Source organism: Malaclemys terrapin, chromosome 2, assembly GCF_027887155.1.
Source record: "Malaclemys terrapin pileata isolate rMalTer1 chromosome 2, rMalTer1.hap1, whole genome shotgun sequence".
NCBI lineage: Eukaryota > Metazoa > Chordata > Testudines > Emydidae > Malaclemys > Malaclemys terrapin.
Genome location: NC_071506.1, coordinates 154849127 through 154921215, shown reverse-complemented (window position 1 = coordinate 154921215; position 72089 = coordinate 154849127). Strand labels below are relative to the sequence as shown.

The 72089-nt window shown below is 43.1% G+C and overlaps 1 long non-coding RNA gene across 1 annotated transcript; it reads right to left on the bottom strand.

Annotated features, from left to right (window-relative positions):
- Positions 1-33854: 33854 nt before the first annotated feature.
- LOC128831097 (uncharacterized) lies at positions 33855-61310 on the bottom strand. Its single transcript, XR_008443745.1, has 2 exons — positions 60985-61310; positions 33855-34457 (listed from the first exon to the last, which is right to left on the bottom strand). It is a non-coding gene; the product is annotated as an uncharacterized LOC128831097 (long non-coding RNA).
- Positions 61311-72089: the final 10779 nt, after the last annotated feature.

The following is a 72089-nucleotide window of genomic DNA, read 5'->3' as shown; positions in this document are numbered from 1 at the left end:
TTAGAAGTTTTTAAGGTCAGGCTTGACAAAGCCCTGGCTGGTATGATTTAGTTGGGAATTGGTCCTGCTTTGAGCAGGGGGTTGGACTAGATGACCTCCTGAGGTCCCTTCCAACCCTCATATTCTATGATTCTATGATTCTGTGACCTCCTTCACCTGGAGCCTCCATGTACGTACACACATGGCTTCTCAGCTACCGCCACTAATAGAAATCATTTTACTTTTGATCCCATCTCCTTGCTGGAGTCCTTGAAATTCCTTGTTGCTGCCTTCTTCTCCAGTTACCTTTTGGGAACAAGTAGGAAGAGGGTTCATCAGGGCCTCCAGACCCACCCTAGGCAAAGAGGGAATCACCAGAGCCTGAGGATGGGACACAGGAGGGTGCTGAAGGCAGACAAGAAGCTGTTGGGATTTTTCTAGGTGGAGGAACCTGATTGAAGCTGTGGAGAAAGGCTGGGTAAGCTCCAAAACGTACATCACATAGAGACTCCAAACATAGGCAGGGCTGTGCTTGTGCTCATTGATCTCATCTGTAAATAATGCGAGTTTGTCACTGTGATCTTTTGAAGGAACTACTACTGAAGCAAGGGTCAATCAGTGGACTCCCCTGAAAGCATTCAGTTGAATTGTGCCCCTTTTGTCTATGGGAAATGACAAGTAAGCATCTCTGCTTCAATGACAGCTCTTTGGCACACACCTATTTAAAATTAGTACAGAACCCAAAAATATCCTTTCACCCAACATTTCACTTTGACCACCGATAATTAGTTCTACCTAATGGCAATTGAAAATTACTAATTTCCTGCCGCAAACATCACTTAATTGTCAATTACTGTATTCAATGTCATGTTGTGCAAGCCCATTTGTCAATTAACCATGATATATAATGTTATAATGTTATGTTTTCAGTCTAGTTGCATGATTTGTATATGCCACAGTTATGTAGGGAAAAAAATGTAACAATGGTAGATTAGAATGATGTTCACATTTAGCATTGAAGTGGGGGGAAAGTGATTCCAACTTGAGGAAATGCAGGTCATTTATTAGAATATCATAGATAATGTCAAATAGTGTGGCAAGCTGATGCTGACATTAAGCAGGCTTGACTGTATCATCATCATCCTATTACCATTATTATTCAAAAGCATTTATTATGGCTTTAGGTCAGATTGCTGTAATTGTCAGGGAGCTGAATCATAACCTCATTTCTCCGAGTAGTATCATTATTAGAGGGTATATCTTTAGGAAATGTTGTTCTTTAAGGAAAAGAAGATTGGCAGGTCTTTGAGTTTGACTTATTATTCAGCATAAAAAGTACTACAGATAACACTATAGTATTCCTCTTGTAGAAACTGGATGATCCTAACAGCCCTTTTTAATAGCCACCCCCCACAAATACATCCTTTTCCTGCTGTTCGAAAATCAACATGCATACATGCAGTCAAAATGCTAGACCAGTTTAGTTACAGATGCAGGGAAAACAAGAGATTTTGGCTTCAAACAGACAATTTCAGCTGATGTGTCAGAAGGTGCTTTTACAATTGTTTGGTGATGCCTCTCAGTAGACTAGATGTACAGTAGGAAGTGTGTGTATGAGCAAGTAAGTGCCCTGGAACCCCTGTCACTTCTTCAATCCTTCAGTGATGACTTTGAGCCCTTAACGCAATGAATGAATCAAAATATATTAGTTTCAAGTGGTCTTATTCTATTCAGTTTTCTAGTTAAATCTAACATGGTACCATAAACTTGGAAATTGTCACATTAGCATTAAAGGGGAAAGCAAAAGCTTTATGGGTTAAAGTACAGTATGTTTGCAGTTTGAAATAAAGCTCTAGGCTTTATTTAATATCATTAAACATATATCAAATGCAAGTTCTTGTCTACTTGTGACCTGGTGAGTGGAGCCTCAAAAGCAATATCAATAAAGAGGAAGGGGAAAGGTCAAAGAGCTTTATTATTATTTTGTTTTATTTTTTATTAAAGAGCCTTGCTTTTGGTGCATTGATACTTTATATCTCCAGACAACCACTTTGCAGTAACATCTGTTACTAGAACAGATGCCACCAATAAAACAGTTAATCTTGTTTCACTGTGAAACTGGAAAGAAAAAAGCCAGAGGAAATTTAAGGAATGGATGAGTGATGTACAAATCTACAAATCTCAAAAGATCACAGGTTTGGTTCAGATTGAATAACTACTCAAAAGACCTCTAAAGTACAACAGTCTACAAAATTGGGCTAGAAATTCAATAGGAAGAAACTTATCTGAAACATTGCCTTCCATTTGGGCCAGATATACCTTCCTTGCTGTATTTCAGTTCTTCTGCTTCTGGTTCCTGAAAGCACAAAGAAAGTGATAGTGAAGCAGAGACAATAAGGAAATGGAACTTGAACCTTTTTGAAACTCAGTAGAGATTTGTGTAACATGCTGACTAAGTATCTCACACTCCTTCTCGGTTATGTCTACACCAGAGGGGTGCATTTTTTAAAAACCTTGAGTTAATTTATTGCTTGTTTACTCCAGATACATAACATCTTTGTAAAGGCTTGTCCAGACACTCCATGATTATTTGCTTTAAGCTACAGACATTTGTAGTTTACCCTTGGGATCAGTCTAGAATAAATTACAAACATTTGTCACTTGGGTCAAATGACCAGGTAGCATCCAGACTAGCATTTATTAAAGTGTTAGCTACCTAGAGTAAACTGGCAATCAATTAACTCCAGGTGAACAAAAAACCTCTGGGGTAGCCAGGTTCTTAGTGACTTGTTTAGGAAATGGGAACAAAACATTACTCCACTATTGGCCATACTTTGTTAGCTCTGTCCGGTCCTCTGGTGTTGATGGTCCCTGGTTCTATCCCTCCCTAGTGGGAGCTGTTTCATGTGAATTATGTTAGTCTAGAAGTGGGTCTGTGGAAGAACAGGTTGAATGTCTACAAGGTTAACAATAATAAATTATCACCTTTTATACAAACAGAGTTTCAAAATTGTGTGCAAGTATATTTCAATGCAACTGTTACATGCAAAATGTATATAGACATAAAAAAATAGGTGCATGCAATTTGCATGTAAGGGCTGATTGAAATGCATTTGCACCAGAATTTTGAATTTTCAAGATGACCATTTTTCCCACCACACATCACTTTAATAAAGGCTACAATATAGTTAGATATCATTTTACAAACCCTACAGCTAACCTGGAACATTAATGAAGAGCTGCCTATGAGCTACTACAAAATAAATTGGTTGTATATACTCCTAAATATTGAATACTTTGCTTACCTGGATTGCCCTTAAAGTCTGTAACCAGTGCCTAGAGGTGGGACCACTGTTATTTGACAAATCTAATATAATTTATTTATTTAGAATCAGTAAGGCCTTTTGGGGGAGGTTTATTTTGAAGAAAATGGAGGCAGGTCAGATGAAGGCTAGGAGGGGTTTCCCAACATGGTGAACTGCCTGGATATATGCTCAGAAACTAGACTGAATGTACACAAAAAGGGGTGATATTTGATAGCTGTGATTTCAACTTCAAAGTTTGGAAGAAGAAAAAAAGATAACTTGTGAATTGTGTTTCTAATGTGTCAGTCATTAGTCTGTTCATAGTCTCTAGAAAGGGATTAGAAATGACCAAACACCAAAAGAAAGTGTGTTTCTTTGAATGCACACTGACAAAAACAGCTAGGCCCAGTTCATTGCCTGTTTCACCTATGGAGCAGAGAGAAATCTGGTGTGAAAATACATGACAGTCTGGAATGCTTGTAAATGTGGAAATTTTTTCCAGACTTCCTTCCTACACCCTAGTCTATATTGAATGGGTTTTCCCAATTTACTCTTACTCATATCAGCTTGCTTAAGGCCCTTTTCCAGCTGTAATGCTCAACCTGGGAAAACAAGAGAAACCAAAGCATTTTATCACTTTCTTGGATGGAATATATAATTTCTTCAGCTTTGTCCTTTTATTAACCAGCAGCAGTAAGTAAGCCGTAAGTAAGTATCCCATCCGTGCCTGACCCACTTAAAGCGGGTGGTTTTCTCGAGAAGGATTGGTGGGATCATTTTTGGGAGGGATAGCTCAGTGGTTTGAGCATTGGCCTGCTAAACCCAGGGTTGTGAGTTCAGTCCTTGAGGGGGCCATCTAGGGATCTGGGGCAAAATCAGTACTTGGTCCTGCTAGTGAAGGCAGGGGCCTGGACTCGATGACCTTTCAGGGTCCCTTCCAGCTCTATGAGATAGGTATTTCTCCATATACATGGCTATGACAATTTCCTTTGCACCTCAACTAAAATGTTATGTCTTAAGTTTCTTTAATGTATCAACTAGCTATCCTAAGCTCAAGATCAGCCACTTGTTTTGGATTTGCTCATTAATAACCCCTGAGAAACCATACCTGTAGTTTTTAATTTTAAGCTGAAGAGGAGACACTGATTCCTGGATTCACTCTAGGTTAATAAATGAACTCGGGCCTGAAATGAAGGTTTTTAAAAATCAGGTTTTATATGTTTATACATTTTCTGCCATCATTTGAAGTACACAACATTTTCATTTACAGAATAAAGCCTTCTTAGACAATACATCTCAAAAACAAGAACAAGTCATTGCCTCGCTTTTAATACTATAAAACTATGGAAAGATAGAAGCATAATCTACTCAGTTACAGCCTATGTTTAACTATGATTATCGAGCAAATGCCCCAGTATTTCCAGCCACTCTAACTAAAGCTGGTTAATGTAGAGTTATTGGAACAGAACAACATAGCAGGGTGTATTGTATGATTGCATCACAACCGTTTTATTATCCAAGAACCTTTAGTTGTCTCAGGCATTTTGTTATTAAATAACTACTGTAGCTTTGTGAGAGCTGGCAAAGAAGCTCTTAAAGGTTGCCAGACATATGATTCAGCAATGACAGTAGTTTAAGCTAAAGTAACTGAAATATTGTAAAGACGAATATAATAAATCAGAAGCCAAAAAACCTCTGACTTTGTTTTAATTATCTAATGGATCCACTTAAATTTCTTGGTGAAAATGATAGGCATGTAATGAGTTCTGCAGGCAGATCAGCTGTGTCACACATCCAGCTGTGTAGATACTAGAATTGGTTGGGAATTTCCCACTTTTTTTTTTTTCTGGTGAAAAATGCATTTTCCACTAAATAAGAGTTTTCTGTGGGGAAAAAGTCTATTTTGCCAAAAAAAAAATTCAATTTTCCATCATTTTTTTTTTCAAATTTCCATCAAAATTTTAATTTCAAACCAAATTGAAATATTTCATTTTGGGTCAGTTAAACCTGCATGTGCCTGAGCTGCTGCAATGAATTGTAGTATTGCAATTCAATACCCCCATTCTTCCCTGACCAAACTGTCTCCCATGATAAACTACGATACTCCTCCCTCTGAGCTGCCTCTGTTCATCCTGGAAATCCCATGACTGCAGCACATCATTTTCCCCAATTTAGTATTTCACAAAGAGTTTTAATAAATTGACATTTCCCAATAGAACCATATTCAACCATGTTGAAATATCATAAATTCCTGCAGGATGGAAATTTCAATTTTTGATCAACTGTAGTATACCTCGCATGTAAGCATTTGATATGGATCTTGTTAGCCAGCTGAATTCTGCAGAAGGAATGTAGATACATTTCTGGTACTAAGTGAAAATTCTCCTTTAGTATTAATATTCTACCACCACCTACAAATGCGCACACACAAATGCACACAACATATTGTCAGTGAACAAAGGTCACTATAGTCATGTCCCACCCTGACTCTTCCACACACACTTCATTTTATAATAGTCCATTTTTATTTGGCAGTAAAATAGACAGTAGATCACCAGCATTATTCATTAGTAATATTTCTTTTCTCAGGTTAGGGGTCTCCCTCATAAGAAGTGGCCACTACACAAATAAGAAAGGCCAGGTTTTGAATTCTAAAGATTTTGGGACAATATACAGAAGGTGGAGAAGGAGAATTGGAAGTGTAGAATATTTGTATGTAAAAGGTCAAAATCTATTTTTAATATGATTCAAATTTTAAGAGTTAACTTTCAGTGGCCTATCCTGTCTGCCCTTAAAAAAATACTAAGAGATATTTTGAACCCGCAAATCTTGATTACACAGGTAACAGTCCAAATGAGAGCAAATCAGGACACTAATATGTGCAACCACATTTCAATTGTGGAAACAGAAGGATTAGTCATTGTGCTCCCCAGGAGCATGGAACTGATTAGTCCATGCTCTTGTATGGAGTGTTCAAGTGGAGTTTATGAGTGGGCGTAGGAAGAGAGAATGCTTTCAAGCTCTCCTCCACTGCAAACCTGTGCAAAGCTCAAGGACCCTCTGGCTTTTTCTGAGTTACAAGAATAGATTATTTTAAAAATAGAAGCCAGGAATTTCTGTTGAAAACAACAACAGACATTTTTAAAAAAAAGTCAGAAAAATATTTTCATCGGTGGATTGCTCTAAACACAGAACTTGTATGTAGAAATATCAAAATGTTTTCTATTGAAAGGGAATAGCTCAAGTGCTTTACAATGCAATTCAGAGTTACATGTAAAATATGTACAGATTTTCTTGTATTTTGGTATTTAAACAATTGAAACAATCTGATATCCCATTTAAATCTAATACAACCAAAGAGCAGTAATAGCAAGCCATCAAAACAATAATCCCTTCCTGTGTTGGGAAATCACAGTAATTAGGCTGAGACAAGGTGGTTTAGGTAATATATTTTATTGGACCAACTTCTGCTGGGAGAAAACCAAACTGTAATAAGCCTGTCATTTGAAGTGTCAGTTTATGCTTTAGAGCAGTGGCTCTCAAACTTTTGTACTGGTAACCCCTTTCACACAGCAAGCCTCTGAGTGCGACCCCCCCTTATAAATTAAAAACACTTTTAAATATATTTAACACCATTATAAATGCTGGAGGCAAAGCGGGGTTTGGGGTGGAGGTTGACCGCTCGGACCCCCCATGTAATAACCTTATGACCCCCTGAGGGGTCCCGACCCCCAGTTTGAGAACCCCTGCTTTAGGGGACTTCTTGTGGCACACAAGCAAGTTTAACTGAGATAAAGTGGTGAAGTGTTCACGTTCACCTTAGTGAATTTGACACATCCCTACTGTGTGACCTCACTGTAAATTGGGAAGGAGCTGTGACTCTGCAATGAAACTTGAGGAACAGCTGCCCCTAAAGACATTGGGATCTTCTCATCAACTATACTCTCCATAGACAACATAAACACCGTAAGTGAATTCATCTTGCTTAACAGTTTTAAAAAAACCCACTGAAATGTGTTTTCTGAAATTGGATAAATATCAATGTATCAAAATTAGCAGGATTAGTTTTTAATTATGTCATCCCCAAAAAGTACCTTTAAGATATTCACAGAACCACTTCCACCTGGGAGAAGCATAGTCCAGCTGGGATTGGCTGAGATGTTGTTTACACACAAGTTTTCAGGTTTCATTTCAGCTATGGTAAGGTACAGGAGAGAGACATAGAAAAGGCAAGTTACAAGTCAGAGGACTCCTACGAAAATCCAGACTAGTATTCCATACTCAGATACAAATGAACTGTCACAGCAAATCCTGACTCACATTTCGTTACTATACTGATTTTTCCTCACTCAACCCATTCTGTTATGGATCTGTGGAACCAGCCCAAGAACTAGAAGTTACCTCACAACAGGAGGGATTCATATAGGGTGACCCGACAGCAAGTGTGAAAAATCAGGACGGGGGTGGGGGGTAATAGGAGCCTATATAAGAAAAAGACCCCAAAATTGGGACTGTCCCTATAAAATTGGGACATCTGGTCATTCATACCAGCTATTGAATTAAGACATCCTGGCATTAAACCCGCAACCTAACATCCGGACCAAGTCAGCTGACTGACTTTGCAGATGTTACGGTGAAGACAAACATTTCTGTCTCCCATACAAGCTCAGCAGAATTTTTAAAAGTCTGCAAATTGCAGATGACCAGCTTCAATACAAGACTGGCACCTGAACTCTAACAGTCTTCTCTTTTGTTTCACCTTTAACAGACCATTCGTAAACTGCAATGACCTTGATGTTAGAACAAGTCACCTCAAAAGTTAATGAGAAACAATCTTGCACCTTAGTCACTAGAGTGGTCTGCTGGCAATTACATATTCTCCCTCAGTCTTTGAAGTAGCTAGGTTTTTGTTATCTTTCAGGTCCATTGCCCTGCCAGGATAAATAGCCCTACTCATCCACCTGCAGGAAGCAGTGAATTGTTCTTGATGAGTATATTAAACAGCCCATCTCTAATTTTACCCAAAACACCAGATTCAGAAAGATGGTCAGCCCATGACATTTTGAGATGAGTCAGGGCCTCCCAGAACACCATCGTGAGGAATTAGGTTGGATGTAAGCACAGCTACACCTCTTTGCCTGTCCCCCTTTGGATCATACTGGTCTAACACTGATCAGGAACCAACTGTGCCAATGTTAAGTTCTGCAGTGTCATCCAGTGAGCTCTTGGTTATACATGCCATGTCTAGGGCCTGATACCTTATTAGATCCTGGATGATGGGTGTTTTATTAACCACACATCTTGCATATACAACATGAACTGAAGCCCAGGAACATTATTCAGCATCCTGTCTTCTTAAGAGATAAGACACAGCCAATTACATCAAGACTAAAACTTTCCTTCCAGATTTGTGTATCAAGTATCAAGTATTTTTCCACCTTGTGCACTGCACACAATCACAGGGATTGGGGAACACCACACCCTTGCCAACCACATACCCAATGCCTCCTTATCCTCAGCATACAACAGTTTTGTTCTGACCTCTCAGCCACCCTAAGGTATCCATTGAAAGGATGTAGCTGCCTCTCCTAGCCACCCAAGTAACTCCTATGCTGACTACTAAAACCAAAATTATAACCAGTCATCTCAATCACCTCCACATAGCCCCATTTTAAACAAAATCCCACCTTTACCTCAAAAGGAAAAAACAACCTTTCCTCAGTCATACCCTAACCATCAGGAGAAAAGGTGGGTCAGGTCATATTTTTTATTGGACCAACTTCTTCTGAGAGAAAGACAAGCTGCAATAAGCTTGTCAGTTGAAGTGTCAGTTTGAGGCTTTAGGGGACTTCTTGTGGCACACAAGTAAGTCCAATTGAGATAAAGTGTTCACACTCACCACAGTGAATTTGACATATTCCTACTGTGTGACCTCACTGTAAATTGTGACGGAGCTGTCACTTTGCAATGAAACTTGAGGAACAGCTGCCCCCAAAAGACATTGGAACTTTCTTATCAAATACACTATCCATAGACAAACTGATATTGCCTCCAACTTCAAAGCCTTCTAGACTATTCATCAGTATGCAGATGATTCAGCACTATCCACTTTTCCTTTTTAGTGCCATAAGAGAACCTAACAACATTCACATGATTAATACTTGCACTTCCACTCTGTGATTTTCAAAAATGACTAAGGTCACCCAGCTCCCATTAGGATTCACTGGATGCCTGACTCCTTTATGCACCTTTGAAAATCCCAGACCTAAATGAGCACTTTCCACTTTCTTTCTGCTACCTGTAGGAGACATTTTCCTTCAATTCAGTTTAGTGAAATCATCAGAAAGTATTAATGTATATCAAGAAACCACTACCACTACAGCTACCCAACCAACTAGCCAGAATTTAGGATTTAAGATTTCATAATCTTAGCCATTCATAATATTTCAGAGTGGTAACCATGTTAGTCTGTATCAGCAAAAAGAACTAGGAATACTTGTAGCACCTTAGAGACTAAAGGTACATCTATACTACCCGCCGGATCGCTGGGTAGTGTTCGATGTATCGGGGATCAATTTATCGCGTCTCGTCTAGATGTGATAAATGGATCCCCGAATCGACGCCCATACTCCACCTCAGCAGGAGGAGTAAGCAGAGTCGACGGGGGGAGCCGCGGCAGTTGACTCATCGCCATGAGGACGTCCAGGTAAGTCAAACTAAGATACTTCGACTTCAGCTACGCGAATAGTGTAGCTGAAGTTGTGTATCTTAGTTCGAACCCCCCCGCTAGTGTAGCCCAGGCCTAACAAATTTATTTGAGCATAAGCTTTCATGGGCTAAAACCCACTTCATTGGATGTATGCAGTGGAAAATACAGTAGGAAGATATATATACACAGAGGACATAAAAAATGGGTGTTGCCATACTAACTATAACAAGAGTAATCGGTTAAGGTGGGCTATTATCAGCAGGATTAAAAAAACAATTGTAGTGATAATCAGGATGGCCCATTTCCAACATATGACAAGAAGGTGTGAGTAACAGTAGGGGGGAAATTAGCATGGGAAAATAGGTTTTACTTTGTGTAATGACCCATCCACTCCCAGTCTATTTCCCCATGCTATTTTTTTCCCTTACTATTACTCACACTTTCTTGTCAACTGTTGGAAATGGGCCATTCTGATTATCACTACAAAAGTTTTTTTTTTTCTCCTGCTGATAATAGTCTCCACTTTAACTGATTACTCTTGTTATAGTTAGTATGGCAACACTCATTTTTCATATATATATCTTCCTACTGTATTTTCCACTGCATGCATCCGATGAAGAGGGTTTTAGCCCATGAAAGCTTATGCTCAAATAAACTTGTTAGTCTCTAAGGTGCCACAAGTACTCCTCATAATATTTCTGCAATTCATAACTGTGTGTTTATTTTCTACTAATCTTACAGCTACAATCTGTTCTGTCATAGCTGCTTCTATTATTTTAAACTCTTGATATATAATTCCAAAGTATCAACAGGTGAAAAGATATGGATTATGTTGTATCCACAGTTTTATAGGAGATATGGCTGAGATTATTGTAAATAATTTTGTGTAAACTATGTGGATCCAGAGACTGTATAATCTTATAACACAGAAGGATAGACCTCACATAAACCCAATCCTGTTGAAACAAAAAACAAAACAAAAAGCATGGACAGAGCTAATCCTTTGTTCTATGTGGCTATGAGTCAATGCAATTTGCACAAGTATAATGATCTCTTCGAGAAAAAATAGGCACCATAACTTCAGCCCATTCACATAATAAATGAGATATAGGATTTGTACAACAGCAGATGAGCACCTCCGAATGTTGTATTCTATTTCAAGGTCTTTTTCTGAGACCATTGTATCTGGCTTTTTTCTAACGGCCATTTGTATACATTACAATAATGAAACCAATTTTGTAGTTTGCTGAAGTATCCTATTTTTGCATGTGGAAACTAAAAAAATATTGATCTTTCATTTTCTATAAATATGAGAAATGATGCTGTATTTTTCCCCTATTAGAATTGTATTACCACCATCTTACTTTCATATTCATTTTCAAATATTAATCAACTGAGTGATAGGAGTTCTTTGTAACCAACACTGTCAATCCAATACTCAACTTAGTGTGTGGCATTTAGGTTTTTTTGTTTATTTTACATTTTATTTGTAATCTCAAATGCAGATACAACAATTGCAGGACAACATGAATATAACTCATTCATTCTTCACCTACACGATAGCACGTGTAAAGTGACAAAACTATCCCGGATGGCCAACAGCATGGTGAATGCATTTTACCTACCTACATTCACTTAAAGAGAATTGAGTATCTCACTAGGAAAAGTGTTCATGTTATTTTGGATGCCAACAATTTCCTGATACACAGGAATCAAATCTGTGTAAAAATCTGACAAACTAGTCTTTTCTGTTTATGTTTTAGTTAGTGACACTCACTGAGATTCTAAAACAGCTTTAAGATACCTCCTGCAAGTTGGGCCCATGCCCTTCCTGGCTTGGAAGGCCAATGGGGGAAGACAAGGAAGACTTACTGCATCTATTGTTATTGAAATATGTCAGTTTTTCCTTTAATAGGCCAGTGAGATATCAGCTAATTTCAAAAAAGCTAATTTTATTGCCAAAATTAGTTTTTGACATTGACAATCTTGCTAATATTAGCATGGTAAGGTTGTGGAAGAGCAGTTCTGGTGGTTTGAATACACAGATGTACTTGATTCTGGGCAAGTTCAGTTTCTCTACAAAATATCCCCTCTCCTAGACACACACACTTGGCTGAAATTTGTATTATCCCTAGAATGAAAGCAACTAATTAGTATTTCAATGAAAGGGAATTACCACAAGGTTTCTCTACCAAATGACAAAGGGTCTCTAATAGAAAACATATTCAAAGAAGCCCTATCTATTGTTTTGCTTCCTTTTTTATAAATTATTTTCAAAAAACAAAATGATAGGAAAACAGCCTCCCGACAGCATACTGAATAAAATGCAAGGAGGCCAACTAAAAGAGGACAGTGCAGGAATTTTTCTATATACCCAAATATGGGCTGTTATGAAATTTCTTCCAAAATAAATCTAGTGATTTCTGCTTATAAAATCCCTGTAAGTAAACTAAGCTAAGAATTATACTGCAGCTTCCGTATATTACAATTTAAACACCATTTCTCAGACATTCCAACACACAATCAAATTAAAGACAAACAGCTATTCAAAGAGTCTAGACATTTTTTTACTAGGTTTAAAATTGTTTATTCAAAGATAAACAGGACCAGATGGCAGGCAAGTCTGAGTTTTCGGTAACCGCTTGTAACAAGGTAATTTGAAAATGGAAGCATAATATTTTTCCATTAGTAGCCTAAACTTTGAGGGATAAGGGAGTTACAATATATGGCTATTTTAAATCATTGAGAGTTTTGCCCAGACTTCAGGAGTTTGATAGGGTCCTTGCGAGACTTCAATAGAAGTGGAATGCATTTTGCCAAACATATCAGAAATTACTTTGCAATTAAATTGAAATTATCACTCATTTTTAAATCAAATGAAGTAATGTTATTGACAATAGACTGATCTGGAATGAGTTTTTCAAAACTGTTACCAAATATGCTGAGATTCATGGGAACAGTACATCTAATTTATACTGTAGGTTGATTAAACAACAGGAATTGACCTACTTTTGTTCAACTGTGTCTAATATAGGTAACATCTTTTAGTTTGGTATCTTTCACTTGCTGTCTGCAAAACTTACCTAAGCTATTCATTGTGGGTTGAATTTTATGGAATGGAGCAGGGCATAGATAGTTGTATATAACTTTTATGCTGTAACTAGCAAGGGGCCAGTTTGGCTCCTTGTGCAACTTCTTGCAGCTTCATGGCTGTTTTAAGTTGTGGCAGGTGGTGACAGCCTCTAAAAACCAGTTACCTACCAGTAATTGTTGTTCTTTGAGATGTGATGCAGATGTGTATTCTATGTGGGATGCGCGCGCCCCACACACCAGAGCTGGAGAACTTTGCCTAGCAGTACCCATGGGGTGGTCGTCATGCCCTGTGGCTGTAGTCCCTCCCCTGGATCTGTAATGGCAGTACCACTCTGATCCCCTCCATTTCGCGGAGGGGAAAGAGGGCGGGGTCATGGAATACACTTCTGCATCACATCTAGAAAAACAACAGTAATGGATAGGTAGCCATTTTTCTGCTTTGAGTAGATCCAGACATGTATTCTATGCAAGTGACTCACAAGCATTGCTTACATGAGGTGGAGCTCGAGTCTATTTAAAGAAGAACTGCAGGATTGCATTCCCAAAGTTTGCATCTGATCTGGATGCAGCAGTAATGGCGTAGTGTTTACAAAAGTATGTGCAGAGGACAATGGCCATCCTGCAAATGTCCAATATAGAAATGTCATTTTAAAATGCTGTTGACATCACCTGGGCTCTGGTGGAATGAGCTCGTACCCCCTAAGATGGCGTAGCCTGGACTATTTTGTATGCTCTCATGATACTGGAAGTTATCCACCTGGAGACTGTCTGTGAAGAGACTGCTTGACCCTTCATTTCATCCTCATATGAAATAAACAGATGCAGTAATGAATGGAAAGATTTATCCTGTCCAGATAAAATGCTAGACATAGCCTGACATCAAAAGCATGGAGACTCTGCTCCTCTGGGGTTATGTGTGGCTTAGGGAAGAACACTGGTAGATATGTAACTTGGTTCAAATGAAATTGGGAAATCACTTTAGATAAAAATGTTGGGTCACTTTGCCTTTGGAAAATTGAATGTAAGGAGGCTCCACCATGAAAGCCTGCAACTCATACACACTCCTTGCAGATATCACCAAAAGGGAGGCCGTTTTCTGACACAAAAAGGAGAAAGAAGAAGTTACCAGAGGCTCATATGGATGTCACATAAGCACTGCTAAAACAGTATTAAGGTCCCACAAAGGAAATGTCTCTTTAGTCAGTGGGTGAAGATGAGCGACTCCTTTCAAGGACCTCACTGCCATGGGGTTTGAAAACACCGACTTCCCATGGATGGGCGGATGAAATATCAGAATCACCACTAAACTCTCAATGAGCTAAGCACAAGGCCAGAAAGCTGAAGGTGCAACAGACGCTCCAAGATATCCGGAATGCAAGCTCATGTTAGTTTCATTCCCTAGGCCAAGGATTGGCAACCTTTGGCACGCGGCTCGCCAGGGTAAGCCCCCTGGCGGGCAGGCCATTTTGTTTACCTGCTGCATCTGCAGATTCGGCTGCTCGCGGCTCCCACTGGCCGCGGTTTGCCGCTCCAGGCCAATGGGGGCGGCGGGAAGCGGCAGCCAGCACATCCCTAGGCCCGCGCCGCTTCCAGCAGCCCCCATTGGCCTGGGACGGCGAACCATGGCCAGTGGGAGCCGCGATAGGCCGAACCTGCGGACACGGCAGGTAAACAAAATGGCCCGGCCCACCAGGGGGCTTACCCTGGCGAGCCACGTGCCAAAGATTGCCAATCCCTTCCCTAGGCTAACAACCATATCAAGAACCACTTCCATTTCCAGAACCACGTCTGAATAGGATGCCCTGGTGGAGGGCCTCTTCCTTTTAAGCAAGCCTGCAAGACTGCCTCCAAACATCCTTCCTCTTCCTCATCTAACCATGCAGGATCCACGCTGTGAGATGCAGGGAGCTGAGTGCTGGGTGCAAAACCTGACTGTGATATGGAGTCAGGAGGTTGGAGTGAAGAGAGAGGGATATGGGAATCCAATAACGTGAGGTGGTCAGAGAACCACAGTGGAGCAATGAGATTGGGCCTGGCATGGTCCAATTACAGCTTGAGAATGAACTGCAGGATGATGGGAGTTGGAGGAAAAGCATACAAGAGGGCTGATTCCCCACTCAAGTGAAAAGCATTGGTGTAGGTGCCTGGACTGAGACCCCTCAAGAGCTAAACAGCTGGTATTTCTTGTTTTTTCTCATGGCAAACAACTTGATTGTTGGGATGCCACAAATGGCAAAGATGGACTCCAGGACACTGGGATTCAGATACCACTTGGGATTTAAGGAGAAATTCCTGCTGAGGTGATTCACCAGGTGACTGTGGATCCCAGACAAGTGATTGCTCATGAAGGAAATGTTTCCCCCCTATGCAAAACTGCCAGAACATGACTACCTCTTGACAAAGCAAGTTGGAGTGTGCTTCCCCTACCTGTTCACATAAACCTCACAATGGTATTGTCAGTGAGTATGAGAACCTCTGAGTCCCTGATAAGTCTGACAATATTGTAGTTGGAATGGAGCTCCAGGAAATTGATATGCAGAGAAGCTTCCTGTTCCAACCACTGGCCTTGAAGCTTCGTTGACTCCAGTGCTCCCCAACCTGTTAAGGAAGCAATAGTTCTGGTCAGTGGAGAAGGGACTGCCATGGCACACATTGTCCTGAACCATCCACCACCATAATACATCCAGGATTGACAGAGGAAGACAGATCAGTCTGTCCAAGGGATAACCATGTGGATGATAGAGCAACTTTGGCCACATTTGATGAGAACAGGAGTTCAGCCTGGCATATTAGACTACCTGTGCACATGCACCATACAGCCTAGCAACCTCAGGCATACTCAGGCGGTGGGCAAGAGTTGGGACTGCAGCTCCAGGCACAAGCAGTGAATTGCCGGGAATTGCTCGGTCAACAGAAATGCTCTCAAATTCATACGGCCTATCAGGGCCCCAGTGAACTCTATTCTTCGAGCGGAACAAAATGTTGACTTCCCACTGTTTAATCTGAGACCCAGATGATCGAGTTGGTGTAGTGTGAGCTGGATATGACAGAGGATGTCCTTTTGGGACTCACCCCTTAGTGAGCAATTGTCCAGAAACATGAAGATATAAATTCCCCTCTTCTTGAGTATGCTGTCATCACAACCATGAATTTGGTAAAGATCAAGGGGGTGGAAGACAGGCCAAAGGGCAGCACAATGTATGATAGTGCCATGTGCCACAACAAATCAGAGAAACCTTCTGTGACCTGGGAGAATTGCTACATGAAAATAAGTGCCCTGAACATCCAGGACAGTCAACTAGTCACTGTGGTTTAAGGCAGGGAGGATAGTTGCCAGGGTGATCAACCGGAATCTCAAGTATTTGATGCATTTATTGAGATCACAGAGGTTGAGGATAAGTCTTATCCCTCCCTTGGGCTTGGGAACCAGGATATACAAGTAGAAGAATCCTTGTCACCAATGCTGCAAGGGGACCTCCTTTGCAGCCCCCAAGGCCAGTAAAGATTGAACCTGCTCGAGGTGCAGTGTCTCATTAGAGGGGTCCCTGAAGAGGGACAAGGCAGGGAGATGGGAGGAGTGATGGAGAGGAAGTATATGGCATAACCCTATCTGATGGTGCTTAGGACCTAGTTGTCTTCTGTAACTGAGTCCCAAACACTGTAAAGGCTGGCCAGCCTGTTCCTGAACATGGGGGACAGGGAAGGAGAGCTCACCACTGGGTTGCTGTCCTGGATACAATCAAAATCAGCACTTGCTAGCTGGTTGGGAGGGGGAACAGCTATCTGGATCCAGAACCAGTGGACCTTCTCCTTTCCGATCTGTGGCTCTTTCTGGAGTAGTCACATTGCCACACATGAAGGGAGGACTGTCCAAAAAAAAATGCTGCAAGTGTATTATTGTTGTGACTGCTGATGGCTATAGTGGTGTCTCCACATGGCTGGAGTATATACTCCCAAAGCATGCAAGGTAGCACAGGAGGCTTTAAATGAGTGCAAGGTTTCATCAGTTTTTTCTGAAAACAAAACCTAGCCATCAAACGGTAAATCCTCCATGATCTACTACATTTCAAGCACAATGCCTAAGTTCTGTAGCCAGGATGTCCTACTCATGGTTACAGCCGATGCCATAATCCTGTCTGAGACACCTGCCACATCGAGGGTTGCCTGCAACAAAATTCTGGCCACCAAACAGTCCTCCAAAATGAACCCCTTGAATTCTTCCCTGGAGATTTCTGGCAACTTCTCTATGAACTTAAAGGTGGCCACCCAATAAACAAAGTCATATTTGGAGAGCAATGCTTGCTGCTTCATGATACACATCTTCACTGTCATGAGACACTGCTTTCCCCATTAATTCCATCCTCTTGGGCTCTGTCTTTAGTGTCCATTTAAACCTTCCCTGTCAAGCCCTGTCATTTGCTGCAGTCACCACCAGGGAGTTAGGGGATGGATGGGAATAGAAACCCTCAAACTCTTGTATGGAAACAAATTATTGTTTCTCTGGACATTTCTCTGTAGGTGGCAATGGAGCTGTGGTATTCCAGCGTGCTTTCGCAGGCTCCAGGAAAGCCTCGTTTATCAGAAGAACTACTCTCTGGCGATGATGGTTGGAGAATATCCAGGAACTTATGTGTATTCTCCTGGAAGAATTCCACATGGATATCCAAGGTAGTAGCCATAGACCTCAGTTTGTCCTGCTACATCTTAAAGTCCTTGGGCACCAAGGGAGAGGAAAATTCTAGCATGGTACAATCATCTGGGGAGGATGAGGAGGCAGTTTGCTACATCAACAACAGATCCAGTTCTTGTACCATGGGATCCCGTCAGAAGAGCCCCATAGGAACAGAGAACAGACTCAGTGGTCCTGGAAGCCACCATTGGGGCTGGTGATCTTGATTCGGAGGAGGTTGAAGGGTGGGACCTCAAGGACCAAGAAGCATCCCAGGGACTCCAAGGAGGCCTGGGCATATGGATAAGACATTGGTGGCCAGTAGTCCCCAGGCCAAGAGCCTCTGTCCTGACTGTGGGACAGATGCCAGTCTCAGAACAGATAGTGATCCGAGGGCAATCTCTGGCACCTATGCAAGATCCCTGATCTGGATCTTGAAGAATCCCAGAGGTTCTGTGGTCACCATGGGGGAACCCACCTGTCTCAAGTCCAATAAAGAGATGGCATTGGTGCCAAAGAGGAATGGAGGCACTGAATAAGACACAATCCCACCCACTACTGGAGGAGGCATTAGCACTGAGGCCGGTACTGAACTTGACGAGCTCTGCGGCCAAGAAAATGATGGTGCCAGAGGATGCTTCAGTGTAGAGGGGGCTTTCAGTGCCAGGCCCAGCCTCAATTCCATAGTCCACAGCCCAGGCAGTGGGAGCTGTGGTGCTGATGGACCAGGCAGCTCTGTGATGTGGCCAGAAGGTGCCAAGAGAACAAAGGAGGATGAGTCAGTAGACATCATTGCACTGGAGAACTCCTGAACCAGTGCTGAGTCCAGATTGAGAGGCAAAGCAGGTCTGATGCCATCTGATATGCCAATGGTGCAGAGACAGCCAGTGCTAGTGCCAGTATTGTCAGTACTGGACTCAATGGACACCCCATGTCAGGAAACGGAATTGACAGTATGGGCCCTCACTGCTCTCAGTGCGGCACTGGGGAGCAGTTGGACAGACCTGCTCCATCCCACATGCTGAAAAGAGTACTGTGCCAATAAGCACTCCTGAGAAGGAGGAGGAGTCTCCCCGATCCCTGGAATGATTCCAGTGCATTTTATTGGACCTTTTCTTCACCATACCACAGGAGAATGAATGATCCCTTTTCTTCTTGGGGGAAATGCCAGATCCTGAAAGCATGGGCATCACATGCAAGGTCCAAAGGTAATGGCCGACCAGACGAGGGCCTCCGTGCCAAAGTGGGCCTCGTGGCCAGCTCCAGAAGATGCTGCTTCAACTGCAAGTAAAGTTCTTTCTACTTGTGCAAACAGCTTGAAGATGGAGCACTACCTTTAATGTGCCCCTTGCTAAGACACAATAAGCACCTCGTGTGGGGATCACTGTTGGGGTCATAGTGGCAACGGCCTTGTGTGGCCATGGGAGAGACTACAGCTGCAGGATGTGAGCACCGCACCTATAGGTCCTGCTAGGCAAAGTTCTCTGGCTTCAGTGAACGGGGTGCACACATCCCACAAAGAATCCACACTGCATCTATTGAAAGAAGAATAAGTTGTTCCATCAGCTGCTGATTACCTGTACAGAGGAATCTGCAAGCAACATTTGAAGTTGGCTGTCTGCACTACTCTAGACACACTAAGCGGTACTGCCAAAGCAATGCAATGGTAGCAAAATAGGGGCTAAGATGTGCCCCTATATATTCTATGATTCCAAGGGCAGTTTAAATACCAGTGCATGGCACTATTACAAAAATCATAGAATCACAGGACTGGAAGGGACCTTGAGAGGTCATCTGGTACAGTCCCCTGCAATCAAGACAGGAATAAGTATTGTCTAGACCATCCCTGGCAGATGTTTGTCTAACCTGCTCTTAAAAATCTCCAATGATGGAGATTTCATGACCTACCCAGGCAATTTATTCCAGTGCTTATCCACCCTGACAGAAAGTTTTTCCTAATATCCAACTTAAACCTCCCTTACTGCAGTTTAAGCCCATTGCTTCTTGTCCTATTCTCAAAGATTAAGGAGAATATTTTTTCTCCCTCCTCCTTGTAACAACCTTTTATGTACTTGAAAACTGTTATCATGTCCTCTTTCAGGCTTTTCTTCTCCAGACTGAAAAAATCTATTTTTTTCAATCTTCCCGCATATGCCATGTTTTCTAGACCTTTAATCATTTTTGCTGCTTTTCTCTGGACTTTCTCCAGTTTGTCCACATCTTTCCTGAAATGTGGCGCCCAGAACTGGACACAATACCCCATTTGAGGTCTAATCAGCACAGAGTAGAGTGGAAGAATTACTTCTTGTGTCTTGCTTACAACACTGCTGCTAATACATCCCAGAGTGATGTTCACTTTTGTTACACTATGATCCCCAGATCCCTTTCTGTAACTCCTTCCTAGGCATTTATTTCCCATTTTGTATGTGTGTGACTGATTGTTCCTTCCTAAATGGAGTACTTTGTATTTGTCCTTATTGAATTTCATCCTATTTTCTTCAGCTCATTTCTCCAGTTTGTCCAGATCATTTTGAATTTTAAGCCTATCCGCCAAAGCACTTGCAACCCCTCCCATCTTTATATCATCCACAAACTTTATAAATGTGCTCTGTATTGCATTATCTAAATCATTGATGAAGATACTAAACAGAACCAGACCCAGAACAGATCCCTGAGGGACACAACTTACTATGCCCTTCCAGCGTGACTGTGAACCACTGATAACTACCCTCTGCAAACGGTTTTCCCAACAGTTATGCACCCACCTTATAGTAGCTCTATCTAGCTTTTATTTCCTGAACTTGTTTATGAGAAGGTCATGCAAGACAGTATGAAAAGCCTTACTAAAATCAAGATATGCCACATATATCGCTTCCCCCTATCCTGTCAAAGAAAGCTATTAGGTTGGTTTGACATGATTTGTTATTGAGAAATCCATGTGATGATGTTTTAAAGTCCAAGTACAAAACAACCCTTCACTTTAGACTTCTGAACAATTTCTTTGGCACATCCTCCAGCTATTTCCTCAGTAATAAGAATGGGAAAATGGACAATAAAGAGAATGGGTACTACTAGCTAGAAGAGAGATGCAACTAGCAACTATCAGTTTCAAAATAGCCTTTTTAGGGCTGCAGTCATTTGGTTCTCCCAAATTTAAAGGATCAGCCCCAGAAAAGTAGGTTGAGGGAGCGTACTTCTAAGAAGGCAACCCTGCACTAAGGAAAGTTAGTGAGGACCAGGAAATTGTCAAGGAATGGCTGATTTCATGTTGTGTCTGTTACCACTATATCACAAAGAATTACCTTTTTACTATCAGAGGGGTAATCTGAATCTGTAAGTCTGAATCTGTAAAAAGCAACAGAGGGTCCTGTGGCACCTTTAAGACTAACAGAAGTATTGGGAGCATAAGCTTTCGTGGGTAAGAACTTCACTTCTTCAGATGCAAGTAATGGAAATCTCCAGAGGCAGGTATATATCTGTGTGGAGATAACGAGGTTAGTTCAATCAGGGAGGGTGAGGTGCTCTGCTAGCAGTTGAGGTGTGAACACCAAGGGAGGAGAAACTGTTTCTGTAGTTGGATAGCCATTCACAGTCTTTGTTTAATCCTGATCTGATGGTGTCAAATTTGCAAATGAACTGGAGCTCAGCAGTTTCTCTTTGGAGTCTGGTCCTGAAGTTTTTTTGCTGTAAGATGGCTACCTTTACATCTGCTATTGTGTGGCCAGGGAGGTTGAAGTGTTCTCCTACAGGTTTTTGTATATTGCCATATCCTGATATCTGTCCATTTATCCTCTTGCGTAGTTACTGTCCAGTTTGGCCAATGTACATAGCAGAGGGGCATTGCTGGCACATGATGGCATATATAACATTGGTAGACGTGCAGGTGAATGAGCCGGTGATGTTCTGTGCTCCTGAAACCAACATAAAGCATGTAATTCTGCCATTAATATGGTTATGGCTCAGGCGTCAGTAGGTAGCTCTTTTACACTTATACTTCCACTTTATTTTTCCTAGCCCATGAGCAAATGTTCAGCCTTGGGGAAGACATGGTATGCATTGTTCTGCTATGTAAGATCTGAGGAGAGGGAAGTAAGAGAGTTTATTATCTGCCTTACCCTCTGGCAGAGTTCTTCCTGGAAACTAGGCACTGGACTTAGGCTAAGATTCCTAAAGAAGGGATTCCCTGTATGCCATCTGACCAACTCTGTTCCAGGACCTGTGTGTGTGTGTGTGTGTGTGTGTAAGTGTAAATAAAACAAGTTACACTTTAAAACACACCCAAACTCTGTGCCAATGATTTCTCCTTCTCTGGAAAAGCTACCAGTCACCAGAGAAGCCACAGTATTTACCACTATTTGCCTATCTGAAGCAGTTTTCTCTACAATCCATAAACATACCATGAGATTTGCACCACTGCCTTGCTGTTCCCCAAGCACATGAAGATATGACTTTAACTGTGTGATATGCTTTTGATGAGTAATTTAGCCAAGTTTCACTCTAGCTGTGATCAAGAACATGAACCACAGAGTAGAAGGCTGAAAAAAATTCCACCTCACTACATGAATTAAACTGGGTCTGGGTCACTCACCTGCCTGAGTTGCCACATAAGAGTGTCTGTGCAGGCACAGAACTTAACAGCACACTAGCTTAAGCAGGAATAGAAAAAAAAGTTAATTGAACCATGAGGGAGCACAGATCTGTGAATAGACAGATTCACTGGCCCCAGTACCCTAACACTATGAGAATGGAAGGGTTGTGGCCATTACTCTACTCCACAGTCAGGAATAGTTACAAAGGGAAAGTTGCTCCACACTTTGGCCCTACATTTGGTGTGTGTGAATTTCATGACCCCCCCCCCCCCCGCCACACACACACTCTCTCTCTCCATATAGTACCAATACTGAGGATTTATAATGGCAGAATAAAGTTCACTCCAAATTCCTAGCCTGATGGAAGACCTCTGATTAATATTTTGATAAGTGTTATATACCTCAGTCTTAACAGAGGTTATACCATAACCACACCTGTACTAATAACCAGAAGGGTAAGTTTCAAGTCCTCAGCTATTTGAGCTGCATATTTAATCCAAGAGTGTGAATTTAACCTACAGATCTTGTATTTGGGGAACATTTTGTTACTTTTCCAGTTCATTATTCTTTGGCAGAAAAGGTAATACTAATAGGCATTAGATAAAGTTAAATAGGAGACTAAAAAGCTTCATCATAACTATTTCCATGTCACTTTCCAAAGTTAAATAAGTTTTAAGAGCCCATTAATTTTAATTATATAGACTTGTGTGAGTCAGTGCCCTGTCTGTCCCTAGAGATGGAGGATTTATCTAGGTAGGATCCTTACACACACACACAGACCTATGAATCTCAAAGGCTCTGCCACTGCTTCTATGGTGTTATATCTGTGGATGAACAAACAACTTCAGCCCCAGGCCCGTCAATCTGATATCTTCCAAAAAGATGAAATTAGGTCTTAAATCAAAAGAGACTTGTTTTTATTACTGCCTATGCAGTGTGGTTTTTTAGTTATAAAAATGTGGTCAATTTTATATCAGTATTCTCAGTGGAGGTCAGCAAGCAGCCAGACATGAATTGTTTTTCTCCTGTGCTATTCAATCTCCACTCTCTCTCTCGTACACCTGACACCTATAGACTCATTTTTAAAAATGGAAGCATTTTGCATAGTCACTCAGCCCAATGAAGCAGAACCTAGGCAACACAACAACAGAACATTATAAGGGCACAATGCTCCTTGGTTCTGTAGTCTACTCATTAAAAGCTGTTCTTGATCATACAGAAATGATGTAGAAAGTTGTGAAATGAAACTCCTGGGTTAAAGGAAATGGGATTGCACTTGTACCATGCTGTATTAGCACACACCGATAGTTAATGCTGGTGGACCCAAAAAGGAAGAGATATATGGAGAGTAAAGGGAGATAAGATATTGTGTGGTGATCCTTAAAGCTGGAACTTCAAGTTAATCTATAGTGGCAATTTACTAGGTGCTGAATCCTAAACACATTTTTTTCCTACTCACTGGCTCAGTCAAGTATGTCTCTTTACTAAAAGCATCCAATACCATGGTGTAGTGAAGTAGAAAGCTGAACTTACATTTTCAACTACTTCTTTGCCATATGTGTCTTATACATAAATATGAAACGTAGTGAACTGTCAGAGAGTTTAGACTCCAGTGAACAGGGGTGGCTTTAAAAGCTTATTATGCAAACATTCTGAATTTAAATTCCTTTAACTGCTTGACTACAAACCAGGCAGCAGTTTTCTTGTCTTCCTGAGGGTGACAAGGCATTACTCCCCAATTACCTGCTGGTGCTATTCAGTGTATCAAAAGGCATCAAAACAGGTCACACATTGGAGTTGTAAAATATGATGTCATGGTACCTTGTGGTGTATCATGATGGCATAACTCTACAATCTCACAACACCCTGTTCTCTTTCATATCCACTCAGACATCAAAGTACACCAGTTAAGATAATAGGCAAACCCTTAAGCATGCATTAACGTGAAGCATACAATAATATTAAGTGACATGGTGGTTTGGAACACGATTGGCCTTCAATCATTGTGAGTACAGTTCTGAAAAACATCTTTGTTAGTAGTTTTCACATTTCCACATTTGTGAGTAGTTTTAGTCCTAACTAGCCATGGATGAACTAAAACTATTTCAGTTTCAGCTTGGATAAGCCCCCAAAAGTTTGGATACTTGCCTATAGTTTGCATTACCTTATGGAGGTCTTCATATATCGCCTCATTCCCTTTCTGTCAACTTCCTACCATAATATTCTTCTCTTTTTCTCCCACCATCTGATTTCATACCCTCCTTTCCAACTACTTAGTATGCATTGCTGAACTCCTGGTCTGAATCTGAAGGCTACAATGCACCGCACACAATGCTGTTTCTTTTCAACTCAGCTCTTCCCTCCTGCAAAAAGAATGACATAGGTCAGGAGGTGAGGAAAGGAATTAAAATGATATAAAATTTATATCCAGTAGCATAATTCTCCATTCACACTGTTTGTTTCTTCTTCCTTGATTTATGTATGTATGTCAGGAACACCACAGTAAGCTATTGGCTTGTAACTGACTAATGCAGCACAAATCCAATATACACAATTCATGAACAAACTGCAGTACAATATTCTTCAGCGAATAACACATTAATGGATAAATCTGATATTTTAACAATTTGCAAACAGATAAAAAAGCAGTATTTATTGAATGTATTAGAGTATGAGGTTCATTCATTTTACACTTTACAAAATAAAAGGCAATAGTGTAGAGAGAAAGTCCTTGTGCAGTGTATCCTTCTATTCTGATAGAATTTCTAACAGAAGAATGAGATAAATGGAAGTTGTCAGAGATGGCAATGTCAGTGGCTGAAGCTCACTCTCCTCCATGGTTTAAAAACCACCTTTGGAATCAAAAGCTTTTTAATGTAATGGATGGAGGGATTATCCTCTTGTTCTTAATCATCGAGGCACAGCTGTGCAAAAATGCAAGTTGGCATACAGATTCTAAGTCACCAAAAAGGCTCAGGTAGCCATCCAGAGCACTGCCTTGGACAATGTATCTCTTGCCAGACTAAACCTCTGTACTCTTAACAAAGATTTCCTCCAAAACTGAGATGCATGGGGGAAGGGGGGAGAGTTCTTTGGATGGAGATGTATAAATTCTTTAAGTTTTGTTCTTGGTGGTAAAATTAAGTCACAAATATGACAAATTATTATGTCTGACTTCATATGCAGTGCTAGCAGTTTCCAAAACACCCGTTTGCTATTCTCAGTGGTTACTTGAAGTTCAGCCTATCCTGTGAAAATCAAACTGCAAAGTCTTTCCACTTCATATATCTTCATCTATATTTACCAGCACTGCACTGTTTGGAATCAGAACTTGTTTTCTACTATTTGCTTTTGTTGGTGATAATGTATGAAATAAGTTGCTGAACCTGAAATACTGGGAAAAGCAACAATATTTTTCCCCTCCCTCAGCCCAAGTAAATTGACTGTGCATGGCATAGATGAGGAGTAACTACCATACATCTCCAATTTTTCCTCACTAAGTGGCTTTTTCCAAACATTTACAATATCAACCCTATTTGTGAATCATTTAATAATTTTTTACTTGACAGGCAAGGTCAATATGTTCAACTTCCAAGGCAGATTGGAAGCTTTATCATGAATTCCAGACTTTTCATTTGTGGAGTTGCCTTAAGGTAACTGTCACTGTCTGTTGCAGCATCTGCCTCTGATGCACCAGCTTTATTTAACAGTTCAAGCATATCAAGTATTTGTACAGCTTTAGGGCTACCGTGTACATATATTCCTAGATGCTTCCAATTTAATTCCTTTCACAGGGGTTTTCTTAGCAGGTCTGGTGAGTGATGAAGGGTAAAGAAAAACACAAATGGAAGGGAGGTGTCTCTGATTGTGAGAGCACAATGTACCATTTTGTAAGAGACGAAAGGTGGTCTTGTGGCTAAGGCTGGGAATTGAACACAAAGAACCTCAGACTGATTGACTCAGTTCCCTATTCATAAAATTGGGATAAATGATCCTTCCTCTTAACCCCTTTGGCCTGGTTTACTATACTACACTTTTCAAAGCAGGCATGTTTTGTTATGTTTGTACAGCACCTAGCATAACTGGAACCCGATTAGGTAGAGCCTCCAGACACTAGTTTGTAAATGGCTGGAGAATTATGTTCTAGGATGAACTTTGAGATAAAAAATCTGCCTAACAATAATTTCTCAAAGTACAATCCAGTAATTGGTAACATGATTTCTGTCTCTACAGCCCTATCTCTGCCCTTAAGAGGTGTCTTGAGCACAGTCTATAAGTACAAGGAGAGAAAATGTCTAATAGTAAAGGGACCTTTAGTTTCAGCTTCCAGCCATTGGATCTCATTATGTCCTTGTCTGCTAACTTGACAAATTCAGACTAGAAATAAGGCACAACATTTTCACAGTGAGGGTAGTTGGCCATTGGAAAAAACTTACCTCCAGACCCTGTGGATTCTCCACCACTTGAGGTCTTTAAATTTAGACAGGAAGACTTTCTAAAATATGCTTAGCCAGAAAATATGGACTTAATGCAGGAAACACTTGAGGAAATTCCATAGCCAGTGTTATGCAGGAGGTCAGACAAGTTCATCATAACAGTTCCTTCTGGCCTTATGCATATATACTCCATTAAAGACACTCCAGTTACTTTACAGAATGTGGTCATAGTTTGTAAACTGTTTTGGGATCCATTTGGATGAAAGCAATTATGTAAATGTAATATCATTATCACAATATTTACATTCATATAAGTGTTTCAATGCCTTCAGAGACAACATAAAGTGGGTAGATTCAGATGCTTTCCCCTACTTGCCTAGTTTTGTGTGTCATAGAGTTCCCCAGAGTTCCTTTTTAAGCGCCCATGGTCCTTCAGATTTTTCTTCCTTAACTCTCTAAACTCAAAAGCTCCATAATATGAGGACATGCCTCAGGACATACAAGGACTGGATACAGTTGCCTATGCAACCTATTAATGCTATGCTTTAAGCAATGCAAGATGATCCTTTTCTTCAACTTGTACATACTGCATCTACGGTTGTACCATCCACATTGGCCTGAAAGCAGAGACTATCTATCTTCTTAGAGATTACTCAATTTGAAGATTAAGACTTTGTAAAGTGTTTTGGGGTCATGTTCCTTCGATTAAATACTTCGGGGGGGGGAACCCTTACCATTAACCTAGCACATTCTACAGACAAAAATATATACTATTGAGGAATTTGTGAGCCAGGAATACACATTCTCTGTGACACGGATGGTTTAGCAATATCCAGGGATGGGGGAGGCCTTCCAGAGTTGGGAAATCCCCCTCATCTCTCTTTTCATGTTTATTTCAATACTAAAACCTCTCTTTGGAGGTTAACATGCTGTATACTACAGTATCTTCATTGCTGTCAGCAAGGTATCAATAGGATTTTGGTGTGGGTTGTTTTTTTTTTTTTTTAAAGAATTTGGAAAGGAATCCAGGAAGTCTACATTAAAAAGCATTGTCTCCTGTAGTTCAGAATATGTATAACTTCTTTACATCTTACAGCTGACTTGATTTTAGGAAACAGTTCAGTATTATGGAGCTTGATCTTCTGTCTAGCATGTTCTCCTAGGACCTGAGACCTCACAGTTCAACTGCCTAGTCCCTGGGACCAGTGCTGATCCCTCAGATTCCTCCATAGATTAAACATACCTATCCCACAACTAAAGCCATGTGGGTTTATGTCCCACCACCACTTTCTTTCTTTATTCTACTGCTGTTAGTTTTCCAGCTCCAGCCAACCTCTTTCCTGATCAGAGTACAATCAGTAAAAGTTAACTACTCTCCATTGTATCTAGTCTAGGAGAGATGTGCTTACAGGCTTGTCAGATATGATAGATACACAGACATAAAGCTATTCCACGAAACAGTGATTTTCATGAGGACACCTTAACAATATCAACCAGAATTCCTAAGCTGTACAGACAGATTCCCCCAATCGTCACAAAAAGCCATAAGAATAGTTGCCATGTCCACATCCCAAATGAATGCACACAACCTCTTGGCTGTATGTAAGGATAAAAAGCTGACAGGGTTATAGCTACTACATGATTTTCTGATAGCAAGAGGGAGTCCAACTGGACCTGTACACTGTGAACGTAATCTCACACATACTCTCAGGGAGGATGGCACTTATTTTTCTCACCATATTCTGCAGTGCTCCTCGCAAGCCACCCTCATCTATGCCCCAATTCAACCCCAGACATGGACCTGTTGTAGGAGCACCAGTGATCTGAATGCTATGTATAGCCTGTATGCTCAAAAGGTCTGTTACACTCCACCCCCAACCCTCCCTCCCCCCCCCGCCTCATGTCTCCTCTCCCTCTTTGAATACCTGTGAAGTGGCGTTCCCCCTCCCTCTCTCTCCTGGAATGCTTGTGGGATGAATGGGTTGCTTAAACAGCTGGAAGATCAGAAGAGCTCCTAGATAGACAAGATGTCTGGGACTCTAATTAGGCAGCACTCACACACCCAATGCATGGACGCTGCATGGACACTGCCCGAGGTGGAGTGTGACCAACCAGATGCAGCCAAGTCATCTCTAGTTGCAGGCCATGAGGAGCAGGTCCTTAAAAGGGGAAAGGGCCATGTGCTCAGGAGTGCACTCACAGGCTTGTACCTCCTGTGAAGGCCCTTCGTCCACACCGCCTGGCCAGTGGTTCACTGCGTTGTATTCCATCGTGCATTGGGAAGACATACCTTCATCGCACCATCCATCACTGCACTGTGGGACACTTACCTTCAATGACCCTGACATCTCCAGTGCCGTGCCTGTCCTGGGAGCGTGAGTATGCGAGTGTGAGTGTGATTACCCCCCCATTCTTTTGAGCTTAGCTATCACTATAATAAACGTACTGCTTTCTGCCAAACTCTGGTGGGTCATTAGTCCTCCCTAAGCTTACTAGCTGGCCCAGTTTTGGGTAACAGGACCAATATGATAGACCATTTTAGCTGGGTAGGATAGAATGAGAGTTGTTATCATCATACAGAAAACAGTTTGTAGATCTTGGCCCAATCCTCACTCACCTTGCATCTTGTGTAGCCATTTACACCTGTAGAGAGTGTGTGTTAAATGCTACCATCAGTATATGGCAGTGGAGATTTCTGATTTGGCTTCATATTATACCCACTAAGTATAATGTAAATGACTATACAAGGTTCAAGGTGACAGGGAATGAGGTTTCTACTTGCTTCTTCTGTTCCTTATGTATTGCAAGGAATAAGGCAATACAATGTAAGAAATTAAAGGAGTGATCAGATATAAATTGTTTTTGTGGCCCACAGAGATGTTGAAATACCATTGTCATTTCAATCAATGTAGCAATATTTTCTTTGGATGGAGTGATGAGACGGGAGGTGGGGGAAGAATAAAGGAAATCAAATACATTTGTGAAAAAGTAAGGTTTCTGGGTGTCAAATAGGAAGTTACATTCCATTTTACTAGACTAGAAAGCTAGAAGAGGTGGTTTTGCAGTCACTTTTCCCCTTTAGAGGGTCTTTCAGTCATTAGAAATTTTTCCAGTCACTTCTTAGAGAGAAATAGCTGTTATTCTGAGAAATTCCTTGGGCCTCTCTTTTTGGAACTTCTTCAGGACAAAGGATAGTTTCATGGCTAACGCCAGTAGAAGCTCTTCAGGTACATTCTATCTGCCTGCTGCCTAAATTGGTTCTGAGTTATTTATGTTCAGTTTCATCTACCCACTTTCAGATGTCACCTTTGTCCCCTACGAGTTCAAGCACAACACTAGGACTCAGGAAATTGAGGTACTGTACATTTCAACCTTTGCCATAGACTTCACATGTGACCTTAGGTAAATCATTTAATCTCTACATATCTTAGTTTCTGCATCTGTAAAAAAAAAAAAAAGAAAAAAAAAAAAAGAAAAAGGTAAAAGTATGTCCCTACCTCACAAGAGAGAATTTTAATTCATCCATGTTTTCATTTGCACTTGTATAGCACTTGCATCAGAGTTTCTAAAAGTATAATAGAGAAATTATTTATTTTATATAATATGCACACACTACTAACTCAGCTATGATCTTTTGGCAATGATAGGTGTAATGTCCATCCATCCTCCTCTTCTCATTCCCTCCTCACAACCCCCAAAAGAAATAAAAGCATCATTTGCTGCTTTTATTCACATTTACTTTCCCTCACTCTTGGGTTGGCTGTGCTCCAGGCTGTTATCTCATGTTGTAATTTAGAATAGCCGAAGTGCTGCTTTAAACTTATATCAACTGCTAATGGGGCAAGGAGACAACAGGACACCTAGGGACTCTCTAGAGCACAATGCAGCCATGACCATCCCTTTTAAACTCAGTCACAAGGGAGGGGGCCGTGGTGTAGGAGTCACATAACCAGCTCTGTGCCACCAGAGGATGCTTCCATTCTGGGGTGATGCTCCTGTGTTGGTTAAATTGCATTTATGGCTGCTTTACAAAAAAAAGAGCCACATAAATTGACTACCGCGCAGCTGAAGAACAAGGATCCAAAAATCTATCTGCAGCCATTTTGAATTTCAGCACAGAGCATTCATGCAGAATTTCCTGGGATGCAATACAAAGGCCTCTGAAGATTTCACAGTTGACTAGAACGAATGTATCTGCGTGTCAGTTTGACACTGATATTGAACTCGCTCAAATTTAGAAGTCTGTATTCAGTTTTCAGGCCCAGTATGCGCTTCCTTCCCCAAGGCCTCAGGCCTTGGCTACACTGGTGCTGTACAGCGCTGCAACTTGCTGCGCTCGGGGGTGTGAAAACGCCCCCCCCCCCTCGAGCGCAGCGAGTACAGCGCTGTACAGCTCCAGTGTACTCAGCGCCTGCAGCACTGCACGCTCGCTCGCAGCACTGCAAGCTACTCCCCTGGCGGCGCGACTACACTCGCGCTTCACAGTGCTGCCGTGGCAGCGCTGTGAATTGCCGAGTGTAGCCAAGGCCTAAGACTAATTTAGACAATTACACCTCATTTGGGGTCATTTACAAACGTGTGGAGGTGTGAGTGAATTCTCATTTTAATGTCAGCTTGGTCTCTCAAGCAGAAAAATCTATTTTTTCTTCCAATTATTCAACTCTGAAACAAGTACAGATCCTGTTTTGTTTTCAGAAAGTGCAGCTTTCTTAAATATTTAATGAAAAAACTTTTATATTCTAGGTGGCTGTTTAGTCATTTGATTCATTTGTGTTACGTAGGTCAGTCTAATTGCAAGTCTTCTATCCTTCCAGTGACAGAACCCAGCCATATCATCCCTCCCCGGTCCCAGAAGCAAACACTCTCCAGCTATCTGAGGGGAGTGTCTACAAGTCTTATCTTCACTGCACTTTTCAAACTTGGGGAGGGGTGCAGGAAATGGTAAGTGCATGTTTACCCTTCTCCATCTGCCAGTCACCCATGGCTCTCATCTTCTTCCACGTCATAGCATCCATCCCGCTCCTTCCTCCTTACCCCCAATGGTTCCATTTCCTCATGCTTGTAACCCTGACCCCTTTATAGGTCCCACCAGTTCTAGCTGCTCCTCTTCCCACCTCCACCCCAAATTCCCCTCCTCCTTCCATCAGCATAAATCCAGATCCCACATCCACACCCTCCCTCTACTTCCTCACCACCTCTGGCAACATATGCCCAACCCTGGCCCTCCCTCCATCTCCACCTTCTCCACCACCCAAGCTGTCACCCCCACCCCTCTTGTGCCATCACCCCTCATTCACACTTTTTCCCCTTGTCACAGGGAGGGTGCACCCCAACACAGGGTGTCAGGTCACATATGATCAAAAGAAAAGGAAAGGTTGTACCACAGCCAGTTAGATCCTATACTTGTGATCCTGACTATAAAGCACAGTAGTTTGGCCTAAGAGGGCTGGAGTCAATAAAGTCACCCGCGTCTGTTGGGCTGTGTGGCCTATTGGTGCGTTGGGGAAGTAGCGCACCACTTAGGGGTGGGTGGCGCCCAGGGTAGGGGACCTTGGGTCCTCCCTGCTCCTCGAAGTCCCAGCCCAGGGCCCGAAAGCAACAGCAGACAACCATTTCGCATCTTTTTTCCTGAGTGAACTGTGCACAGTCCATACCATAGCATGGAGCCCATTCAGCTCAAGACAGCAGTCATGAACATTGTAAACACCTCGCGCATTATCGTGCAGTTTATGCTGAACCAGAACCTGGAAAACTGGGCGAGGAGGAGGCTGCGACTGCAGCACGGCAACGAGAGTGATGAGGACATAGACATGGACACAGAATTCTCTCAAACCGCGGGCCCCGGCGCTTTGGAGATCATGCTGTTAATGGGGCAGGTTATAGCCGTGGAACGCCGATTTTGGGCCCGGGAAACAAGCACAGACTGGTGGGACCGCATAGTGTTGCAGGTGTGGGATGATTCCCAGTGGCTGAGAAACTTTTGCATGCATAAGGGCACTTTCATGGAACTTTGTGACTTGCTTTCCCCTGCCCTGAAGCGCCAGAATACCAAGATGAGAGCAGCTCTCACAGTTGAGAAGCGAGTGGTGATAGCCCTGTGGAAGCTTGCAATGCCAGACAGCTACCAGTCAGTCGGGAATCAATTTGGAGTGGGCAAATCTACTGTGGGGGCTGCTGTGATGCAAGTAGCCAAAGCAATCACTAAGCTGCTTCTACCAAAGGTAGTGACTCTGGGAAATGTGCAGGTCATAGTGGATGGCTTTGCTGCAATGGGATTCCCTAACTGTGGTGGGGCGATAGATGGAACCCATATCCCTATCTTGACACCGGAGCACCAGGGCAGCCAGTACATAAACCGAAAGGGGTACTTTTCAATGGTACTGCAAGCACTGGTGGATCACAAGGGACGTTTCACCAACATCAATGTGGGATGGCCAGGAACTGTTCATGATGCTCGCATCTTCAGGAACACTACTCTGTTTAAATGACTGCATCAAGGGATTTACTTCCCAGACCAGAAAATAACCACTGGGGATGTTGAAATGCCTATAGCTATCCTTGGGGACCCAGCCTACCTCTTAATGCCATGGCTCATGAAGCCATACATAGGCAGCCTGGACAGTAGTCAGGAGCTGTTCAACTACAGGCTGAGCAAGTGTCGAATGGTGGTAGAATGTGCATTTGGACATTTAAAGGGTTGCTGGCGCACGTTACTGACTCGCTCAGAGCTCAGCCAAACCAATATTCCCATTGTTATTGCTGCTTGCTGTGTGCTCCACAATCTCTGTGAGAGTAAGGGGGAGACCTTTATGGCGGGGTGGGAGGCTGAGGCAAATTGCCTGGCCGTTATTACACGCAGCCAGACACCAGGGCGATTAGAAGAGCACACCAGGAAGCGCTGCGCATCAGAGAAGCTTTGAAAACCAGTTTCATGACTGGCCAGGCTACGGTGTGAAAGTTCTGTTTGTTTCTCCTTGATGAAAACCCGCCCCCTTGATTGACTCATTTCCTGTAAGCAACCCACCCTCCCCCTTTGATCACAGCTTGCTTTCTAAGGAAATAAAGTCACTATCATTTAAAAATCATATATTCTTTATTAATTGATTATAAAAAGAGGGAGAGAACTGACAAGGTAGCCCGGGTGGGGTTTGGGAGGAGGATAGGAGGGAAGGAAAAGGCAACTTCAAAAGTTCAAAATAATGACAGCCTTTTGCTTGGGCTGTCCACTGGGGTGGAGTGGGCGGGTGCATGGAGCCTCCCTCACTCTCCCCCCCCCCCCGCGTTCTTACACGTCTGGGTGAGGAGGCTATGGAACATGGTGAGGGGGAAGGGCGGTTATACAGGGGCTGCAGCAGTACTCTGTGATCCTGCTGCCGTTCCTGAAGCTCCACCAGACGCCGGAGCATGTCCGTTTGATCACGCAGCAGCCCCAGCGTTGCATCTTGCCACCTCTCATCTCGAGCATCTCTCCTCTTCTCCCATTCGTTCCTCATTGCCTCACGTTCACTGGAAGCTTTCCTGTACTGGGATAGGGTGACCTTCCACTCATTCAGATGAGCTCTTTCATTGCGGGTCAATTCCATGATTTCTGAGAATATTTCGTCTCACATCCGTTTTTTCACCGCCTTATCTGAGATAGCCTTCTGGACAGAGGAGGGAGGCTTGAAAAATTTGCAGCTGTGGGAGGGAGGGAAAAAAGGGAGAGAAGTATTAGAAAGATATATTTTACAGAACAATGCTTATACTCTTTCACGGTGAACAACACTAGTACCCTGAATCAGAGAGAGTATATATTTGTTCAGTCTTTTCAGGTCTAAGATAAGATGAAGACCCTCTTTTTTCTTCAAAATAAGGAATTGTCCAATTATGCTGGAAGAAGGACCAGAGACACTGGATGTGGTATAAATAGACTTCAACTTAATTCTTAAATATCAGGCAGTACCTAACAGATAAAAGTGCACAGGGCAGGTAATTCCATAATTATTTTAATATATATCTGAGGTGCTTCCGTCAGCCCTCCCTCTTTCCCATTGTAGTCCCCAGCCAATCCCATGCTGGGACATCACCCTCCCCTCCCCCCCAAATGAGGGTTAAGGTTCACTATAAAGGGGGGGCCGTGAATGCCTACCATACCAGTTACATACCCCAAACACCCTCTTTCCACTCCATTAAAGAGTACCTCCTTTAAATCCTTTCCCAATCCTTTTTATCTCATCACTGTATTCCCTTCATGGAGGGAATACCTATGGAATATCCGCACTGGACATCTGCCACAAGGAGACTCCAATAATTAGCTTGGTTGCCTTTACTCATACCCAGCTGTGTTCATAGACATCTCCTAATGCTCCCTTTAATATTGGCCTAAAGCATGTCTGTTCCCAAGTCTGACAGGGGACCTCATCCTCCCTGAATAATTATGGTGCCCCATGTGCTATGTCTGGAAGCAAAATTACCAACCCCTCTTCCATTACAGGGTAAGACTTACAAGGTAACACACCTTGTGGACAGGGTGGAAGTGGTAGGCATGGTCTATCTTGATTTTAGTAAAGCTTTTGATACTGTCCCGCATGACCTTCTCATGAATAAACTAGGGAAATGCAATGTAGATAGAGCTACTATAAGGTGGATGCAAAACTGGTTGGAAAATCATTCCCAGAGACTAGTTATCCATGGTTCACAGTCATGCTGGAAGGGCATAATGAGTGGGGTCCTGCAGAGATCAGTTGTGGGTCTGGTTCTGTTCAATATCTTCATAAATGATTTAGATAATGGCATAGAGATTACTCTCATAAAGTTTGTGGATGATACCAAGCTGGGAAGGGTTGCAAGTGCTCTGGAGGATAGGATTAAAATTCAAAATGATCTGGACAAACTCAAGAAATGGTCTGAAGTAAATAGGATGAAATTCAATAAGGACAAATGCAAAGTACTCCACTTAGGAAGGAACAATCAGATGAACACATACAAAATGGGAAATGACTGTCTAGGAAAGAGTACTGCAGAAAGGGATCTGGGGGTCATAATGAGCCACAAGCTAAATGTGAGTCAGTGGTGTAACGCTGTTGCAAAAAAAGCAAACATCATTCTGGGATGTATTAGCAGGAGTATTATAAGTAAGACACGAGAAGTAATTCTTCTGCTCTACTCCACTCTGATTAGACTTCAACTGGTGTATTGTGTCCAGTTGTGGGTGCCACATTTGAGGAAGGATGTGGACAAATTGGAGAGAGTCCAGAGAAGAGCAACAAAAATGATTAAAGGTCTAGAAAACAAGACCCATGAGGGAAGATTGAAAAAAAATGGGTTTGTGTAGTCTGGGAAAAGAGAAGACTGAGAAGGGGATATAACAGTTTTCAAGTATGTAAAAGGTTGTTACAAGAAGGAGGAAGAAAAAATGTTTTTCTTAACCTCTGAGGCTAGGACAAGAAGCAATGGGATTAAATTGCAGCAAGGGGAGGTTTAGATTGGACATTAGGAAAGACTACCTAACTGTCAAGGTGGCTAAGCACTGAAATAAATTGCCTAGGGAGGTTGTGGAATCTCCATCACTGGGGATTTTTAAGAGCAGGTTAGACAACCACCTGTCAGGAATGGTTTAGATAATTAGTCCTGCCACGAGTGCAGGGGACTGGACTAGATGACGTCTCAAGGTCCCTTCCATTTCTATGATTCTATGAAAATATATTGGAAGTAAAAAAACAATTGTAAAATATTCTGTACCTTTCTGCTCCTGCTAGGATAGCTCTACTGATAAGTGAGGTTCTTGACCTGGCTAAGGTTCTGTGGGATACACCAGCCACTTAGCTTCCAACATCTCAGAGAGCAGGAAAGAGGTATCTGCTGCCTCAAAGGGCTTCGAGCAATTCTGTACTCATGTAATGCTGGGCACCTTGATTGTCTCATCTGCACTTGAAGATTAAGCAGACAAAGCATCCCTAAAGACAGAGACCACCTCCCATTGGATCTGGAAGGGCCTGTTCATTATCAGCACTGCAGTTACAATCCCCAATAGATCGATCGCTACCCGCCAATCCGGTGGGTAGTGTGGACGTACCCTAAGAGTGAGGAGCTGGGGCAGAGGGATTTGTATACTGTGAAGTATAACTCCTTGTTATAAGGTAATCTCCTTTTGTATCTATGTAAATCCTGTGGTGAAGACCTAGAGAGTTGGGAGCCCACTATTGAGATCTGTGAGTGAACAGAGAGGAGTGGCCTTGAGAACTCCAGATGGAAAGGCTGCATTGGGGAGGGAGCTCTCAGCCAGCCTCTGGTGGAGAGCAAGGAGAATTGACTAAATGGGCCAGGTCCCATTTGCGTTTCAGTTATGTGGCATTTTAGGGTATTTTGGTTAAAATATAGTTGTGTTAAGTCTGGAGGCAACACAGTGTTATGGACCCTGTTGAGAAATAAAGGGACAAGGATCTACAGTAAATGTGTCTGGGGGCCAGTCATCCTGACCTGAGACTTCAGTCAGCATAGTTGGATCAGGAGCAGGAGAGAAGAATCTGTCTTCTGCTGAGAATGCCTCTGTGGTGGTAAGGACTCTGTTAAGGGTATTAGGTCCACAGATCTCTCTGAAGAGCTGAGCTGAGGCAGCTGCAAAACAGCAGACAGCACAAAGTGGTTCCTTCCTATGGGACTCTGGTGTGGGCCTCCCTACCCCACAATTAAAGTTGAAATCACTCCAGATGGGTCGGGTGCCAGAGGCCTCGGGAGCAGCACAGATCTGTCAGCATCTCTGGACCCAATCAGCCCAGGGCAACACACTAAGGCCTGGTCTACACTGGGGGGTGGGGAGGATCGATCTAAGATACGCAACTTCAGTTATGAGAATAGCGTAGCTGAAGTTGATGTATCTTAGATCGATCTCCCCCCCGTCCTCACGGTGCGCAATCAACAGCTGCAGCTCCCCTGTCGACTCCGCTGACGCCTCTCACCCTGGTGGAGTTCTGGAGTCGATGGGGAGCGCGTTCGGGGATCGATCTATCGCGTCTAGATGAGACGCGATAAATCAATCCCCAATAGATCGATCGCTACCCGCCAATCCGGCGGGTAGTGTGGACGTACCCTAAGAGTGAGGAGCTGGGGCAGAGGGAAGTGGCTATAAAGTACCATCCACGCTCAACTACCAGAAGGAATGAGGTTTGCACTCTAGGTGCTGCCGGTGGGGAGATCTTACCTAAGAATGTTAAATTGTTAATTGCTACTTTTCCCAAATTTATTCTGTTGTCCCCCATCCCTTGCCCCCCCCCATACAGTTTTCTTTGTTTTAACACCTAGACTCAGTGCTTGCAAGTGAGGAAGTATTGCCTTTGAAAAAAATCGGTTGTCCCTTCAGTATTCAGGCTAGATTTTGGAGCCTCAAAGCAGAATTTGGCTCCATGTCTAATGAGAGGCATTTGAAGTTGAGCTGGTCAAAGTTGCTGGATAAAATTACAAGTGGAGCTCTTTTTGTCACTGACATTCAACCACATATTTAGAGCAGTATAAGTCTGATAAAAAAGTACTGAGAAGATTTTGTCAAGGAGAAGCTTCTTTGGAACCTACCAGTTCTCTCTTACTTGCTCTCACAGTTTCAGCTAAGATCAATTATTCTTTTAGTTTTCATCAACTCTTTAAAAATTATTTCTCCACCTTTGTTACATATTTGTTAATGTACTTTGAGCACCAACAGGATTACCACGTACACTAAACTAACAGGCCTTCTCTAATATAAAGAGTTGACAATTTGCATGTAAATTAGTCAAAATAAATCCAGCTATTCTTTAACACCTGCATTTTTCAACATTTCCTAGATCTTTAATGTAAATGAGGACATATTTTTAGATTGTCTCCCAGATTTATTTTAAACTTTAAAGCCCACGGCATTTCAATTTTGAATGCCATGAGTATTTTATATATATATTATATCATTCAACTAGAAAGAATCCTTCTAAAGCTACAGAATGATTTTTATAGCTGCTGTGATGAAGATAATGAGAATAATGAATAATAGATGGGAAGCATTCATGAATACATGAACTCCTGTTAATGACTTTTTGAACTACATTAGATGTTTATACATATTTCATAAAAACAAAAATGTGTTGTAATTTATCGTTACGTACTTACGGCTGTATTTGTTATATATATTGTTCAATTACCAAGAAAAGGGGGGGAAAGCTTTCTATTTGATTTTCCCTCTTTCCAACCCAATAATCCAACCAAATCCATAGAGCACAGTCCTGCTCCTCTTCAGTTGCAGTAGAAAAAATGATTTCTATAGGAACAGGATTAATCCCAAAAGGCTTTCTAAGGAAAGGCTCACTCATGCAAATGTTTACTCATGAGAGAACTCTTTATTCACACCCATAGCTTCTGCGGAATTAGTATTGAAAGATGTATTAATAAGTAAGTGTTACAAGAGAGAGACAGTTTTGAGTGAGGAAATATCTTTTATTGGACCAACTTCTGTTGATGAGAGAAGAGGTCAGGCCATGCACTGGATTTCTGCAGCAATTTTTTTTAAACTACCGTCCTCACAAATAAGTAAACCTCCTGCTGAAATTTCAGATTTTTAGTAGTGAGGGGCACCATTCTTTGAAGTGCTGAGCATCTTTCCCGCCTATTTAAACTATTGTGAGTTAAGGACACTCAGTACCTTCTTAGGGCCTAATACGGTGGATTTGAATTTGTTCCTTTATCTCTTACTTGATCATTGCTCACAGAAGTAGTCTCATAGTCAGTAAATCTCTTCTCTTGAATAAGGATTGGGCCCCTGGCCCTCATTGTACATAAAAGGGTGAGATCTGATATGTTCTTTCTCAGCTACTTTGTTTCTTTCTCTGTTCTGACCTACTCTTTCTCTAAGTCTAGTTGCTTGATCAGACGTTCTGGGCCCAGATTTATTTTTTGTATATCAGTGAATTAGAAGAGAGAAACGTGAAGGTAACAGAAATAACTAGTTTCTTTTAGGTAGCAGTTGGGGAAAATACTAAAGAAAACACCATGATTACATACAAGCAAGTAGTAGTTTTTGGTATCAAATTTTGATTCTCAACTGTTAGAAAAAGGATGGGGTGAACCTGAGAACTAGAAGACTGGCAAAGCTCGGAGACTAGGTTTGCACATCCCTACATTTCTAGTGTTTGAAAAAGTCTTCTTATAATATACACTAAAGTTTCTCTTATTCTTCAAAGTTGAGTCATTTTTAAAATGAAGTCGTTGGCTTTCTTCCTCATCAGTTGCATACCATCTTCAGCTAACTACCCAGGTAAGAAAGCATGAGAAACATCCAGGCAATCCTTTAAAAAATAACTTTAATTTTGATCTGACCCAGAAACTGCTTTGTTTTGCTGGTTTAAACTTAATAATAGACCTCCAAATATATTGGATGTAAATTCTTATAATACTGATCACCTCTGGAATGTCAACTCGGTAATACAATTGAGTTTTCTTAGCACAAGGGGTCAATAGTAAAAAAAACCCAAACACTTACCAGCCTGCCTGAACACATTTGGTTGTAGTGTAATAAAAATGCTAGGTCTTGGTTTAATGAATCAAAGGGAAGGACTGTAACAGAGCAGGATTCATTCTTGTGTTAACCCTAGAATCTGTGCCTGTTATGTTCTTACTCACCAATCACTAATACACAACAGAATTAAGACTAAATGAGCAATACAATCCTGAACAAAACAAAACAGCTATTCTCCATAATTATGTGTAACACTATTATTTAAGTATCAGAGGGGTAGCCGTGTTAGTCTGAATCCGTAAAAAGCAACAGAGGGTCCTGTGGTGCCTTTAAGACTAACAGAAGTATTGGAGCATAAGCTTTCGTGGGTGAATGCCCACTTCATCAAATGCAAGTAATGGAAATCTGCAGAGGCAGGTATAAATCAGTATGGAGATAACGAGGTTAGTTCAATCAGGGAGGGTGAGATGCTCTGCTAGCAGTTGAGGTGTGAACACCAAGGGAGGAGAAACTGCTTCTGTAGTTGGATAGCCATTCACAGTCTTTGTTTAATCCTGATCTGATGGTGTCAAATTTGCAAATGAACTGAAGCTCAGCAGTTTCTCTTTGGAGTCTGGTCCTGAAGTTTTTTTTGCTGTAAGATGGCTACCTTTACATCTGCTATTGTATGGCCAGGGAGGTTGAAGTGTTCTCCTCCAGGTTTTTGTATATTGCCATTCCTGATATCTGACTTGTGTCCATTTATCCTCTTGCGTAGTGACTGTCCAGTTTGGCCAATGTACATAGCAGAGGGGCATTGCTGGCACATGATGGCATATATAACATTGGTGGACGTGCAGGTGAATGAGCCGGTGATGTTGTAGTTGATCTGGTTAGATCCTGTGATGGTGTTGCTAGTGTAGAGATGTGGGCAGAGTTGGCATCGAGGTTTGTTGCATGGATTGGTTCCTGAGTTAGAGTTGTTATGGTGCAGTGCGTGGTTGCTGGTGAACCATAACAACTCTAACTCAGGAACCAACCCATGCAACAAACCTCAATGCCAACTCTGCCCACATATCTACATTTGGAACGTAGGTTTTTTGCTAGATCTTAAAAGAAACAATTACAAAAATTAAGCATCGAGTAGCTCTCTTGAGGTTCAGCTTAAAGGTTACAAGCAAAACAAAAGCATCTGGGGTTAGCACAGAGGAGATCCATAATCCAAAATAAAGAAATAAACCTAATTGCATCTATTTAAACATACCCTGTCCAATTATTTCTTCTAGGTATGAACAATGAATTGTTATACCAGGTTCAAGCCTTCCACAGGATTCCTGCTTATAGCATTGCTGCTCCGTGTCTCCTTCTCAGGAGACCAGACAAAGGGAAAGTTTCTTTCCCAATTTTAAAAAGTTCTAGCCTTCCCATTGGCTCTTTTGGTCAGATGTGCCCTTTTTTTTTTAACCTGGGGGACTTTTTAACTCTTTACAGGTAAAGCAAGTAGAGAACAGCTACCAAGAGGGATTTTACAGCTAACGGGCTGGCTGGGTGTTCATCAAAGGGAGTTACCCCCGCTCCTACACATCTAAATAAGGATTAGCCCTCGAAGGGTATGGAAAACTGGTCGGGGGGGGGGGCACATGTTCAATCACACATAGGAGAATTCATACAAGTTGATGAATAAAATGCTTGTAGTGCATCACAGTGCTTTGCTCCACAGGTCAAGGATAGAGTACAGTATTGCACTGAGTAGCACAGGGTCCATGGAATTTCAGGGAAACCCCACATATGGTACATCAGCAGGATCAAGGGGACTGAATGAGCATGCCACAGAAGTCCTAATTAGGATCCACAGGTTCTAGAACTGATCTATTCATGGAGCTGGAGGAGAACATTAGTCCCTATGCGTTTATTTTCTCTCCTTCCATATCCTACTTATTTTTATTTGGTTTCTTCTATCTTCCTAAATGTAGAGTGGTCCTTTGTATCTCGGGACAAATGACCCCTTTTTACTAATCCCACCTTTATCCTCACCCACGCTGAGTCTAGGATCTAGATTTTATTGGCTTTTTAAATTTGGTTTTTGTTTTTTTTTTACTTTGAGAGGCCCTTGTTAGCAAAGAAGCATGATAACAGGCTTATGCATGTGCTGGCAGACTGAATGCACTTTTCCATCTACTCTAAAACACATTAGCAGTTTTCTGCTTTCAGAGTCATGATTTTAAGTGTATTATTTAACATATTCATTAAATGTCAGTATTAATAATAATTAATCACATTTGCAAGTTTCTTATTGTTTTTATTTATATTCAAAACCTGCACTTCATTGTATAAGGCCTGCAGGGTTCACATACAACCTGAGAATTCTAAAGACAGATAGAATTCTGCTTGGGTGGAAAGCCTCAGCAATAGTCTTACCTCCTGCATTTAACAAAAAACAAATTAGCCCTGGGTGTGGAAATAAATCCTATTGTGAACATGCAAATTGACTTGCATTGTTTCCTTGAATCCTATTACTGGCTCTATGTGCAAAAGTTACATAATCAGACAAACCAGTAAGTTACAAAAGAGTAAAATATATATATCTGGGTGATCCCCAAAATGCTTCAGTGGCATAGTTGTTACAGGAGTTGCACCCCAACATCAGTGAACTGCAGTTCATACTCCAAACACTTGCTAAGCAGACCCTAACAGATTCAAAAGTGAGGGAGCACAGTCCAGCCTTATGGTTTATTATTTTCTTTTGTTTATTTCAGGTTAAGGTAAATACAGCAAGGAAAGGGGAAAATGAGCCAGTTAAAGATCTTGGACACAATGGAGAAAAAGCAGTTTGGGAGCTGAAGTCTAAATATGATTTTCCCCACCAAGGAGAAATCAGCAGAGGATCTAAAAGCTTTGCTCAGTGAGTATTTTGAGCAGCAGGAGGAAGCAGCAAAGGGAAGTGACTATGGATTGGGAAACCAACCATACCTTAATCCCTCACAGGAGACAGCCACTCAGGTAGTGCTGGCCAAATTGCAGCTCTGCAGGCCCAGGGAGGAATACAAGAACCAGGTTCAGATGGCAGAGCAGAGACTTAGAGAGAGAGAGAGCAGCTCTTGAGGAGGTAAAGGAGTGGGCTCACCAGCAATGAATAGTATGGATCCACATAGCCAAGGCCAATGAGGAGGTAGAGAAGCGCCCCCATCTGTGATGAATGGCAGTGATTGAAGCAGAAGAGAGCACATAAGGTACAAATGAAGGTACAGGAAATGTAGCCAAGGGAACTGGAGCAGCAGAAAGATATTCCCCAACCCATGAGTAATCCCCCCAAGAACTCACCCAGCTGGGATAGTTTGTGCCCACCTTTTAAAGACTCAGACTGTACAGAAGATTATTTAATTGCTTTTGAAAGAATATGCAGGCCAATGGTAACGTTTTCCAAGTCTTTATTGGCATGGAACGGGGGAAGCTATGAACTATGATAAATATAAGGAAGCTGTGTTGCTAAGATTTTGAATTACACCAGAATCATACTATATAAAGTTTAGAAATTTAAAGCAGCATGACAACATCAGTCATAAGGAGTTTATGCACAAAATGTGTGATTCTATAAAACAATTGTTAAAAGATAAAGAGACAGAAGGGACTATCGGAAATTTCTTTACTTGTTTGCCCAAGAAAACTTTTTTAATACTTATTTTGATGAAACCAGAGCTGCCATATGGGAGAACTCTCCAGAAATAGTACAGGTGGCTGTTTGGGCTGTGCAGGTATTGAACAAAAGCCCCAAAGAGATGGGCAAAGACCAGGTATGGGGGGGGGGGGTGCAGATTCGTTCACAGAAGGAAGGAGAAAGGATGCAAGGCCAAATATACACCAAATGGGTATCCTCCAAGCAATCTCTGTTACAAACTTCTGTCCCAGTATGAGGCCCCAAGAAAATGCTGTGTGTGTAATTCTACTGAACACAAAGAAGCATTGCCCAAAACTCAAGCCCCATCCTATGCAATTGTATCTAATGTGAGCTGGGAATCACAGCCCTAGCTCCTAGTGTGGACATACCCTTAGAGGGTATTGGAGAAGAGGTCCTCTTCTTGGAAGAAGACTTGAAGAGGGATTTCTTTCCCCTTGTGTCTGTGTGTTTTCTACCCTCCTTGTGTTCCTGATGGGAGGAATCCTTAATTCTACCTGTCAGCTCTGGATCGAGGTCACAGTGCTCAGGGGCACACTGCTCCATGCCTCTGCCTGACATACAGAGGGGTCTCCTGAGCCAGGGTTGGACTGTGGCCTCATTGCTCAATCCATAAGGAATCTTCACAGTCTGCATTCACATGCCTGACAGGTTCAGCTTTGAAAGGATCAGCAACTGGAGCACTTTGAGGGAGCATGAGCTTCCCTGAGGCAGTAGAGGTACCTGAGGTGGCCATCTCTGACCAGAAAGGCCCAGGACAGAAAACAGTTCTTGAAACCTGGGATCTTGAGCATAATAGCCACCAAACATGGATGAGGGTGTGTGGAGGCAGGGAATAACCATTAGAGGAAGACTCCAGCCTCTGAAGACCAACCCAAACTAGTTACAGCTATAAAAACTATCAAAATTTTCATCTAATATTTACAGGTTGATGGGGATGAAACCAGCAGACGCTGCAGGCACTGAGGAGATTCTGTCGCAGGCCACAAGCAGTAGGAAAGAACTGGAGAGACAGTCAGTCCGCACTGCCCCTTATGCCCTCAGTTCAGAGCACGAGGAAGAGAATGGCACAGATGCAGATCAACGGATATTACTAGAAAAAAATTCCAGTTTCAGGAGAGTGGGTATGTATGTGCATCTCCAGTGGAATACATATAGGGACCATCACTTGAAGAAGAACTGAAAAACTTGCTTATTGAATTTTCTCCCTAGATATATTGTGTATGCATACCAGTTTTTTATGAACATCAGCATTGAAGCACTGGTTTAAAAAGAAAACACAGAGAGAGTCCTTAGAAGCAGATATAAGGAAAATATGTCTCTCAAATACTGATACCAACCTTGTCTCTCTCTCTCTCTCTCTCTCAAAAAAAAAAACCCTCCAAAAACAAACAAGCAAACAAAACAAGTTATTTCTTCTATCCAACTTATTCTTACCATTTCTAGCATTTAAAAAATCATTAATCCTTTCTCCTAGTCTGAGTGTTTTCATTAACATGTTCACAATTAAATATGAAGCTTTCTAATGAGCATGCCGCCTCCAAAACAATAAGCAAAGAATTGTGTTTGCATAACTGCTACAACAAAGTATGCAGCTGTTTCTGGCCTGTGAAGAAATCTTATTTTTTTTAAAGGATCTTACTTGCGTCATTAGAAGTTAATGGCAAAACTCCCTGATTTCACCGGGAGTAGAGTTATGATAATAATCAATAATTTTGAAAATCTTACGCTGAATATCTGAACTAAGTAATGAGATTGGGAAATAGCAGGCACTGTCTTCTCTTGATTTGTTTTATTTGATACAAAAACATAATGGTAGAACATTGCATGCTCCTGCATTCTCCTTGTTCCAGAAATCTATTTAAAATAATTCTTTACAAAAAGGTTATTTAAAGTGAAAAAATTCACATTTGGACCTGGACATGTTCAGCCTTTTATACTCGTTGTGTTTCCTATTCTCACTGATCTAGCTAGGGCATTTTTACTTTAATTATTTTCTGATCACCCTTGTGCTTACATTGATAGTGTAAGGAACAGAAGTTTTGTACAGAATTCAGGAGAAGAATTTGTATCTTTGGCAAGTCTAAATTCTTGGCCTTCATATTTGATCTGAAAAACATCTCTTTAAGCCTCCTTAACTGATAGACTAATATTCTGTAAGCTTTGTTCCCTTTCTTATAAAAGGAACACTTAGCCAAGTTTCAGTTCCTGGTAGTTTTCATTAAATCCAAAAGTAGCACCTTCACCTCCAGCCTTTTACATGAATTTTTATAAATTTGTCAAATTCTGCATCTTCTATAGTTTCCTTATTTGGCTGCTGACATAAATTATTTTACTTCACAATACTACTTTGGATGCTTCCCATAATATTGAGTGAGCAGTAGCACTGCTAGCATTATTTGCCACTTATTCCGACATACAATTTTTTAACTTAGAAGTTGCCCATATCTTGTAATATAATAGTATTTAGGGTCCAATGTTGATTAGCTTCTGAGCCTTTGGAATATCAACCATACCAAAAATTGGTGCACAAATAGATATTATTACCAAACTTTTATAGCCAACATAGATTTATATTCTTGAAAAAGACCATATTTTATTATAAGAAGCAATGACTCTGAAAAGTTCTAAAATAATTATATGTGATACATTTAGCATTCTTCATTGTAGCTCCATAAAAGTTTGTGGCAGGATACCAACAGCTATTTTGTTTAGTTATCTTGAAACCCCATTATCCTTCAATGTCAGTCACCTGGTTAAGATGCCTTATTACATAGGTACATATTAAGATGCCCCCTTAATATCATTAGTCAGGGTCATGATCTTGTTTGAGTAAGAGTGTTCTCATTTAGAGCATGCAGATTTGTTATACTAATCATCTAATCATAAAGCATACCCTGAAAGAATACATCATCTGGCTTCTCTAATTAGTCTCACCAGACCCCAAAATGGAGTCCTTTAATTAAAATATCAACTCTTACTCCCATTTTTAAGGGGTGCACAAACTTTCCCCCAGCTACAATTTGTTATCTTCCTTGGGAAATGGTGTCTTTTGCAGCTATATCAAATCAGGCCTGAGATGTGTTTCTTACAAGCTGGAAAGGAAATCCTAGCAAAAGGGAGGTTTTAGACAGAAGCTCTAGAGCGAAGCAGAGAAAGAGATGCATGCTTTAGGGACAATACTGGTTTTTCTCATTCTAATGAAATTTCTTATTAGCAAAATGTGACCAATTCTTTAATCGAGTCAGTGATGAGAAGGACTTAATTTTTTCAGGTGGTTAAGTACTTGCTGCTTCTTCTATGGATTATTCAGTCCATTTATTTTCCATAATACCTTATGAAATCGATCCGTCATTAACTTAATAGAATCCGATCTTTCTGAATCAAACTGAGAAATTACACTGGTCTACAATTTTTGAGAAGTCGTCTGCTTCAGAGATAAAACGTGATATTTATTATGTATTTTGATGTGCTGAATTCAAATATGACAATTAAAACAACTGGCTACTGTTTCTACGATATTTAAGGTTTTACATTTTATGTCTATGTATATTGTGTAGATAGAGTTTTAATCATAAATTGTAAACCTAGGTCTTTTCATGTGTTTATGGTTGCTTTACATGATAATATTTCACCGGTCCTGTTTATGTAATACTTTAAAAATCAGCAAAAGGGTTATATAAATAAAATTTATTATGAAACAAAAGGCAAAAAACTATTATGTACATAGTTTAGTCCTATTCAGTGTCTACTCGGCACTTACTGAATTGTCTCTTGTATTCATTAAATGGAGCATCTCTTGTCACTGTCCACCAATAGTCTGCAAGCATTGATGGGCTCCATTTGCCCTGATAGCGTTTCTCCATTGTTGCAATGTCCTGGTGAAATTGCTCGCCGTGCTCGTCGCTCACTGCTCCGCAGTTCGGTGGAAAAAAATCTAGATGAGAGTGCAAAAAATGTATCTTTAGTGACATGTTGCAACCAAGGTTTTTGTATGCCTTGAGGAGGTTTTCCACCAACAACCTGTAGTTGTCTGCCTTGTTGTTTCCAAGAAAATTTATTGCCACTAACTGGAAGGCTTTCCATGCCGTCTTTTCCTTGCCACGCAGTGCATGGTCAAATGCATTATCTCAAAGAAGTTCACGAATCTGAGGACCAACAAAGATACCTTCCTTTATCTTAGCTTCACTTAACCTTGGAAATTTTCCACGGAGGTACTTGAAAGCTGCTTGTGTTTTGTCAATGGCCTTGACAAAGTTCTTCATCAGACCCAGCTTGATGTGTAAGAGTGGTAACAAAATCTTCCTTGATTCAACAAGTGGTGGATGCTGAACACTTTTCCTCCCAGGCTCCAATGACTGTCGGAGTGGCCAATCTTTCTTGATGTAGTGGAAGAACAGGAGTACTTGTGGCACCTTAGAGACTAACAAATTTATTAGAGCATAAGCTTTCGTGGACTACAGCCCACTTCTTCGGATGCATATAGAATGGAACATATATTGAGGAGATATATATACACACACATACAGAGAGCATAAACAGGTGGGAGTTGTCTTACCAACTCTGAGAGGCCAATTAATTAAGAGAATTAATGTAGTGGGAATCTCTTGCACGAATATCCCATTCGCAGAGAAAACAGCAGTACTTTGTGTATCCAGTCTGCAGACCAAGCAAGAGAGCAACAACCTTCAAATCGCCACAAAGCTGCCACTGATGTTGGTCATAGTTTATGTACCTCAAAAGTTGTTTCATGTTGTCATAGGTTTCCTTCATATGGACTGCATGACCAACTGGAATTGATGTCAAAACATTGCCATTATGCAGTAAAACAGCTTTAAGACTCGTCTTCGATGAATCAATGAACAGTCTCCACTCATCTGGATCGTGAACGATGTTGAAGGCTGCCATCACACCATCGATGTTGTTGCAGGCTACAAGATCACCTTCCATGAAGAAGAATGGGACAAGATCCTTTTGACGGTCATGGAACCCCTAACATCACCTGCCAGGAGATTCCACTGCTGTAGGCTGGAGCCCAACAGCTCTGCCTTACTCTTGGGTAGTTCCAAATCCCTGACAAGGTCATTCAGTTCACTTTGTGTTATGAGGTGTGGTTCAGAGGAGGAGGATGGGAGAAAATGTGGGTCCTGTGACATTGATGGTTCAGGACCAGAAGTTTCATCCTCTTCCTCGTCTGACTCAAGTGAGAATGATTCTGGTGCATCAGGAACCAGCAGTCCTTCTCCATGGGGTACTGGGCGTATAGCTGATGGAATGTTTGGATAATGCACAGTCTTTTTCTTCTTTGACACACCTTTCCCAACTGGAGGCACCGTGCAGAAGTAACAATTGCTGGTATGATCTGTTGGCTCTGTCCAAATCATTGGCACTGCAAAAGGTATAGATTTCCTTTTCCTGTTCAACCACTGGCGAATATTTGTTGCACAAGTGTTGCAGCATATGTGTGGGGCCCACCTCTTGTCCTGATCTCCAATTTAGCAGCCAAAATAAAGGTGATAGGCTTTCTTAACTATAGTGGTTATACTGCGCTTTTGTGATGCAAAAGTCACTTCACCACAAACATAGCAGAAGTTATCTGCACTGTTCACACAAGTACGAGGCATCTCTGCTCACTTTGGCGAAACAGAAATGTGTCCCTTTGCAAAATCAAACACTGACAAATAAGAGAGCACGACACTGTATGATTTCTAGAGCTGATATAGGGCAATTTGTTCAGCAGAGTGATGTAAGCTTCGTTATGATTGCATCATCCATGACTTCTAGGAATAACATGACGCAATTCATATCATGTATGACACAATACCAGCTTCAGATTGCATCACTCATTGTTTTGCCTAAAAAGCAAGTAATGTCCAAACCCAGTCATAGATTTATTCATAGATCCAGTCAAAGATGTATTTTAGTCATTTCTGGTTTAAATTGAGATCCCTTCCCTTTATAACTCACTTATCCTCCGCCATTCCCAAGTCAAAGGGTCGTATATACTGACCCAATAGCATATCTTGAAAACTAGAGCCAATCAACAATTTTAAGCATCATTTTCGTTCTCAGTGACCAAGAATTAGTAAAGTTTGACTACATTTATTTCAGAAGCATTTTGGCTGTAGAGCAGTGTTAGGTGCTGAAACAACAATTAGAATGCAGATATGATAAACCATGCTGACATAATTGAATGGCGCCATTAAAATATCAGTATTTATCAGCCATTCTCACCCATCCTTGCTATTCTAAATAGAGGATCAACCTGTGGTAATATCAGATGCTCACATGGTGATAACTGTTGGCAAATGTTGGCTCTCTTATGGCAATCATTGTACAATGGCTGGCACTGAAATGCTGACATTTACTGTTACAAGTGCTGATGACTATGCAAGATGCAAGACAGTTGAAAAATCAGGCCCATTTTCTGTAGTTTAGGAAATACTTACAATATCACAATAATGTTGATTACTTTTAAATGGTAACTGTCATCTTTTTAATGGTGACCACTGAAATGTTTTACACGATGATCCAATGTAGAAACAGTCTTCCTGCTTTCATGACTGTGTACTTCCCAAATAAATGACATTTTATAGTCTCGGAACTTTCTTAAATGAGTCTTTCACTGATGGACTGGTCCCTGAATTTCCCAGGTATTGTGTGTACATCATTCTTGTTCTTACCTATACGTCCAGTGGAATCAGCTCCTACAACTCATTGACTTCAGTGCCATGACTTGATCTTATGTTTGTCTGCCATGTATACGAATCATGAAGAGGGTGTTTGAGGAGCTGTGTTCTATAATGTGCTGGGGGGAAAGAGAGAGGCTGGGGGGGTGATAGCTGCACATGGGTGTGGGGGGGAAGAAGGGCTTGGGGGGCAGCTCCACGCAGGAGGAAGGGGGAGAGGGGTTGTGGGTGGCAGCTCTGCTCAGGGTGAATATGCTCAGTGCTCACCCTACCACAGCTCCTGCGTCCAGCCTGACCAGGGGCGGGGCCTCAAGGGGAAGAGGAGGAGCAGGGCAGAGGGGCCAGGGGGGGAGAGGAGAATCAGGGGAGGGGCCAGAGTTCCAGATTGCAGGGGGGGGACCCCCAATTGGCCATGGGCCCATACGTTAATCCGCCTGCGGTTTTAGCATCCCAGGAATGCAACTGTTACAGCCTCCTTCCTTCATATTACTTTTGCAGCCCACAAGGAAGGAGCTGAGGGTAAAAATAGTAAGGTACCTGCAGTACTGTTCTTAAAATGTTGTGCTGTTTACAGTGCAGCAGGGGGCCAGGTAGAGTGTAATCCTTTCAGGGATTACATTACTAGTTAACTATTTCTTCTTTAAAGGCTAGCCATCATTTGGAAAAAATAGCAGCGTTCAAGTTATGGAATGGAAAAGAAAAGTGGCCTTCCATTTCTGTGGAGGACACCTGGCCACCTATGCCAGAGAACTATTTCTGCTAAAGGTCAGCCCTCTACATATAGCTCAGTGGAGGGGTTTGGTGAGCCATGAACATGGAGTAAGCACAGTTGCCCTGCTGTTAAACCTGAAGAACCAGCTTGAATTTCTGCTGCACCAAAAGTTTGCTGAATTATGCTTAAAAGGACTGAAGGCTTCCTCCACTGGGCCCGCCCAATAGAGGAGCAGAAACACATGCTCCTCCAGGTCTTCTGGTTCTTCCTATGAAGTCCTTAATGCCTCCTTGCCCTGCCCCTGAGGGGCATCCCATCTTACAATGAGGCCAGCAGCGTTGAGGAGGTCACGAGTAACTTCAGGCTCCACACTCACATCCCTGGACTCCAGCTCATCGTAGCACAGACATGTGCTGGATCGTCTCCCGGAGCCGTTGTTGGAGTCCTTCATCCTCCAGTACAGGAGCCTCAGCTGCTTCATGTGCTCCTGGCACTGGGACGGAGTCCAGTGAACACCCACCTCCTCTAGCCTCTGTGAAATCTCCCAATGCAGGGGAATGTTCCTGCTCGTCCCGACGAAGTTATGGAGGATGATGTATTCTGACCACACACTGACCATCACCTGGGTGTGTTCCAGAGAGCAAGGAAAAGTTCTTGGAACATGATCCATGATCACCTGTGCTGATAAGCAAAGTTCACAGGAGAACTGATTTGAAGTGCTCAGCGCAGGTCGCTACTACTGCTGGTAATGGTGGGGTAGATGGGTCAGGGACCTTTATACCTTTGGGTAAGGGTCAAGCAGCAAAGAGATCAATGCACTGTGGGAATGTCCCTGGGGATCTATCAATACCCATGGCCTAGTACACACTCCTTAACCCCGTTCACACTACACTGCAGAACAGACTCTGGATTCTGCCACAGCAGAGGCATGTGCATACCCACACTCCTCATGCATAATAGATTTTGTGCTCTGTTCTCTTTTTCAGGAACATGCTTCAGGTCTTCGCTTGTGGGCAATATGGGGGTTATTGCACAACAATGCACATGTGTCCATGTGCAGTCCCAAGCATTGACATAGCATCTGATGCCCATATTTGTAAATCTGATGCTTTGCAAGTTATACATGGTAAAATGACAAACAAAAAAATCATTGTATAATTTTAAATATAATAATGCTCTCTATAAATTGAATTGCAATTCCTTCCTGCAATTCTTTGTTTGCACCCCTGCTGCCATTGTCATACTTAAATTATTTATCTATGCTAACCTTGGAGCTTCAAGATCTTTTGTCAGAAAAAAAAGACCTGAATAAACAGAACAGAGGGGCCCAAAACAGCAGCTACTACATGGTCATCTGCCCTCGGAAAAGTAAATACAATCAAATTAAAAGGTATTTTTCCCATCCTGGAAAATAGGTTTCTAGCAGAATAGTTCCAGTAATCCATATCAAGTGATACTCTCTCTGCAGGAGATTGACAGAAAAATGGATGAATCAAGAAAAATAAAAGTATCCTGCCTTAATCAGTTACAGCTGCTGGTACACAGGAACCAGAAATGCAGCTTCACTAGAATAACTGGCTCACATCAGCTAGCGATATAGGATAAATGGTGTAATGTATTAGGTAGGTGGACACATTACTGGAGCTTCTGCTTAGGCAATATGCCACCACTAAGCTGTTTCAGCCCAGGTGTCAGCCTGATCCCTGATATGAAGAACTTTTATTGATAAAGAAGGAGCTTTTATGCTTGGAGGATAACTAAAAAAAAATCCGTCAAGGAAGAGATGCTCTTGAAGTTGATTTGTGACTTTTGTGCTGCTTCAAAAGAGACAAAAAGGGAAAATAGCTAACTGAAACGTTTTGACCTTTCCAGGTACAATTAAAGTCCTGGACCATACTGAGCAACTGCAGGATCTCTTGACACATTTCTAATTTGAGAAAAAGACAATACTAGACAATTAATGGGAAATTGATATTTTTTTCCTGTGCATGAGGCTAGGTACAATTCTCAGGAACACTGTCAGGGCCAAACGTAACAAATGCAATTTTCTAAGAAAAGGCTACTATTTCTCCAAACTTCTGGCCAGGGAAGAGTCAATTATTTTTATAGCAAATTGAAAAAGTTATGACTACAGAGAACTGCACTGAGCTTAGGAATCTGTCTTATGCTTGCCTGAGTGAAGGACAGACACCTTTAAAGCATGATTTTGCTCCGAAACGTGTTTGTGAAAATGTTGTTCTAGGTTTGATGAATCTTGTGTCTCAATTATGCCATTCATGAACAGCTTATGACATCTCATTCTGGATGAGATTGTAACCTTTTTAGTTCTGATGAGGCCAATTACTTGGTGCATGCCAGAAAATGAAGATTTACAGAATTTTATGATACAGGACTCTAAATCTGAGTTATAGCTGCTTACTAAGTGAAAGACAAAAGTAAGTTTCCATCATATTTATTTTACTCCTTGTAGTGAGGTGGTGTGGCTCCCCGCCGCCCCAGAGTGGGAAGAGCCCATCCGGAGGCCGGAGTGGGCAGAGCTAGGGAGCTCTGAGCCCGCCCCTCAGAGGGTCAGGCGGCAACCTGGAAGTATAAAAGCTCGCCCTCACAGCTCAGTCTGGCCCCAGCTGCCGGAGAGACCAGACATCTCCAACATAGCTCGTGACTGGGAAGACCCCACGGCCCAAGGCGGCCGCCAGGACTGGCTGGGCCTGCCCTGCACCCGCTATCCAGAGGAGCCACAGGACCGGCCGATCAATCCCTGCCCTAACGAACCCATGGTCTTGGATCCCCCAGAGGCCGACACCAGGACCCAGGTAGGCCCCGAGGGGGAGTGTGGAAGTAGTCTGGGGGCAGCTGACCCCAGTCTGGCTGCAACACTGCCAGAGCCTATGTCAGCGTGTTGCGGCCAGGATCCCCACTGACAGCAGTGGGACTTCTGCCACTGCTAGGGCCCCGGGCTGGGACGCAGTAGAGTGAGAGGGCCTGCGTCCCCCCGCCACCCAACTCGTGGTGGCAGTCTCCCCCTCTCCCAGGCCTTTTGAGGCTTGGGCCTACTATTGTTGCTCAGCCCTGACTGAGGGTCTGAGCTTCTGACTCAGCGTTTGTTGCCCCGCCCTGACCTCGGGCCTGGGCTAAACACTCTTGCTTGCTGCTCAGCCCTGACTGAGGGCCTGAGCCCCTGACACAGTCTTATTGCCCATCCTGAGCAGGGCCGGGCTTACCGTGTTCTTCCAGCTACAGCAAGAGCTGCCGAGGGAGGCCCACGGCCGGACAAATTTCCCCAGCTCACCAGTGTGAAGTGAGCCGGTGTGGCTCCCCTCCGCCCTAGAGAGGGTTGAGCCCCGGCAAACTCTTGTACACTCCTGTTAGCCCTGGAGAACCAAAACTGCTATGGGAGAGCAAGTCAGATTATGTTCCGACTCATGCTTCAACAAACTATGAATCAAAGCCATCAAGAGAGCCACGCATTTCAATTAGAGTAAAATTGTTCCCTAAACTCAAACAGCAGATTTTTATTACTAGAGAGGACTCATGATCTAGAAAGAACACTGCTTGATTTCCAGATAGCCAGTTAAAGATACAGGGCTGGTAGAGAGGAAAACACACTTGTAAACTAATTAGTAACAGTTTCTATACTACACAGTCATTTTGACACAAGACACCTTATGTTGACTTATCTGCGGAAGTGTCTTCACTTAAATTTTGCTTCCACTGATGTATGTACCCCACTATGCTGACTTAATAACATCACCTCCCCGAGCAGAGTAGGCTCAGGATCTATATAGTTAGGTGAATGCAGTGTCAGTGTAGACACTACGTTACTTACACTGACTGTTACTGGCCTCCAGGGGCTGTCTCACAATCACCCACACTGACCGCTCTGATCACTGTTGTGAACTCCGCTGCTCCTGTGTCAGGTACATAAGAAGCAGCCCTTCCCTTGCACAGAACCATGAATTTTTAAAATTCCTTTTCCTGGTTGCCCAGTTTGGTGAGCACTCCTAGCAGCTCCCCATTGCTGAGTGTAACTGCCCAGCTGACCATGCCAGCAACATGCCACAGACACATTCCTGCCTGGAGAATACAGGATGTATTGGATCTCCTGGGCCTGCTGGGAGAAGAAGCTGTGCAGGCACAGCTCCCCTCCATCTGTAGAGATGCAGACATCTATGAGCAGATTGCTTGGGAGAAGGGCTACAACAAGGGTCACTGAAATAGTGGTACAATCTAGATTTAGCCTGCCTTTAGAGATCTCAAAAAGAGATGGCACCCAATTATTTTCCAGCTTTGAAAACCTGCTACAGACAGCTAAGGCACAGCAAGTAACAAGGGTAATTCTGTCGCTGTCTTGACCTGCAGTTTTCATGTGGTTAGTTCAATTGAATCAAACTGCATTTTTATTTTCCTCTCTAGTGGTAATTGCATCTTGGAGGATCTCTTTGTTTTTGGTCATGAGCTCAATTCTCCTGAAAGATCATCTCCAAAAGTTTCTGGAGACTAAGGTCACTTTGCAGAGGCAGCAGATACTTACAGCGACAATGCACACCTCTTAACAAAGCTGTCTAAACTTGTCTGCCACTGCACTTTAGGAGGATCTCGCTCTCTCTGTTGTATTTTCAGCCAAAAATCTTTCACATCCCAGAAACTTTTATTATTCCACTATTGTATGGTTACATATAGTGCTGTGTAAAGGACAATTTAAATAATGAAGAAAAGCAATAAGAGCTCCTAACCTATGAAACATACATTGTGGTTTATCTCCCTGCGCAACCCCAGCTGACATCAATCTACTGAGGATTGACAAAAGGATATAGCATTTAGAGCAGAGTACCTCAGCAACCTCCCTCGCTAATAGCTTTTTCCTCCTGAGCTATTCCTGTCACCTGAGTTTAGTGTGATATGGATCCTGTTTCAAACACTTGTATTTAAAGCTAAATTCCTTGAAGACAACAGCATCCAGTTGTTTCCATCTCAACAGCAAACAAGCTGGCAGGGGCTGTGAGATTAAATATAGAGTCTCACCATTACCATTTTGGAAGAACTGTGGCTATGAGACTGAAGAGAGAGGGTGTGCACGCTCATATTTTGCACATCTGAAAACTCTGAGTCTTGGACAGCAGTGCTTCATCAGCCATTTTGAAATGATTAAACTAGCTCGACTGATCCCCTGTGTTTATCAAGTCTAACCTTTTTCCTTTTCTTAAGAGCGGAGTGTGACACAGCTGTCTGGTAGTGGACTAGTCACTGCCGGCAATAAGATTCTCGCCTAACTGATGTCCTTACAAGCATCTCACATCTTCAATCTTCTTTTTTTTAGAATCCTTGTATTGGTTCGTATTGCTGCTGCAGATATCTGCAGGAAAGCTGCCATTTGAAAACCTGCTGGACGGCTAAATAAAGTCCCATATTATCAATCATATCCATTGCCAACTTATATGCAAGTCAGAATCTTCAGATTAAACTCCCCATGAGTTCCTATATTGTCCATGCTTGTTCCAACCCACCTCGTCCTATCTCTAGCTTGTAGCTTTGTCAAACGAGCTCACATCAGGAAATCACAGGCCTAATTCTTCACTTCCTGGCAAATTCATGTAAGTCCTTTACATCTGTGTGAATTGTGTGTGACCCAGTAACACAGGCGTAAGTCAAAGGAAACATCTAATTTCATTGCCATTTAACTCACTTTACATTCACTAGGACTAAATTCTAGTCTCAACAACATTAGTGAAAATCAGCAGTAACTCCTATGAAGTCACAACAGGAAAAAAATGATCTGAGATCAGCATCGGAACCACTTTGCACAGGTGCAAATTACTACATGGGGCACAAAGCAGTCAAGAATCTGACATAGTTTTATTATTGAAGGGAATCTGGTTACAGACTGAAGAGCAGATCCTCAATTGTTATCAACAAGTAAACACACCCGCAGATCTGACTCGGGGTGTGTGTGTGTGTATATTGTTATACGTAAACAGCCACGGATTTTCCTTAGTCATGAATTAAAATTTCAGATTTTAATTTGCACACATATTACAACACTAAATGGTTGCTTTTCCACAGATAATAGGATAATTTAATGTTACTGACTAAGGTATGCCTGTGCCTAGGACTAGTTAAGCCATATGGATGATGAAAAAAATTTGTAGCCAAAAAGAAAAATTGAATTAATACTTTAACAAAAATCTCAACAAAACAAGTTACCCAGTGCCTTTCAAGAACTTCATATGAGAATAAAAAAAGACAGTTTAGCTACTGATTCTCATATACATTTTCAGTGACTTATTAATCATGACACATAAAGGAATAAACCTGAACACAATATACAAAAAATGTAGACTTCAAAGACGTTTCCACCAAGTTTTTAAGACAGCCACATTTCTCAAGGAATAAATGCTCTAAATTATTTACTAACTCCTAGTTTTTAAACTATGGAGCTTGACAGCAAAGAATGTTTTAAAACCCAGCCAAAAAAAACCAACCCCTCTTACGCACCTATTTTTCCTGTTCATAAACGAAATAAGTCTTTTTAATAATTATTATTTAGAATAATTCTTTTTTCTTTGGAAGAAGTCAAATATGTTCTGCATTTTATGACATTCTTAATGGATGGGTATATCAATTACTGATCAACCTTTCAGACTGCAGTGGTCAACAAAAGTTCAGTCTGCTTATTGGCCACAGCATCATGAAGATCATCACCAATATCATTAGAATGAGCCCACAAAGGGCAGTGACACCACAGACATTCACAAGTATTTACAAGACTGTTATCAATCATTTTGTTAGGCAGATAACTAGTGCCACAAACACTGAAATCAACAGTAGACAGCAATAGAGTAAACTGTTTAGCCACATGACTTAGGTCAACACAAGGCAGCTTACTGCCTTACTGTGGAAGTGTCTTCCCTTAAATTTGGCTCCCACTGACATAAGTGTGCTGCTACACCAACTTAATAACCCCACCTCCCTGAGCCACATAGACTGAGGGTTGATGTTAGGTCAACAGTGTCAGTGTAGACCAGGGTGGGCAAACTACGGGGGCTGCATCCAGCCCACCAGCCGTTTTAATCCGGCCCTCAGGCTCCCGCTGGGGAGAGGGGTCTGGGCTTGCCCCGCTCTGGTGCTCCAGCCAGGGAGCAAGGTCGGGGGCCACTCCTAGAAGCAGCAGCAAGTCCCCCCTCTGGCTCCTATGCATAGGGGCAGCCAGGGGGCTCATCTCTGCACACTGCCCCCACCCGAAGCACTGCCCCTGCAGCTCCTATTCACCGGGAACCACGGCCAATGGAAGCTGCAGGGGCGGTGCCTGCAGATGAGGCAGCATGCAGCAGAGCCGCCTGGCTGCCCCTATGTAAGGTGACCAGACGTCCTGATAAAATCGGGACTGTCCCGCTATTTCGGTGTCTGTCCCGCATCCCGACCGATCTTTTTTTGTCCCGATATCCACTGGCAGCACTGTGGGGGTATTTTTTCCCCTCAGCCGGGGCAGGACTTGGCTTCTTTTTTTTTTTTTTCCTCAGTGCCCCCCCCGGTGTCCCAATATTTTCTTCCCCTCATCTGGTCACCCTAGCCTCCTATGCATAGGAGCCGGAGTGGGAACTTGCCGCTGCTTCCAGGAGCTGCTTGAGGTAAGCGCCACCCGGAGCCTGCACCCCTGAGCCACACCCCCCATGCCCCAACATCCTGCCCCAGCCCTGATCCCCCTCCTGCCCTCCAAACCCCTCGGTCCCAGCCTGGAGCACCTTCCTGCACCCCAAACTTCTCATCCCCAGCCCCAGCCCAGAGCCTGCACCCCCATCTGGAGCCCTCACCCCTCCGTGCCCCAATCCCCTGATCCCCCTCCCACACTCCAAAACCCTCAGTCCCATCCCGAAGCACCCTCCTACAGCCCAAACCCCTCATCCCCAGCCCCACCCCAGAGCCTACACCTCCAGCCGGAGCCCTCACCCCATCCCGCAACCCCAACCCCCATTTCATGACCATTCATGGCCAAAACATTTCCCCACCCCTGGTGTAGACACTGCATTACTTATCGATTATTACTGGCCTCCAGGAGCTGTCCCACGATCCCACGTGACCACTCTGGTCACTGTTATGAACTCCATTGCTCAGGTGTCAGGTAGACAGGAAGCAGCCCCTCCTCTTTAAACTCCTGCAAATTTTTGAAATTCCTTTTTCTAGTTGCCCAGCTTAGTGAGCACAACTAGCAGCAGGGCCGGCTCCAGGGTTTTGGCCGCCCCAAGCAGCCAAAAAAAAAAAAAATTAAAAAAAAATCCACGATCTCGATCTGCGGTGACAATTCGGTGGGAGGTCCTTCGCTCCGAGCGGGAGTGAGGGACCGTCCACCGAATTGCCGCCAAATAGCTGAACGTGCCGCCCCTCTCCGGAGCAGCTGCCCCAAGCACCTGCTTGCCAGGCTGGTGCCTGGAGCCGGCCCTGACTAGCAGCTCTCCATTGTTGATTGTAACTGCCCAGCTGACCATGCTGGCTACATGCTGCGGACGAAGTCCTGCCTGGAGAAGACAGAAGATTTTGGTTCCCCTGGGCCTGTGAGGAGAAGAGGCTGTGCAGGCACAGCTCCCATCCAGCTGTAGAAATGTGGACATCCACAAGCAGATTGCTCTAGGGATGCAGGAGAAGGGCAACAAGAAGGACCAGCAGCAATGCTGCATGAAATCCCAGGAGCTATGGCAGGTGTATCAGAAAGCCAGGGAGGCCAACAATCAATCTAGTGCACAACTGCAGACCCCCCACTTTTACAAAGAGCTGTATGCCATCCTCAGCAGACACACATATCCCCAGGGCACTGGGGATACTTCTGAGAAGCCTGAGTCACAGGCCCCTGCTGTGAACATGGAGGAAGAGGAGCAGTACAGGGAACTGGGGGATCCAGCTGTGCAGAAAGCCAGGAAATGTTTTTGACTCTAGCACAGTCCAGACAGTCAAGTCCGGGCAAGCCTGATGCAGGGGAAGGAACCTCTGGTAAGCATGTTATTTACTTTGAAAAACAGGGATGGCTCCCTCAAAGCAGTAGGATACATCTTTTGATTTGCTCATTTTCAATTTTCCTAGAAGAGGTAGTGAAATAAACAAGAGAGGTAGAGTTGCTATCTGCTTTTCATTCCCCTCTACAGTTCGGCAGAGGGGGAGCCATGCAGAGCAGTTTGTTTATATGCACTGAGATGTCCCTTGAATCCTCTCTAGAGATCTTGATGAAAACTTTCCTGGAGACACTCTGCAATTCTCTGTCGAAGGTTTCTGAGGAGAGCTGCCTTATTACTTCTGCTGTGGTGGGACACTTTCCCCTGCCATTCAGCAATTACTTCAGCAGGTACCATTGCAGTACACAGACTAGCAGCATATGGGCTTGGGCAGTATCGGGACTCCAGCAGCAGCTGTACTCTCTCTGCCTCTGTTACCCTCAGGAGAGAGATCAGCTAAAATGATCACCGCCTGTGGAAAATGGTGCCAGTATTCAGTTCCATTGCCCTATACAATTAGAATCATGCAAGCGAGCTATTGCCTCATGCCCCAAGACTCTGGAGCGCCATACTCATCATGGCCAGTGCTGTGACTGGCACCGTGTTGTATCAATCCCAAGCAGAAATGAGATGGTTGTGCTTACAACTTTTGGGGAGCAAGGGGAGTGAGTTCAGCATCTTAACCTTTGATTTCCGTCATGAATACTCTGACAATGGTACCTCTGTGTGTTGTATCTGCAGCTGCTACCATTGCAGTTTTCAGGGTCTCCACCTCCACACCCGTGGGACACCTAAGCCAGATAAGGATGACATGTTCCAGGAGATCCTGCAAGCCAGTGCTGCATCAGAGAATGAACTCAAGGCCTGGAGATCTTCTCCATGCTGTCTGCAAAGGTGGACAGAGTAGAGAGAAGAAAGGCAAAGGAGAAGGGCATGCAGCAGGAAATACTTTCACTCCTCAGACAGCAGACAGAGTCTGGTAGACCTGCAGGTTCAACAATGGTGGGGGCGTGTAATGGAAATGACTGTTCTTTCCCCTTCTTAAGTTCTAGTCTCTGAATTTATTAAGTTCTAATTTTTTTATTGCCTGGTTCATGCTACAGAAATTAATTATATTCCAAAAAATAGAATTTTAGTTTATTAGTTTACAACATATGCTGGCTGGTGCTGAGTAGGTCTGACATCCATCAATTTCCTGTTACTGTACTGTATCAGAAACTCATATCTTTCACAAACAATATATGTGCATTGTCAATGTTGGATTCCTATGCACACAGCAATCACTACAAAATTAATTCTGGTACCACAAAAGAGCAAGGCCAGGTAGACCACACTATAGCACCACATGCTATAGAGGCTCACTATTAAAATGCTCTTTCAAAGCCTCCCTGAGCTATATAGCTCTGACTTGAGCTCTTCTATCTGGCCCTTGTATCTGGCTGTTCAAACTCAGCAGACAGCTGCTCCACCTCCACTCCCACTGAAACCTTGAATTGTTTCTATGTCCAAGGAATCATCATGTTCCCAATAGCTCCTCTTGCACCTCTGCAAGATTAGGAACTCTGTATTTTCAATGCTCTTTACAACAGTGCAGAGCTGTGCAGACTCCAGGCACCTGTCAGAGATGGAGGACAGAGATGGTGCAGGTTTGTATGATCTCTAAAAATAGTCCCTCCAAAGCTGCAATGACACACACTGGCCGGGAAGTGTGAGGGAGTCTTCTGTACCAGTGACTATGTTTTGAGGAAAGGACTTCTGTCTCCAGGTTTAGCTATTCACCTTTCATGAGCATGACATTTACATTTTAAAAATAAAGCTATGCTAAAAAAAAAAAAAAAAGTGACATGCACACAGGAGTCTGCTGTGATCATACATTAGACACTCAGAAGATTATTATAATAGTGAATGACTTGTATTTCCGGTTCAAAAACAATAATACTACAAGTGACAAAGGAAAGGCCATTACACTTTTAACCTCTTCCATATACTCTTAAATACAGGATGCAGTGCACTCTAGTATGAAATGAAGGCTGCATAGGACAACTGTAATTCTAGGAACACTTTGCAGTGTGGTGGGAATTTTAAAGTCGAAAGAGAGGTTTGAAAGCCCAAGTGCCTATCTGTAGTAGACGTGACAGAAGTGGATACTAATGAGTAATACCAATTGGTAAAGTATAGGAATACAGCCATATTATTTTCCCAATAAAGTTTATGATTATATGTCACTGATGTGGTCAGGCACCCCCTGCTGGCCACCCATCAGATTGCTGTGAGATGACTCCAAGCCTCTGATTCCCTGGTTCTCCAGCTGAAAAAGCCTTCAGATCCTGAATAGAGTCCAGCCATTGCCCCAATCTTGGGGTCCCTAGACACACTTTAGGGGCATGGACCCTTTGTTTAGTTCCCTACTCAAAGAACTGGAACCTGCTGCCTAGTCCACATGGGTGTAGGGTTGACCCTTCAGACTTCCCTATATTTAAACACATCCTCTCCCAGAACCCCATCAGGAGGTTTAAGCCTTGTGGGTTACTGTTTACCTTTCTCAGCAGGCACATAATAATTGTGAAACAGATTACACAATCACAAATTTTGCACAGAGTCTAACACAATTTTTCTTTTATGTACATACACAAAGCACAAGAGAGAACAGATCATACAACAAAATAAACCGTACATAATAAATCCTCACCATTTCACCTTCCTTCAGGCAGCTTCTCCCTCATGGAGTCTTGCTCTCCAGCTTGCCTCCTGTTCTTTTTTGGCAATCTAACCCCTTCCATCCTCTTCTCCAGGCCTCTTGTTCCTGTGTGGCTCTTATCCAGTTCCCCTGTGAGACTACGGATTTGCCTGGTCAACTGGCTTTCTTTGTTCTGTGCTTGGTAATTTTCCATTGCTTCTACCTTCCCTACTCCCTTCACAAGAGAGGAGGAAGTATCTTCCCCCTTCTGAGCAAACCCACTTTTCTGAGCAAAACAGTCATTTAAAGTACCTTCCAAATTCCTGAGTCTGGAGTGTATTTGCTGCACGTCTGGTCAGCAACGGTGGATCCACATACATATAGGCTTTCCATGACACAATAATTTCATGATACAATTGCATAATATCAACCAGAATGTATTAGTTGTATAGACAGAGTCCCCAGAAAACCAAAACCTGAACACTATGAATTTGGCCTACCTTCCTTTAACAGCTTATTTTTTCACCCAATTTCTGTGACAGAGGCTATGTAAAGAGTTTCTCCTCCCAATGGATCCTGACAGAGCTATAGCTTGGTTCTAGTTAGTAAATTGATAGCCTTTTTTTCTGCAGCCTGCTGGCAAGGAAACAAACTTCTTTTAACATTACAAGAGACACCCTCCCCCCACCCCCACCCCCCACACACACACACCTTACCCTCAAGGAGGTCAAGAAGTTTGGTCTTCCACCTGGCCTGAACCACAGTGTTGAGGGACTTGGCAACACAAAGGTCATTAGAGGTTTCTGTGCCACTTTAGGAAATAGAACTAGAGTGTATATCTCCATGAATATTTCCATCTCTGCCTAAGTGTATATTGTAAAAGAAAGAAAGAAAGAAAGAAAGAAAGAAAGAGAGACTCTAGCTGTTCTATTTTTCTCTACAAGAGAAAGTACTCATGACCAGTTACTGAGATATTTGTGTATGGAATTTCAAATGTGTGAAGTTCTAGCTTTAATCTATCTATATTTTGCAGTTACAGAAGTAGATTTTGAAATCCTACCTGAAAAAAAGTTTTGAGCCCTATACGTTTAGTGAAAAGTGTGTTCACTTATGGAAACAAAATTACCATTTCACAGACAATGTTTTGTCATAGCCAAATAAATCAGTCTAGATTAAGGCTGGTCTACTTACCATGTTATTGCATGGGCAGCCAGGGTGTGAATGTACAGCACACCAGTTTCACACAGTTAAGTTCTACATAGACTCTGCTACCGTGCAATGAAAGTCCTAGAGTGTGGTTTAGCACACTGTGCTTTGAAATACCAGTATGCTAAATCAAACTTCAGTGCTGTCACTGTGCAGCAAGCTGGGGTGCTGTACATTCATGCCCCGGCTAGCGACACAGTAACTTCCTGTGTAGACAAGGCTTTAAGTCATAGTTTTGATTCACCGGCCAAAATGTTCTAAGTTAGGTGTCTAAAATCCATATATAGGTTCCTAAATAAGTGGCCTGATTTTCAGGTGTGTTGAGCACCCTACATTTTTATTATTGTGAAATGCAGTAGCTCAGTTCCACTGAAAATCAGATCACTTATTTATGTGTGTGACGGGATGTGTATACCTTGCACTGGGCAAGAGAGGGTTAACCCCACACTTTCAGCAGTGAAAGTCCCGCCTCTCAGATGATGCTGTGCATGCTCCAACTACTGTCTCAGTACAAAAGGGAGCAGTCCAGCTCATTCTGGGCTGACGGCCAGAGGGGAAGGACCTTGGGCAGAGGCTCCAGCTGAAGAGCCATCATGGACTGAGACCTGGACTGGAGGGCTGCGGCCGATGGAGCCACAGGGAATCACCCGTGCTGAGGAGCTCAGAAACCCTGGTGCAGAAAGGACTACAGACTCTGGAAGTACGCTAGGAAGTGACCCAGGAGGGTGTGCGAGTGGTACCTAGTACCTGAGTGGGGTCAGCGTGTTTCAATAGGAGTCCCCGCTGACCCATTGTCAGGGCCCTGGGTTGAGGCCTGGTGGAGTCAGGTGGGCCCAGGCCTCCCTACCCAGGCTGTCACCACCCTCGTAGCAGTCCCTTCCTCCTTCCTGGGCACTGGCCATTGGGCCATATTGCCCTATGTCTAGAGGATGCTATATTGACTCTAGCCATTGGGTCTCACCGCTAGCTGGAGCTGCCCTGAATGCAAGGCCTGCCACAATTGACTCTGGCCACTAGGCCGCACAGCCCTGAATGCAAGGGCCACTGGAATTGACTCTGGCCGCTAGGCCGCACAGCCCTGAATGCAAGGGCCACTGGAATTGACTCTAGCCACTAGGTCACACTGTCCAGAACACAAGAGCTGCTGGAATTGACTCTGGCCACTAGACCGTGCTGCCCTGAATGCAAGGGCTGCTGGAATTGAGCACCAGACTCAGCAAGAATGCCTGATCTAGCAAATGGCTGCCTTGATGTGCCCAACTGATGCATCAAACCCCAGCCTAACTGGACAAGACCCGGGTGCTCTTCCTCCCTGGCCTGCCAATATGACTATCAAAAAATGGGACCTAGTGTTGACCACAAGGCATTTTTGGTGACTTTTGAACAGGTAGCCACTGCCGCCAGTTGGCCACCATAGTACTGGGCTACCCTGTTTGCACCCTACCTGACAGGGCCAGCCCAGGCGGCCTACTGGGGGTTAGATCCGCAAGACACCCTCATGTATGAGAGAGTGAACCAGACCTGCACCAGACAGGAATCAATCCCGACACGTACCGATGGCGTTTCCACCAAGAAAGATACCCGCAGGGGGCTAGGCCTGGGGCAGTAGCCCAACATCTGAGGGACAAAGCCTGGCGATGGTTGAGCCAGAAAAACAGTCAGGGGCTCAAGTAGCAGAGACTGTTGTCCTTGAGCACTTTATCCAGATCCTCCCAAGTAGAGGGAAGGAGTGGGTACAGTGGCACTGGCCGACGATGCTGGCAGAGGCCATAGAACTAATGGAGGACTACTTGACATCTGATGGGACGGAGACATGACCGCGGAAGTCGGGGAGTCTGAGGAGGAGGGATGGACCGGCTTTGGGGAGCTTTCACAAAATGGACTCATGGGAATCACGATTCATCCCCTGACCACCAGCTACACACCTAACCCCCAAACACTGGCACCCGACCAGCCAGACCCGGACTAACAGGGAAGGAGACCCACAGCGGGGACAGAGTCTACCGAAGGCAGACCCCAGGACAGGAGGAACCCGGGACCATTGCTGGGAGAGTGGCCAAGAGGGACACTTTAGGCAAAATTGCTCCTACAAGGATTGTACTTATGGGCAAGTCTGTGTAGCTGGCCCTCAGGCCAGGAGAAAGGGCCAGAAAAACTTCTTGTATTGGTTCGGGTGGAAAGAATTCCCATAACAGCCTTAGTAGACTCAGGCTGTAGTCAGATAATTATTCGGGAGGGACTCGTGCCCGACCTTGAACTCTCTGGAACAAATATACACCTGCAGTGTATCCATGGGGATATACAATCTTACCCCACTGCATGGGTAAGACTTGAGATCTACAGCTGGGGTGAAACCCTTCAAGTCGGCATGGCTCCCAGGTTAGCCTAACCTGTGGTATTGGGAAACTCTTCAGCCACTCCGGGGAACCCAACCCTGGAGAAGGACTGTCTCAACCCCCTGAGCCGGCCGCCGAATCCCCTCAAGGTACAGAGTACCCTGTCAAAGATGCTCAGGGGGAATTGGAGCATGACGGGGACTTTGTACAGGAACAGAGCGAAGACCCATCTTTAAGTCGAGCCTGGGAGCAGGCAGCGACCCCAGACCAAGAAGGAAATGATACATCACTTCCCCCCGTACAGGGACCATGTTTCTAGATTCGAGGGGATTGCCTCTATCGAGTAGTGCAAGAACCCCAAACACGGGTAGTCATACGACAGCTCTCGGAGTCCCGGAGACTGTGCTAGAGCCTTCTGCAGCTAGCTCATACAGTACCGTGGGGGGGAGGACACCTGGGTACAGAGAAGACCCTACAGAGGATAGCTCGCTGGTTTTTCTAGCCTTACATACACCAGGAGGTGAGGTATTATTGTGCTTCCTGCCCTGAATGCCAGTGGGCCGGACCAAAAGGGGTATCCAGGGCCCTCCTCATACCCCTCTCGGTGGTTGGCATACTGTTTGAATGAATTAGCATAGATCCGGTGGGACCGCTAGAAAAGAGTCAGACAGGGAACGGGTTCATCCTCATATTGGTCAATTATGCAACACGCTATCCTGAGACCATTCCCTTATGCATGGCTACTGCCCCTCACATCGTGACAGAGCTAGTGAAGGTTTCCGCTCGGGTTGGGATACCCAAAGGGATCCTAACTGATCAGGGCATCAATGTTTCCTCCAAATTGATAGCATAGTTGTGTCGCCTCATGAACATTTGGACCGTCAGGACTTTGGTCTACCACCCACAAACTGATGGATTAGTCAAGCACTTTAACGGAACCCTCAAGTCAATGCTCCGCAAGTTTGTAGAAAACGACCCCCGACATTGGGACACATTATAGCCTGCTCTACTGTTCACTATATGGGAAGTGCCACAAGCCTCGACCAAGTTGTCTCCCTTTGAGCTCCTATATGGGAGACAACCTTGGGACATCTTTGACCTCCTGGGAGGCACAAAAGACCCCTGCAGATCTTAGGTGCCTTTGCTCAAGAGAACCTGTTACAAGCCCAGCAAACCCAGACACAACAATACAACAGAGGGACTAAGGTATGCCATTTTGAGCCCGGAGACCAGGTTCTACTATTATTGCCCTCCACTGAATCAAAGCTATTAGCCAAGTGGCAAGGCCCCTGAGGTATCGCGCTGGGTAGGACCAGTAAAATACGAAATCAGGCTATCAGAGTGATGGAAAGAAGAATGCACATACCATGTACACTTGTTGAAAGCCTGGAAGGACAGTTGCCTTATTCATCGCACCTGCACCCCCTGAACCAGAATTGGGATCATAAGTTGGAGAACCCCTAGACCCAGGGTCGCTGGTAATGGACGAGAACCTCAGCCCTATGCAACGAGAACAGCTACAACGTCTCATATAGGACTTCCCGGATGTCTTGTCAACGCGCCCAGGATGGACCGATGTCATAAGCCACCATATAATGACTACCCTGGGACAGAGGGTGAGGGACAACTATCGGCTCCTTCCCAGGAAAATATGGGACATGGTCCACCAGGAATTGGAGACGATGCTTGAGATGGGAGTCATGGAGGAATCTTGTAGTGAACAGCGAAGCCTGATTTATGCTGGTCCTGAAACCCAATGGCACCATCCGCTTTTGCATTGATTTCAGAAATGCTATCTCCCAGTTCGATGCGTATCCAATGCCTCACATTCAAGAACTCCTGGAGCGACTATATTTGTCGACACTAGACCTAACAAAGGGGTATTGGCAGGTACCCCTGATGCCAAACTCCAGGGCAAAGACTGCCTTCCCCACAACATACTGCCTCTTCCAGTTGTGGCAGTTGGGAGGACCACCTTCGACACCTAAACAGTGTTTTCAAGGCCCTTCAGGAGGTGGACCTCATGGCCAACCCCACAAAATGCCATCTCGGACAGGAAGAGGTGATGTACCTGGGGTATATATTGGTAGGAGGCAAGTTACGGCCCCGATTGATAAGGTGCAAGCTTTAGCCGATACCCCAACGCCGACAATGAAGAAGCAAGTGTGCCAATTCCTGGGATTGTCTGGATACTATCGGTGTTTGCAACAATAGTGGCTCCCCTTTCTGACCTAACCAACTTCGGCAGGTGTGGTGGTCCAGTAAGTGTGAGGAGGCATTCCGGACCCTTAAGAAATGGCTAGCACAGGAACCAGTCCTTGTATATCCAGACTTCTCAAAAGACTTTATATTGCAAACAGATGCCTTGGAAGAGGGACTAGGGTCCGTCCTATCCCAGGCAATCAATGGGGAAGAACACCCCATTTTATATTTAAGCCGTAAGTTCTTCCCCAGGGAAACACATTATTCAACAATCAAAAAGGAGGCCTTGGCGGTAAAGTGGGCTATTGACACCCTACACTACTATCTGCTCGGCAGCTCCTTCACATTGATTACCAATCATGCACCACTCCGATGGCTGCACAGCATGAAGGACACCAATCCTAGGATTATGCATTGGTACCTCTCCCTCCAACCATACGATTTCCATGTCTGTCATCAGCCAGGTAAGGCTCATGCCAGTGCGGACTTCTTCTCCAGGCTGGAAGGGGAGGAGAGGGTGATGGAGCACTTGCCAGGGTCCCTTAAGTGTGTGGGGGGGTGATGGGGTGTGTATACCTTGCACTGGACAAAATAGGGTTAACCCCACACTTTGGCAGCGGAAGTCCCATCCCTCAGACCATGCTGTGCATGCTCCAACTACTGCCTCAGTACAAAAGGGAGCAGTCCAGCTCATTCTGGGCTGATGGCCGAAGGTGAAGGACCTTGGGCGGAGGCTGAAGCGCCATCACAGACTTTGTCTGCAGGACCTGGAGACCCTGACAGCCAGACTGGAGGGCTGTGGCTGACGGAGCTGCAGGGAATCACCCGTGCTGAGGAGCCCGGAAACCCCAATGCTCAAAGGACTACAGCCTCTGGAAGTGTCGTAGGAAGTGACCCAGGGAGGGTGGACGAGTGATACCTCCCACCCGAGTGAGGTCAGCATGTTTCAGTAGGAGTCCCCGCTGACCCAGTAGCGGACCACTCCACCACTGTCAGGGCCCTGGGTTGAGGCCCGGTGGGGTCGGGTGGGCCTGGGCCTCCCTACCCAAGCTGCCATCCCACTGGTAGCAGCCCCTTCCTCCTCCCCAGGTACTGGCCATTGGGCCATATTGCCCTATGTCTAGGGGCTGCTATATTGACTCTAGCCATTGGGTCACACTGCCCTGTATCTGAAGGCTGTTATATTGACACTGGCCCTTGGGCCTCACTGCTTTGCGCATAGGGGCTGCGATATTGATTCTGGCCCTCAGGCCACACTACCCAACACCAGAGGGCTGTTCTATGGCCCCTAGCCATTAGGCCATATTGACCTGCTCCTGAGGGCGGTTATATTGACCCTGGCCACTAGGCCGCACAGCCCTGAACACAAGGACCACTGGAATTTACTCTGACCACTGGAATTTACTCTGACCACTAGCTGAGCTGCCCTGAATGCCAGGGCTGCCAGAATTTACTCTGGCTATTAGGCTACACTGCCCTGACCCCAAGGGCCGCTATACTGTCTCCAGCCTCTGGGCCATGCCGCTTTTGACCTAAGGACTGTCAGGGAGACTGTGACAGTGGTAGTATCACAATCCTATCCCACCCCAAAAGAGAGACGGTGTGTGTATATCCCACAACAAAATGCTTATATCGCATATGGGATTTAGGCACAAGTTTGACCATATTAACCTCTTACTACTGGAGATCAAATTCTAGCAGTTGGGATGATATTTATGATGTAAATGTTTCTTGGCTCTTGCTAGGTTTAACTGTGATTTTCATAAGTGACATTAAGAAATGTATCAAGTTAACATTGGTCCATTTCCTAAAACATATTGTTAATTTATGGTTTTCCTTTGCCTACTTGCCACTTCCTCCAAATGAGCACATTTATTATGGCTGACTGCTTTTCCTCTGAGACATAACAAGCAACATAGTCAAAGCCCATTACTCACACTAATGCTGAAAAATGAATCCTAAATGACAGAAAAATATTATATGTTTTAAGTAACAGATATGACCAACAAGGATGGACAAACTAGTTCAAGCAATACCTACTGTAACCTACACTTCATCTGAAAGAGAATCTTCCTAAAAGCTGTAATAAGAAGTCCCACCATTCTAATTTATGAAAGGCTTGAAGCTGAGATTTATGTCTGAAAGACCACTAGACCTGACCTACTGTGATCTTACAGTGGAGTCTGGAGGTATCAACAAATAGGGTGGGGAAGCTTTTTGTGAACCAGGTAGAGGCAAAGTAAGTCAGTGGAAGAAAGAGAAACAAAGGGCCAAACATAAATGATGAGTCCAAACCAATAAAATACCAAACTATAGAGAGTCAGATAAAATGCAACGAGAAAAAAAAATGTAGAACCACCTGTTAGAGGGAAATAAATGGGTTGAGCAACAAATGGGTTGGTATCAGAAAAGCATCCACCTTTTTTAAAAGCTTATCTACACCAAATCTTTTCAAAGTTTGCCTATCAACAATCATGACCCTAGCTTCTAGGAACTCATCACATAACTAAAAAAATAATGGTAGCTTGGGTACAAGTGATCATGCCAATCACATTTATAATGTGCAAGCAGAATAAAGTCCAGTCCCGTTATATATACTCTTGGTGTTTTAAAAGGGCTAATTTCACAAATCTGAAAATTGTGAGCCTCATCAGCTGGGAGTACAAACTTAATTGGAAAAATGTGAATAGTAATTAGGAATTGTTTAAAAACACTTTACATACCAACTTCCCACAATCCCTCAATTGAGGAAGGAGGACATATTGATTAAAAAAAATTAGTTTTGTGGGGAAGAGAAAGCAGCTCTAAAAACAAAAATTTAAAATACCAAAAAAATGGAAGAGAGGGGAAGTTGATAGTAATGAATATAAATCAGAAGTTATGAATTGTAGAAAATTGATAATGGAAGCAAAGGGACACAAGGAAAAAAAATCTATAGCCAGCAGAGATGAGGACAATAAGGAGGAGGTTTTTTTAAAGTATATTAGGAACAAAGAGAATCTTAACAATTGTATTGGTTCATTACTAGATGGAAATAGTAGAATTATCAACAATAATGCAGAAAAGGCAGTACTATGCGATAAATATTTCTGTTCTGTATTTGGAAATAAACAAATGATGTAGTCATATCGTATGATAAGATACTTTCCATTCCACTAGTATCTCAGTAGGATACAAAACAGCAGTTACTAAAGTTAGATATTTTTAAATCAGCAGGTCCAAATAACTTGCATCCAAGAATTTTAGAGGAGTTCACTATGGAGCTCACTGGAGTGTGAATGTTAATTTTCCATAAGTCTTCGAACACCAGGGAAGTTCCGGAAGATTGGAAGAAAGTTAATGTAGTGCCAATATTTTAAAAGGGTCTGCCAGTCTCATATCAATCCCAGGCAAAATAATGGTCC